At 36.0% G+C, this 53,722-nt stretch overlaps 1 protein-coding gene and 1 long non-coding RNA gene across 2 annotated transcripts in view; both read right to left on the bottom strand.

Moving 5' to 3' along the window:
* Positions 1–11,648, bottom strand: part of LOC123657082 — a 67,794-nt gene extending 56,146 nt beyond the window's left edge. Inside the window, exon 1 of the long non-coding RNA XR_006743650.1 lies at positions 11,622–11,648. This is a non-coding gene — a long non-coding RNA (uncharacterized LOC123657082). The remainder of the gene's footprint in view (positions 1–11,621) is intronic.
* Positions 11,649–19,575: 7,927 nt separating this feature from the next.
* Positions 19,576–52,514, bottom strand: LOC123657195 (TATA-binding protein-associated factor 172). The gene is made up of 33 exons (XM_045592774.1): positions 52,323–52,514; positions 51,348–51,411; positions 44,275–44,415; positions 43,785–43,936; positions 43,300–43,522; positions 41,968–42,176; positions 41,424–41,519; positions 40,996–41,172; positions 40,413–40,675; positions 40,087–40,201; positions 39,847–40,014; positions 39,164–39,307; positions 38,340–38,535; positions 37,872–37,957; positions 37,229–37,351; positions 37,024–37,148; positions 36,846–36,942; positions 36,606–36,748; positions 36,306–36,524; positions 35,760–35,884; positions 35,430–35,587; positions 34,455–34,602; positions 34,031–34,266; positions 33,246–33,378; positions 32,723–32,958; positions 32,267–32,447; positions 31,802–32,097; positions 31,521–31,694; positions 24,786–24,962; positions 24,008–24,156; positions 23,302–23,560; positions 20,630–20,805; positions 19,576–19,959 (listed from the first exon to the last, which is right to left on the bottom strand). The coding sequence occupies exons 1-33, from the start codon at positions 52,512–52,514 to the stop codon at positions 19,704–19,706; spliced, it is 5,637 nt and encodes a 1,878-aa protein (XP_045448730.1). The 3' UTR covers positions 19,576–19,703.
* Positions 52,515–53,722: the final 1,208 nt, after the last annotated feature.

Here is a 53,722-nt window from a genome sequence, read left to right as displayed (position 1 = left end):
TGTAAAATTTCTTTACTGTTTTCTCGTAAACGTTACTCTGTATTTTTGGTCTATATTGCGAGCATTGCAAAAAAATTCAAAACATTCTTTAACCGAAGGGAGGAAGCGAGTGTAGGTAAGAGTGTAAAAGTAGTTGGTCTCGTCGGCAGCCGAGTGTCGGTAGTATCGGGTCGGAATCAGCGGTCGGAGATGTGGCGATATGGAGTGGCTCGTTATCGCGCTCTCGGCCGCGTCTCCGACACCGTCTCGCGACTGCTGACATCACACTTAACGACGCGCTCGAGTGTTCAGCGAAATGGTCGATACATTCGCTACCTATGTTATTTTTCAACGTTGCGTAGTGACCATTTTTATTTAAAGATAAATATATTGATAATATTAGATACAAAGAAAAGTTTGATTGCCAAAAAAAAATGCACCGGTCTATTTCCGATATTTACATGTATTTATAATTAAATATTAGCTGGGTAGTTACGACAGTAAAGAATATAATCACCCCCTCTCTTCCCGTGGGAGTAAGAGGCGACTAAGGGATAACACAGTCCCACTACCCCCCCCCCCTTGGAACTTATAAAGCCGAACGATGGAGGGATAACCGTCCAACTGCTGGCTTTCAAATACACAGACAGAAGACGGGCAGCAGCGTCTTCCATCGGCCATCAGTTCCCGGCAGCCCTATTATTCCCGGCTAGGATTGCCGATGTAGGTTGGATGAAGATTGTGGAAAACCGGGATATCCGGTGCGAACTCGGGGGCCCTATATGTCCAGCAGTGGATTGCGATAGGTTGAAGTGATGAGTGATGATTAAATATATCAACGTAGCCTGATCCGCACTTGTTGGTATAATTATATTAAAAGTTCGTAGCATAAATCACAATAAAGTATATAAAATAATTATAGTCACGTTTGTTATATTACAAGCAAGAAATATTAATAGAAAGTATTATATTTTATTAAGTAATTGTTCTTAAATTAATTGTTAAAAATAATAATGATTTTAAAATTATTTATTTGTTTACGTAACTGCATAAATTCATAGCTTCGAAAAATTATTAAATCGATATAGATGACAGGACTGACTGAGGTGACTTGTACTAATATAAATACAGCAGTAAACATTACCTATCTCAAAACAATAAGATTAAAATCGAGCTGGAGAGCTACTAAAAATGTAATCTTCGAAGTATGTATAATTTTTGTTATTACTTAAAGTTTTTTGATAACAATTTTCGATTAAAAATATTCTTATATTTAAATTTTGATTTAAAATAAAATAATTCTCATTCGATTCAAACTCAAAGTACTATCATAGATTTTAAAGAGACATTTAACATAATGAAATTTTGTTTGTCTAGAAAGTTTCGTAAATTAGCTTGTAACGTAATTATCAACGTTACTGGAGATGGACGATTGAGACTTTGTTTCAATGTCAACAGAAAACATTATTAAGATTGAGAGGCATCTGCGAGTCACAGTTGGAAAATATTTGCGAGAAGTTAGATCCTTTTGGAAGGCCTTTCTTTTTAACAGTTGCTGACAGTTTATCTATTATTATGGGGGTAAAACTGGCACTTGGAGCCTAATTCTCTTATATAATATACACTACAACTTTTGGATCTACAAGTTGCGAAATAAAATATCTGACAGATAAATTGAAGATATTTTGAGAAAGTTTCGATAATAATGCGATATTGCGAACGATCTCATGGGCTCTGTATTCAAATAAAATTACTCACACTGAATTACTGTAGGCGTTACAGAAACATTTTGAACATATTATTTAATTGAAATTCATTCAATAAATATTTTTATCAATTAGTTAAAATATATGAAAATGACTTGTGCAATAGATGTCACATTTTGTTTTAAACTTTTGACAAATAATTATAAATGGTCAATTTTTAGCGACCCATTTCTTTAATCTCTATATAACTATATTTTGACGTAATCTCCATTTGAATTGTCACAAAACTAAATTCTAGTAAGAAAATAAAGAGATCGATATTTTTAGTAGATTGTTGGAGCAGGCCGTTTATCCAACCCCCAAAGCCCTCTACTTAGTTATTAGCTGTAATTACGTCCATCACATGTTTGTAATACCTTAATATTTCTTATTTTTCATTTAAAAACACTTGATATTTATAGATATCCCTAAATAGATTAAAAAGTTAAAAAAAAAATGAAAAATTTACAATGTTTACAATAAAAAAATATTTTTACTGTAAACATTTGTTTGGGAATATCAAAAACGTCAAACAAATCATCGTTAACAAAATTTTACTCAAGTACTGAAACATTCAGCTCTTTCAACGTTTCGTTAACTTATAAAGTTTCAATTGATAGAAAAAATCGTTCAATTGTGAACGCATTGTTTCTGATCGACGAGTAATTGTCTGTTCTAACTGGCTATTGAAAAAGTGGCAGCGAGTGAACCAGCCTTTTGATGCTTATTACTGTGACTAAACGGAGTAATTGCATTTCGTGAAATGTTAATTGCTTGTTGTTATTACAAGGCTCGGATGTAAATTGTGTTGTCGTAATTATAACTTGTTGTTTCAAGCGTCTAGTTCGGACAGACGCTTACAATAATCTAATCGAAATTAGTCCAAGTTCTAAGATGATGTCGAACGTGAGTCACAGCCGCGTGATGACCGTGTTGACGTTTACGGATCTCTCCCACACATTCCTTAAAACACAGCCTGATGTTTTATAACATTTTTTAACCGACTTCCAAAAGGAGGAGGTTCTCAATTCGACTGTATTTTTTTTAATCTTTTTTTTTTATGTATGTCACTCCAGAACTTTTGACTGGGTGGACCGATTTCGACAAATATTTTTTTAATCAAAAGGTGGTGTGTGTCATTTGGTCCCATTTAAATTTATTTGAGATCTAACAAGTACTTTTCGAGTTATATCTAATAATGAATTTTTACTTGACGCTTTTTTCGTCGACCTACGTTGTATTATACCGCATAACTTTCTACTGGATGTGCCGATTTTGATAATTCTTTTTTGTTTTAAAGTAGATATCCCTAGTTTGGTACCATGATAAGGAAACCAGGATCTGATGATGGAATCCCAGAGAAATCGAGGGAAACTCACGAAAATCTGCAATAACTTTTTACTGGGTGTACCGATTTTAATAATTTTTAATTTATTCGAAAGCTGATGTTTATCATATGGTCACATATAAATTTTATCGAGATCTGATAACTACTTTTTGAGTAATCTTTGATAACGCGTAGTTACTTGACTATTTTTTCGTCGATCTACGTTGTATTACTACGATGTAATTGAAGTCGGTTTTTTTTTTCGTCTGCGAGCAAACACAATTATTTTATTAAGTAATAAGAAATCATATCGGTTCAGAAGCTTAGACTAGTATATAAATTAAAAGTTGACTACTTTCAATAGGGAATCGGCTATAATATCATGCTTGTTACAAAATATGTGACTTGAATATTTACAAATTTTATTCCGTCCAAGAGAGCCCTCGAAGAAAATGTCCGTATCCTTACCATGTAAATTTCATTATTTATCAATGGAATCCAAAAATAGCAGGTTCTCAATTACTCCATTTACTATTTATTTCACTAAAAAGAAATATCTATTTATTATTTTAAGCACATAAAAACTATTAAAATACGAATTTCGAGAGTACAGGTAATTAATATTTTTGAATATGACATTTCAATATCTTTTTCTGTAAGGCAAATAGGGATGTAGTCATAATATTTTTAGAGGTGAATGAGTATAAGTGAATGAACAGCATGAGCGATAAAATAGGCCGTATTCTTTTACCTATATTTAAAATTTTTAAGTATCATAATTTATTAATAAGTTCTAAAACAATGTTACCGTAAAGCGATTTGTTATTATGTTTTATATATTGTGTTTTTTTCTTTTTATTTATGTTGAATGCTTACAAAATATTACAAATGTCAATCTTTTATAGTAAAGTGTTTAATGTAAAGATTTTATTTTATTTTATGAATATTTCTGAATATCAATTTCACCCTGAACATTTTTAACGCTATCCCATATAATATAAAAGTATAGCACATAGCACTGGCATAAAAGTTTACTGTAGTTCACAGGAAAATTTTGTGGGACTTTAGAATGAGACTTAGGATTACCCAATAAGAGACTAACACAACAGTTAGATTTAATTTTTAATATCTTCTGGCGTTCTGCGAAATACAGTAGGTAAATAACATTTTTAATAATCATGGGAGTACATTGGATTTGGCCTTAGTACATCACTAGGCAGTGTCAATGTGCAGAGAGCATTGGATGTACTTATATTGCCAGGCGGATGTTATCCACCGCTGGAAATTGAATTGATAGAGCGAATGGTTCCTAGTTGTATCATGACAGGGGTTGATACCAGCACAAAATGGGATTTCAGTAACGCAAACTTCCCTGCTTTGTATGATTCTTTTTGTAAATACTAATTGGAATTCGATATTTCATATTGACGATTTAGATACAGCCGTTACAGAATTATATTGTCTATTAAATAGTTGCCTGCCAATAGATACCTGCGTTCCTAGTTAAAGGCGTGAGGTTGTACTATCTCGGTACAGTTAAAAGGCGAAAGATTTATGCATTTTGAAGGGAAACCAGAGATCATATATACATCTCATCATCAGAGATATCTCGGTACAGTTAAACTAATGTCTTTTACAAAACGCTACATAAAATTAAAAGCGCACTTTCATATTGTCTTTACAAAAAGAAAAACCTGATCTAGTAAATATCCCGTAAAATTTTCGTATTACATTTACGTTAAATTGAGTATTAAAACTGATTTTCGAAACTACAAAACTATATTGGAGATTAACATAGTTCTAGATCCTTCTTGATTTTGGGGCTATATTGCAGCTAAACGAAAGGGGATAAAAACAAAGTCAATTTCCTATAATGGCGTACCTGTTTCAAATAACGAAGGTGCCCAAATGTTAATGGATTATTTTAGCTCGGTGTATTCTCAACACCCGCCTGATCTTGACCCGCAGGATTCTATGATTTTTTCTTAATGTTCTAGTAGACGATTACAAATAGGAAATTTGACATTAAAGAATTCAGGGAGCTCAAAGCAAAGCGCTCTCCGGATGGTATACCGCCATATATTATAAAAGATTGTAGTTCAGTTTTTACGCAACCGCTATTGTTTATTTTTAATCTTTGCCAAAAGCAGCAAATATCCAGATATTTGGAAAATATCTCGCGTAGTACCGGTACCGGGAAAGGTCTAGTTCAGAGGTGAGCAATTTCAGACCCGTAGCTGTGTTATCAGCGTTTGGTTAGTTATTTGAAACAGTGTTACATCGATTAATAAGTGTTCAGGTAGAGAGCCAACTATCTGATGCACAGCACGACTTTTGGACTTGTTGGTTTACAACTAGTTTTAGCATTTAAATTTGTAATTCTGACAATTATTAAAATATTGGATTTTGTGTCGATATTACTCTTATTGTTTATTCGCTTCAACCGGAACAGTACTAAGATGGTGACGCCATCTTTCGAATGGGTAATACCTATTCATTTACGATTAGTCGGTCACTATCTTTGTTGTCTGTTTTGCAGGGTAATTACACAATAAATACTGTTATCATTTAAATTTATACTTCTAATAATTTTATAAGATTGTATTGTTCTTACTGTGATTATTGTTTGTTAAAGTACCGGAAGAACATAAAGATGGAGACACCATCTTCCGAATAGTTAAAACTAATTTTCTGATTGGACAATCACCAACTTTGTCATGTGTTGGCGGGACTGTTATGAATGTCCTATGAATATGATAATTTGCAAGTGAAGAAGCAGTTATTATTATTAAACATTGTGTGGCTAGCGTTGCTGCTCTATTAGTGGCTTATAATCGATTAGTGTGATAACATATTTAATGTAGTCAAGTGTGTATTGTGAATGAATAACTATAGATTTTAAGTGAGAAATAAATGTTTCATTGAGTGTTCTCAGTCGTGTTCTACATTAGTAACATGTAAGCATTCTACACATAGGTATACCAGGCGATATATATATATACATATTCTATTCCATTACCCTATCCCTTTTTTTATTAAGAGCCATTTCACAAAAATCGGTAACAATCCGCGAAATTGTAATATTAAGACGTCATTAATCTCAGTGTTGGATGCAATAATGTAATTTATATTCTTGAAATATAATAAAGCAACCTTTGTTTTAGTCCATAGTCGGATCAGAATTTTGATTTATATTATGTGTATAAAATTATTAACCTTTTCATCAGCCTCCTCCCTGGGTAAACGGTCGCAATGTATACTTTGAAGTCCTACTTTTCAATAACCTCTACGTTGAAACCATTTTTAAAAAATATCATAATATGTGGAATATAATTTTGTTGCTCACTATCATAGATTTTTATGCCATTTGTATCTCTATTAAACGATAAAAAAATTTAAAGTTACGAATATTTTCCAAATAAGTACAATTTTAAAAGCGATATTTCTCTTAGAAAGCTAAGAAATTTTAACGAACTATCTTCATCAAAGTAAACTTACATCATTAAGGAATACAAAAAATAATAATTAAAAGATGTAATTATTTTTAATACATTTTATATTAAATAATAAAAAGATAGTATATATTACCACGCATCAAGCCCGGTAAATCAGTCGAGCGCTAGCGCTCTTAGAGGTAAGGTCCACGCCAAATTCTGCGCAGCCGTCTCTTTCGCTTACACGCGCCAAGCGCCTGTTGTTATAGCGGATAAAACGCATTTGATACTTTCATAATAAAATATAAATAAAATAAACATATTACGAAAATGACTGTAAATTAATATAATGATAATTTCTGTAAACAAATGTATAATTTAATTTTCTTTTCTCACACTATCAATACAAATAGGCATTTCAATCTGTTTGTCTTGTTATTTGTTAATTAATATGTTTGTCAGTGTCGATGTCATAAAATGCTATTTTATTCATATCGTAAATATTAGATTCATTCGTAAACTGAAAAAACTAAATCAATTAAAAAAAAATTGTTTCATAAAATTGATTTTTTATTTTTATTTTAAATTTATTAACTGTTGTTATATAACATACTTGAAATTTTTAACAAATTAATTATATAAAAAACATTTTATACCATAGTTATTAATTTTTATTATACATTACAAAATGATCACGATGGTCTTTTGGTTGTCACACTATACGTACTAGCAGTACGGCTCGTACGACTCGCGCGATGCGACCAAATTTACCTAAACTTGCAGAGCGTAAAATTGTGAAATGGCTCTTAATTTTTACAAACTCATTTACCTTCATAAAGTCATTTATGTTCATCCCGTTGTTAAGATATAATCAATGTCAAATACGGATCGAGACAAAGGCCCTTAAAGACGATGTTTGGAAATCGCATATCAACAACAATCGTCTCCATCTCGATTCAATATCAGCCGGCCTAGCATGCATACAACGAGATATCTCTTGACGAGAGAGAAAGATTATGTCTACATCGAGTATTTTCTCGATTACCCTAACATGCGCACTACGAGAGACAAAATTCTCTTCCGAAGACTTCGCCTTGTCGAGTAGAGAAACATTATCAACCATAATCACAACTGAATATCATTCTTATTTCTTATGTCGTAAAGTTGAATTTACAAGGTTATTGACCAATTTCAAACGAGTGACACATGTTTTATTTAAAAATGTTCTCGGCCTTTTGGCTAAGATAAAAAGTGTATATCTAATTTAAAAAACTCTAATATGGAAAATAAAACGGCGTAAGTAAATGAATTTAATTATATATGTAAAACAATATGCTCGTGTTGTGCTTTATATCTTGTCGCACATTAGATAATTGTAATTCTATCACGCATTGTTTGTTTGTTTTTTTTTTTTTTTTTTTTTAATTTTTAAAATTTTTTGAATTTTTGATTTTTTTTTTGATTATTGATTTTACTTTTATTCTATTTAATTTTATTTTTAGTTATTGATTTTTTTAACATAATTTTGTTTTGTTTTTTATTCTGAATGTTGTCTTGTCTTGTTGTACTAACCCAATATGGACTTATACTTTGGTCTAAAATAAAGTATTATTATTATTATTATTATTTAGAATAAGAAGCAACAGGGCGCAAATACGTTTTTTGTGTCATTATATGGCACACTTCACTCGACTTTTCGCATTTCCCGCTCTTCGTATACCGAAATTATATAATTATAATAGGGAAACGCCATGGTATACAAAAAATAGGCACCCGGTTTTATTTATTTTTTATTTATCGTCTTTCTCGTCGATAATATTGAAGACGAGAAGTTTCTCTTCCTAAAACGACAAAATTCGACAAAATTACGATGTCATGTTAGCTTCCGTAGAGATAAATATCACAGATCACTAAAATTTAATGATTATCTCTTCTTGACGTAACGAGAAGAGTATCGCGTGCACGCATGTTAGCTACTGTAGATATAAAGAGATAATACGAGAAAAGGGGTCGACAAAATTTTGTCGTGGCGTGCATGCTAGGCCTGCAGGTATACCGTCTACGTACAGATCTACGCCTCAAGTGACACTAGACTTGGTCTCAAAGGCGAGTGTTTGCCCCTTTGTCTTACTGGGCAATTAGTGCAGTACGTTCATTTAATTCTATCGGTCGATTAGTAGCGGCCCAGAAGGCTATTAATTGTGAAGCCAATTTGTAAGAGCCGGCTCGAGCGCCATCACAGGGACGCTCGTTCCGTTTGATCGTATTCAACTGTTATTACAATTACTATCTGAGCATTTTATATAATTAACACTGAATACGAGATGATCAATTGCGATTTAATTAATATTTCAATAAAGATATATTACATACATATCAAAAAATTGTTTATTAGTAATCTATAACTTTGATCTTGAATACGAGTAATTTTTAATAATAATAAAATTGTTTTGTATCTTACAGAATTCAGCCCGCATTCGCCGATAACCGTCTAAATGCATCAAGGAAACTCTTTTCTGAGACATCACAGAAACTTTGTGTTTACTTCGGAAACGATGAAAGAGTTGAGAACTTGATGAATTATGTGAGGGAGCCCGCATATCAACTCCGTACAACTTTTATATTAGAAGATCGAATTTCTTGTTGATAATATTAGCTTCGAAACTCTTATACCTGAGTAAAACTGGTGGGACGACTGAACTCCAAATACATAACGTACTCCAACGATATTAAATAACGAATTTGATGAGATTAACTTTCATTTACATTTCACTTTACAATTGGGGTTTATTATGACCACTTGTTATTTTAATTAACATACTGAAGCTATATGTTTATGTACCTTCGGATATGAACTTTTTTTTTTAGTAATTATTAGCAAAATAACATTGTATTTAAACTGCTAGCCAGCGCGCCGACACGATTCTAACATTGTGAAAAAAAAATGTAAGCTTGGCGCTTTTTCAAGCTCTTTCGTCGTTCCGTAAGGCAGCAGGACAGTAAGTCCCACTTAGACGACAAAGCTATGAATCGTACTGTGATCGCCCCCTTTGCAATCCGACTCCTTTTGTTTCATTATTGAAACGTCCTAAGCGTTGTCTTCGGATTGTCATTATTTTCTTCGTATTATATTCAATGTTTAAGTGGTCGTTGTGTCGATAATAGTGTTGAATAATTGTTTTAACATTTCATTAAGGAAAAAAGACTTATTTTCTTTAAATAAAGTCATAAAATTTTAAAAAGCACAATCGATTTAAAATCTTATCGAATTTTATATAAAACTAAGAAAATAGAAATATATTGTACCTATACATGTATCATTACACACTATACATCGAACGTAATAATTCATAATAAACTAATTAAAATACAACAAACAACAAATAAAAATCACACTACAATGCCAAACAACGACATTAAAACATAATAGCTCTTATGACGAAACATAAAGAGTATATTTTAATAGAGATCTAGTGTCGTAGCGTTTGTCGCTTACGTCTTTGTTCGGCGCGAGGGCGGTATTAGCGCAATGTCGCATCTTCAGAGGGCGGCGAGATCAAAGGATAGGTACACAGCAACCGCTCCCATTGATGTCGCGCACAAAGGGAATTGATTGTTGCAAACCTCTTTTAAAAAAACCTAGATATAAAGAGAAAGGATCGATCATACGTCCACCTTTATATATTTACAGGCTTTGACAGAAAACTGATTGAATTTGTTGTGTACTTGTTACTTGAGTAACTGATATCACGCAATTCCAATTAAATATAATTTAGCCTTTTTTATATATAATATAACAGAACACATTTCATTCAAATTTACATCAAGCTAATTCAAACATTATATTTGTAGAAACGTAAATTTTTAAAAGCATTTAAAGTTTGTGAAGTTATATTTCAAAGGCTTTACGAAGATGTAAAGAACAACCTTTCATCTCTTATTGCCTTTTTGAGGACCGAACGAAAATAGAATAATATATTTTTATGTAAAAATCACATTTTATCTACACAAAACAAAATGTGACATTTCAAGAAATTTTAAATAGTTTTATTTAATGTTGGTTTCTATTGCTTACAATAATAAAAATGTAGTGTCAAGTTTATTTCTTTTGTTTGGTGTGTATATCAACTATAATTATTGGATTAAAAAAAAATGTTTTAGACATTTTCAATAGAGTATAAAATTGTTTTATTAACACTAATATAAAGGTTAAAATGTTATGTGATTTTAATTTAAGCGTTTGTTTTACTTAACGCTGTATAGTTTTTGAATACACATAATTATTATTAGAAAAAAATAGTAATCTTAATCATAATAGTTGTTATGAAATTTAGATTAGTTTTGCTAATTAATTAAATATTTATTATAGTGTACAAGTTAATACCAGCATAAATAACATTTTTTATTAATCAGAAACATCGTGTGTATATACATTGTGATTTCTATTAGATTTTAATCCCCTCAAATATGAACAAATAATAATATCTATAACATATATTTATTTGTGAATAAGTTTAAAAAAAATTAAATATAATTGAAATTATTACAATACTACATTGAAGTAAAAAGTTTGGTTCTATATCATTGTGTAATTGTTTCATAATAATAATTTACTTTAACTATGATATATAAATATTTACTTTAAAATGTGTATCTGTATAGGTATACAATATTTGTATAGTCAAATACATTATCAAAACACATGACTTAAGTTAAAAATGTGTGTTAACTATTAGTTTTACGAATATATCTGACAAAGAAATAAATTCAAAAGTTCACAACTATCATGTTTATTTGTCCTATATACTGAGTTTGAAGTTACGGCAGGTTATTAGGTAAACAAAGCAGGTAAAAAAATATACGAGGGAGGTAAAAAATACGAGAGTAATCAATAAACAATAAGCTATAAATACTTTCAATACACGAAAACGTTAAAACTTTTTAGCATATACTAGATATTTGAGTAGACTTGACATAACCTTACACGAAAGTATTTTTAACCAATATCTTTTCCCAAAGTCCCGTAACCCATACAAATAAAGATAATTACTAAGTTCAAGAGCGGTTAAATAAGCTTTAATGCGTAAAGCGTTAATTTTAGAAGTCGTAATCTTGAAATAAGCTTCGGTTTCTTACCTCGTTGACACCTGAATTCTCAACAGATCCCAGAGTTTGTTACAACTTTTCACACTTAACTTTAAATTTTCTTATGAAAACCTTTACACCTTATATGAATTTGGCACTTCAAGTAACTTTTTGAAAAGTCTTTTCACTTATAAACAAACATGAAACAAGAGCTTTCCCTTTAAAAACAAAAAGTTATCCACACACGATTGACGTTGCTTTCGCCATGGTGTTGATGGACGTGAGCGCCATCTAGTGTTACTTTGTCAAATTAACAAGTAAATTCTTTTTATGCAGTAGCTTGAGTACATGCTAATTTATGAACTTTTTTTGCGCTGAATTAGCTTTAATTTTGATCGATGTAAAGCGTGACATTTTTGTGAATTATACTAGTGTTAAAAATAAAATACACAATTCTACTGGTTGATATCATTGTTGTGAGGCAAATAAAATGTTTTTTCAGAAGCTTTATATAAGAAACGGAAAGTAACATCTTACAATGAGAACTATTTTCAAGCGGATAAAACTTAGTAATAGTTCAAACAATCGTAATAACATATAAAATTTCGAGCTTCATCATATCTTTGTATGCAATTTGTCATACCATAGACAATGGCATTTATTTTAGTGTATGTAGGTAACTAGGGACATATTTAGAAGAAAAAAGAAAGTTAAATTTCGTACATTCCAATTAAAACTAGTAAAATAAAAATAATCTTCGTAAAAAAATATAATTTATTTAAAACCCCCAAAATATTCTTTATACACTCATACGATTCTAGTGTCCTGCAGTATAATATTAGAAATAAAAGGTAACGCTGAAATTAAAAATAAAGACAGATTTTTACGTAAATTAATGAAAAAAGAATTCTTTGGTAATAGAAGCATAGAAGCAATTATACTATATATTTTATCTTTTATGTAAAAATAACACAATAACAAAATACATACATAGTCTTTCTCGAAATCGGTAACATCAATTTTGACGAGACTCAATGGCTCGATTAGCTACCAAACGGGGCGAGGTGGCGAATGCTAGCGCGACCCCATCTCGCCCCACCCAGATGGAAGACTGCTCACTGCACGTGGTGGTTTTTTTAGTCAGTTGGAGTCTGACATAGCCCTCTGGCTCCTCTGCGCTGGAGGATCCATGATGGATTTTCCCCACGTAAAAAAAACACTACCAAAAAGCAAATCCTTATGAAGTTATTGTTTTTATGTAAGTATATATTATTATTGATTGCCGAGCAACTGTTATAATGTAGTGGGGCGTGTAGTCGCCTAAACGCTGGATCGATGTCTGTCTGGTTTGGGTGTCTGTTCTTATCCTCCCCTCGGAAGGCACAGTGAAGAGACCCACTTCACTGTACCTTTCAAGTAAGACTGGTCCTGCGGATTGGATATTGATAGTACACAAGTTTTCCATTTACATATAGGGTAGACCGAGGCGAATCGGATCACTTTTTCTTTGAGGTTGAGCAAATCATACTAAAGTGTTATATAATATTATTTTTATTGATAAAAACGTAAGAAGTAACAATCAGCTATGAAGTAAACATTTGAAAACTTAAATCATACATATATTCTCTTAATTAGCTATTAAAAACTAAAAAAAGAAAAATATCCGAATCGCCCCAATTTTCGGGGTGAATCGGATCGTACACAAAATGTAACAAAATTTTAAGTTTCTTAACACTATAGCTTTGGAATCGCTGAAAACTTAATGATGAGATCAATTTAAATTATGGGCACATAATTCACATATATATGGTCCCCTTTCCCCCCCATATCAGCACATTTTTCGTGGCACCATTCTTCGCAGGCATTGCACTGAATCCAATCCTCTGTTGGTGGATGAACGAATATTTCGGAACAGTAAATGCAGTGCCACTCTCTCTGTTTTGCAGATGGACTCTTAATTTTTATCGCAGGCTTTGCTTTATTCTTCATCTTCTTTAAAGTATTTTCTTTGCCTACAGCCTTTTCCTTATTTTCCTTGATTTTATTGTCTACCTTAAATTTCTTCTTTGTTTCTTTTTCAAGAAGAGCAGTCTTACTCTGAGGTGATGTTAAATGCAAGACCGGTTTTGAAACTTTACGAATTTTTTTAGAGGGAATTGGCGACTTTAACGGTGATGGAAGAATTTCTTTAATTATTTCTGCACAGGTGGGAGGCTGGGCTTCGTGAGCTTGTTGCGAACTTGTGAATGGCACTATATTATCAAGTGGTTTTGTATTTATGGCTTGGACTTGTACCATTATTTTTGACTGCACTTGTTCTACACTTGAGGATTGGTCTTGTGGCTGCACCTGTTGAAAACTCTTGGATTGGACTTGGGGCACTTGACACTCTCTCTGTTTTGTTGAGGAACTCTTAATTTTTATCCCAGGTGTTTTACTTTTCCTGGGGTCCGGTAGCGATTGAAATGTTGCAGCCACAACTTAAAAGCTTCTTCGGTGACCCAGCCCTTTTCTGTCATGGCAACTTCAGTGCCAGGTGGCATACCTAGGAGAAAATCGTCACGTTTACGCACACCTTTGAATAAAACAAATGGAGGTATGTACTGTCCTGCTGCATTCATACAGGCTAGAACGGTTACATTTTCACCTCGTTCAACAGTGGTCATGCTAACAACATCTTTAGCACCTTTTTGGGCTATAATGTTGGGTGGACGATTACTAAGCGGCATCCCTGTTTCATCAACATTGTATATACATTCAGGTCTTCCTCTTAAATTGTTGTTATCTACTATTGTTTCCAAAGTATTAAAGAATTCTGCCACTTTTTCTTTCTTCATACCATCAATCCTTGCTCTAGATAAACCCTCCGGCTTCCGAATAGTTAATTTTTTATTTCTTCGCATGAAGCAATGAAACCAGTCCTGGCCAGCCATTCCAGCGCTTCTGTTAAATTTGTGTTGTATATTTTGCTTTTCTGCGAATTCAAACGCGTACTTACGTACCGCTTTGGGTGTGATTCCAAAGCCACGACTTGCCAAGTGCAATAGCCGGTCAGCTATCTTCTGTTCTGCTTCCTCATCTAAAACTGGCTGTCCACCTCGACGTTTAATAACGCCTCTGGATAAATTAACTCTTCTTTGTAAGCTCGTGTACGGCACTTCGAAAATCTCCGCAGCCTTACGTAAGGTCAACACCTTATTCTGGACCTTATTTACAGCCTCTGTCATTTTTTCTTGAGACCACTCTCCGGCGTTAGTCTTGTTTTTGTACGTGCGAACCATCTAGAATGGAAAAAATATGAATCAATAACCTCAAACATGTAATAAATCAATTTAAAAGTGTGATCCAATTCGCCCCTGACGATATGATCCGATTAACCCCATAATCAAGACTTTTGAAATAAATATTTTAGACGTTAACCTCTAAGATCATACTTAAAAGCGAATTGGTTCTCTAATATAGACACCTTGATTAACAATATAAACCAATGTAGTTGAGTTTTAACACAAATCGTAATATGACACAAAGAAATCGTAAGTACGTACCTTAGATGAGCGCAAAAATTGCGACACGCACAAACGACCGAGTCGCTAATGAACGGCGTCGCTACTGATTCACAAGCGCGGTCGAAATACTGTCTATGTCGGGAGGTGCGGGGTGAGAGGAGAGGCGCAAACCGCTGGTTGAGTGCGTTTTATGCGAATGCGATATTTGAATTATCAATAGATTTCTTATTTTGATCCGATTCGCCCTGTGATCCGATTCGCCTCGGTCTACCCTAATGTATTTTAAGTTTTTAGTACCTGGGTGACCGAGCTTAGGTATTTTTAGTAAATCGTTTTTTTTGGAAATTATTTAAATACGAATTACATAGTGATAAAATATGAATAATATTTTCAGATTTTACCGACAAAATATAAAATTTTGAACTGGTTATTAAAATAAAAAAGTGCAATTAGAAAAAAAAGGAAAATATTAATCGATTTGGAGCCATGGGGATTTGGACCGTGCTCTTCTCGGTCGTTCCCGACCGGCCGATTTCCCGCCTGAGCTATTATAACTTTATTGACAATCGCGAAATTTACCTTCGTATTCTAACGATATTGTAACCATTTTTTCATTGCCTTAAAAAAGGGATAAAACGACATTTTCTAAAAATGAATCCCAGCTAGATGGATTTATTGCCCCCGAAACCTCCTATACTAAATTTCATGAAAATCGTTGGAGCAGTTTTCGAGATTCAGATTATATATATATATATAAGAATTGCTCGTTTAATAGTATAAGATAAGAAGTTGGTAATATACTGTGATGCAGTGGTGCGCGAAGGCGCCTAAACACCGACGATATTGAATTCGATTCCCGCTCGGCATGGATAATTGTATTTGTACAAATATTTGTTGCCGGTTTGTGTTCTTGTGGGTCTCCCACGGCCTCGGTTGTTATCGTAGACACGTGAGAGCAGAAGCGATTCATCATAAAGGGCGCTGGTGCAGTGCACTCCCACGAAAATTACATAGATAATCTTATCTATATTTCTTTATAATCACACAATATCCTTACATTACATTCTTTTTATTCTGCTATGCCTATACCTAATATACCTACGACACTTGGCGCCAAGTTGTACCTAACGAGTGGAGTGCCGGTGACTGCGATCATATGAAACGAAGTTTAGTATGATTCCTAGCACTGTATTCAGTAAGTGCGAAAGTAAAACATCGACATAGGCCGATACGTAAAACAAGATATGAAAAATCAGCCTAATCAGGAGCGCCGCCGACGCGTGACGACCAACCAGCTTATGCGCTATCGCCGTTCGTATGATGTATAGAAGCAAACATATCGGCTTCGTCAGTTATTTCGCAGATTTTATGAAGTGTGAAAATAATCAAATTGCGCCTCAAACTAAAAGCTAAGGGGTCACCACGTCCTGAAATTGCACTTACAGAAAAATGTAGTACGAAATCGAAATCTTTTACGCGTTTTTAAATTTGAAAAATATTTTAAAACGCATCAGGTTGTGTGGATGTGATGAAAGCAATAATTTTTTTCGTTTTCTGTGTGTTTGTAGTTGGCGCCGACAGTGGTGGTGAATCTGAATGGACGGAATGGATTTTCTATTATAAGTAATGGTATTTTTAGTTTTTTTTTTTTTTTGTGAACCCTCATCAAAAAATCTCTCAAGCCGCTTTCTTGATAGCGATGTTATATGTAAGTACGAGTATATCCGCCAATACGCATTCAGCAGCATAGTTAATTAAGCTCCGACTATTCTCCCGCATGGAGAAAAAGCGTAGTGGTTGGACATTACAGGCTGAATAAATGAAACATTTATCACGAATAGAATTTAAAAGACAAACTATTTTATTTTTCAATTTTTTATGCAATGAGAAATCAAAAACAAATTTATTCTTCGACTTTATTAAATAAAAAAGTAGGTTTAGATATTAAGGAAAGCTTAAATATGTAGTCAAGAAAATATTCTAATAACAAAAATCTTTTAAAACAGAAAAAAAATTAAAATAAAATTATTTTTTACCTTAACTAAACAAGTATGTCTCAATAATTGTATCATCATTATTTTAGATATTTATTGGCAGTTAAAAACATTTAAAAAAACACGGTCAAAGTAGTCGCATTCATAACTACTGCCAATTTTTTTGCTCCATAAAGGTGATTCTACATTTTTAATATTCATATGTAATTTCGTCGTATTCATTGAGTAGGTACTAAATAAAGATACAATCAACCAAAATGAATAACAAAACAATCACACGTTGCAGAAATCTAGATCTACAAAAATGACTAAGTAATGTGACTAAATCTTAAAATGCTACGATAATATAATAAATAAAACGTTAGAGAAAGAAATATTGAGGTATCTCTTATAAAGGAACTTATACTACAATCTGTATAAGAATAATAATGTGAAATTACAGTACGTAATATATTTTTACAGTTAAACTTAATGGTTCAGTGAGCTACTGTGATTATAAGCTACATGTAGGGCCTGTTTCACCGGTGGTGGATAACGCTTCTGAGGTATCCAGCAAATAAAAGTTTATGACATGTTAGACTTTTTCACCATCGTATTCCACTTTATTTATTGAATATTCCGAATACAATTTATTAGTTGAAACAGGCCCTAATCGCCTATTTGCCCTTATGCTGTTATTTATATGCACGATAAACTTTACAACAATAGAACCTTAACAGATTATATTTTGGTTCTTTTATTTTCTGCTTAATATTATTTGTAAGTTCTGTAACGTACTCACATACATAAAATTTTAATTCAATTTAATTTACTGGGGTCACTTTTACTTAAAGAATAATTATGAGGCGTGCATTAATTATTTTAAATTGCCTATATTATACAGTGGTTTGAATACAGTTTTTTATTTTTATTGGTAGAACTTCGTCAATAATTCTTTTAAATAGGTCGTATCGTTTTATTTTAAAATCAGAAGATTATCAAGATACTCAAAAATATAAGTAATTATATTTAATTAATATTAATTATTCAGTTCTGTGTAATATACAGCTTTTTTTTTAATATGTAACTTAACAGAAAGTATTAGCTGTAAACTTAAACATTACAATATTTACGTCAATGATATAAACATTAATTTTCGTTTATGATATTAAATAATTTATGGATTTTTTCAGTTTTGTTAACATTTTGTTTTCTATGATCATGTGTAAAATAAATTTAAAACAATAATTTATAAAAATATAGTAAAATAACATTAAAATATTTGGATTTTTCATTACTTGAATCACAGTTACAGCCTCTACAATAATTGCAAAGTTATTAACAATGTAAGATCTTATTATATTTTTTTTTATCATTTATATCATTATAAACTTTAAATTACTTTTTTCACAACAAGACTAATGTTGAAGTCAGTTATTTATAAATAGGTCTACTTGATATTGTACTAGTAATCTAAGTTTATATTCCGGATAACTAATTTTGAATTTATTATTCTGTTGTAAAGTGTAAACTGTATTTTAAATTTCATACTTTAATATACTTATTTATTTATTTGTTTAAATGCAAACAAAGCATACCTAAATGGTAAAAGAGCAACAAATTGAGACCAATGAAACTGTTTTTACTAACAGTAATATTTTAAGGCCAATTCTTCACATAGGGGAAACAATTCACTAATGGAAAGTTAAAAAAATACAAACCAACTTAACAAACTGATTTTTTTTTCATTTAAAAACACTATGAATAAATACATATAAATTACATTACATTTAATACATATTCTAAAATGTATATCTATGTCAATATTATATAGATAAATAATATAATATTTATATAGATAAACTGATATTAATACGACATTTCAATGTAGAAAATGACAGATAGATTTTTTTTGTGTTGGCTTTGATAAGATTAACTGAACACTGAATATTACTTTAATAAAATTGCAAAAATTGATACTGAGTAAAAACCAAACGAAAAACCATCGATTCAGTATTAATCAATTAAGCTGACATTCAGGCCTAATACAAATATTTCGATCATATTTTCTTCTAAATTTTAACGACGATAGTTTTAGATCTGCTTGAGAATGATCAAAGATTAAACGATGAATACACGATGTGTCAACAGGTGGTAATAATCGCAATAACCAAGAACAGCTGGACCAATTGTGTGATTTTTTTAAAGATTTCAAATACTTTGTAGAAGGTTCTTACGAAATGAAATATGCAGGGCCGGATTTAGGAGAGGATAACCGGGGCTACAGCCCCGGGACCTGCATAAAAGAGGCGCCCCTACAATAAAGACTTTGGAATCATTTTATTTAGAAAATAATTTGGGGCTAAGGGCCTCCTTTGTTGCCGCGAGGCCTCCAGACCTCTAAATATGAAAAAAATTAGCTCAGAAAATTTCAGCAAACGATTATTAGACTAACGTAACGCTGTTGGGTCAGCTAGTTATTAATAAACACTCAAGTTATCAATAATCATTAAAATAAAAAATAGATGCTATCAACCTATTTATTTTTTACCTCACTGGCCATTTCATCTACCAATCCTAAAACCGAATTCAGATGGCGTGTTTCAGTGTAAGCCGCAGTATAAATCGTGGCTTTATAGTTTTTTTTCTTATATTTAAGTATTTACTTTTTTAAGGTTTTTCACAAAATTGGTCATGTCATACTCCTCTTCATACTGTTTATCATCCCAGAGATCTGGAATAGTTTCTATTAAGGATTTGGCACCCGCGTTGGGCGTTTTTGAGGTGGAAGGTGCAGGGGTTCTCGATAGCTGGAACAAGTCGAGCAATTGATCTGTTCCCATTGTTTCCATCGCTGCGTTGTCGCTACTTATCACCGTATTCGCGGTCATTAGTTTGAATTTTTGTAATCTGTAATATAAGTAAAATATTAATATTCTTTTCGCCACTTTTTCTGACTGTCAATAAAAAAACCCTCTCGTGACGACAAATAATACAACATAGAATAATTTCACCTTAACAAAAGAACAAAATAATATGTATGTTGGGATTTTTCTTGCGTTTAGTTCTGTTGATAACCGCAAACGGTTATTCACAGTTACTGGTCCATTCTGATCAATGGTATTATTAAGTTTTAGGGCCTGTTTCACCAGCTGCCAATTACGCTATTTGACAGATGACGACATCAAACGAAAAAAAAAACTTTATGATATATTATTCTTTTTCTCTATACAATTCCAGTTTATTTGTTGCATATTTCTACTCGCGATTGTGAATCTAAGCTTTGAAATTTCTTAATTCGAGGCGGAAGAGGTCCTAATGGCCTATTCTACCTCCTGCTGTTTGTCAAAGTCTATTCGTAATTTATGTGCAGAATAAACTTTACCTAACAACCGGTGAAACGGGCCCTAACTTTGTTAATGTCGAAATAAATTCCAATTCGTCCGATCGATGAGCTGGCGTGAATTAGTGCAAGATAAACTTAATTTTAACTTAACAACTTTTTGAAGTAAAACTTCTTTACGTTGCATGCACTTTCAACAAATCTTCTATTAAAATACGAACAACATAATATAAATACCCCATTATCTTCTCCTCGAGCGTGTCTCTGGTGATCAACCGGTACACGTTGACGACGCGAGTCTGTCCAATGCGGTGCGCGCGATCCATAGCCTGCAGGTCCTTCATGGGGTTCCAGTCGTGTTCCACGAATATCACCGTGTCTGCACCCGTCAGGTTCAAACCCAGACCACCAACCTACGGAAAATATATAATAGGGTATTCACTATGTTTGAAAAAGTATTTCAAAATGTTGATTTTACAATAAAAAGCAAAACAACAAAATGTATATATTTCGACGAAATAAACACGCTTTCATGCCATAAAATTAAATTACATTTTACCCCTTTTATTTCCGGGTAAACGTTATCAGCCACTTTGGTGACGTAATATGGTTAATAACAAAAGTCGTGTATGACGTATGTAAGACCGAACTCGTTCAATACGTCAAAAATTCTTGACCTTATACATATACTCTTTGTCGTTCAACATTAATATCTACAAATATTTTGTGTTTTTGTGTAAAATAATGAATTACAATAGCTATCGATGGTGTGTAGTGTCTAGCTGTACAAATACCAGCATTAAAAATAAACTATTAAGTCTTAATTTGGCAGTAACATAAGGAATAAAACATAACCTAACACTTTCTAACATTATATTTCAAATTATGTATACCTGGCACTTACATAAAAAAAAGTATAATATAACAAGTAATACTTACAAAGATGTTTTAACATTCCGAAATTCGACAGAACAGAAGTCTGGATTACATGCAAAAAACTTTGCAACAATCATTGAATCAATTTCTGGCAGATTCGTACTATCTGCTTTTACAAAACCTTTTGCATTTTAATAAATAAATAGCTACAAATGAAATGCACTAACGAAAGAGCACAACTATTACTCCTTGAAGTTAAAGGTGACAGATAATTATGTACCTTGCTGTTTACAGGACTGACAGAATTTTGTTTTTGCCCGTATTACATCACACCATGGCGGGTCGTGTTTTAGGTCACGTGATATACAGATTAAAATATACGACTTTTAACACTAGAGTACACGCGTGGGCTACATATGTAGCCCAGGGTATTGTTTTTGTTCATAACTTCGCGAAATCACGTGATTTAACTTTGAGTATCTAGCTAAGCTCCGATTGGTTGTTGCTCGATGCGTTCAGTGTGGCGTGAGAGCTCGACGCTTGCGCACGTGCGAAAAATAACGATTTAGAGTTGTTGGGCTACGTATGTAGCCCTTGCGTGCACTGGTGGAACTTCTTACGAGGGATATATTTTTATAAATTGATGTAAGTATTTATCTTTTTATTATTATTTTTTGTATTATATATTCTACTTGCTGTCCCGAAACACGTTGTTTTGTCTTAATTATGAACTGGAATGAATAAATAACTACACCTACATCCTACAACCTTTACCTTTTTCCAATAATTCTTACCGTTTAAACCTTCCCTGAACTTCCACAATTATTTCAAGACCAAAATTAGCCAAATTAGTCCAGCCACGTTTTATTTCACGTCCCTCGGGAATGGAATAAAAAGTATCCTATGTCCGACTCCTGGTTCTAAGCTACCTCCCTACAAATTCTCAGCCACGTGAGTTTAGTCGTTCTTGAGTTATAAATAATGTAACTAAGACGATTTTCTTTTATAGATATATAGAAGTTTTATATAGTGTAAACTTACTCATCGTAGATATTTTGTTTCAGAGTGCTAAATATGGATCGCAAAATGGAGGAAAACGTGTTGAGATGGCTAAAAGAAGAGTTAGATCAGGAGGATTTGATTGAAAGTGAACAGGAAGAAAGCATAAAAACAAAAGCAAAATTATTGTTGAATGTGTCAGAAGCTCCTCAACAAGGAACTATACCAATTCGTGGGCGGGTTGCACGCTGTGCGTTTTGTAGCAGAACGCGCGATCGCAGCACAAGGAAATTTTGCTCAAAATACTACAGGCGTATATGTAGTGATCACCAAATTTTAATTTGTCCTTCGTGTGATGAAAATTAAGAAAAAAGAAATTAAAAAATATTTAAGAACTAAACCAAAAATTGATTGATCTCAAGTTAGTAAAAATTATGTGATTTTTGAGAAGTCTGAAATTTTGTAATTTTTTTTAAGTTTAAGAAAGAGAAGATACTTTTTTTATTTCAGTTTTCTAAATATATGTCATTAATAATAATAAACGTGTTTTATTTAAAAATTAAACGATTATCTTTCAGAATATTTCAATTTAAAATGGGCTACAAGTGTAGCCCACGCGAGCACTTGTGAACGTTTTAGAGGCGCGTGTACCGTAGTGTTAATTTCAATATAATAAAACAATAATGTGCTTTTATGATTCAAAATCAGAATATTTAAGTGTATTTCTACATAAATTTTAATTTTTATCACATTTTATAATTTTATTTTTCTACCGAAAGTACCCTATTTTATATATATATATATACAGAACTCCTAAGATATTCATTTAAATTACAGTGTTTAGGAAACTAGCACATTGTAGTCGATAATACTGTATCCGTCTTACATGACCAATTTTTTTTAGTTTAAATGTGCATAGTAGACATCTTTAAAGGGTAGGTTTTTTAGAATATCGCGAACAGAGAGACAGACGAAGCGGCAAAGGTATTTTACCGTGGGATGCTTAAAAAGCGTAACGGTGCTTGGACACTCACGGCGGTGGTCAACAGGAGCACGTCAATCGAGACATCGGTGTTGAAGCGCGTGACGATGGCGTGCCGCTGGTGGGGCGGCACGCTGCCGTCCAGCCGCAGGTACGTGACGGCCGGCAGGTGCCTCTGCAGTAGGTCGCGCTCCACTATGTCCAGCATCTTCTTCAGCTGGCAGAAGATCAATGCGCGATGCTGCGACACTACCGACACGGACTCGTCCACCGTGACCGACGTGCCGATGCCGCAGTCCAGCAGTAATTGTCTGTTGACATGTTGTTATTGACAACCAACTGTATATAGAGCAAGATCCAGGCCCCCACACCTTACTTATTTCCTGATGATCCCTGGGATCTTGGACTTACATAACACAATAACATAGAATTATATATAGTTAGTCGCATTGAAAGACAGATGTTTCAAACCATGTTTACGAGGTTTTTCAGTACAATATTCGTGGTCGATAGACGTAAAGTTCAGGTACACTTTTTTTATATAAATATTTGTGTCGAATTGTCCCACTTTGTAATTTTCAAGCAATGGAAGACCTCTTTTTCAATAATGATCTTATTGACTGTACTGGTACAAAAATCAGAGCCGCCTACCGCATCACTGGCATACAAATGAACGTTGCACAATAGCGAACACACGAGCACACGGGCGAGGCGAAAGCCGCGCTGTGCAAGACTACGGTTTCAGTGAGCTGACTCACTTGAGCGCGGGCAGCTTGGCGCCGTGCTCGATGTCGTCGAGCGAGGAGCCCTGCGCGGCCAGCTGGCGCGTGATGCGCGCGTGCTCGGGGTGCTCCGCCAGCAGCACCAGCTTCGGGTGGTTGCACACGTTCTGCAGGTAGTGCAGCGCCTGGAGCGAGGCGGTTACATGTACTACGAGTTTGTAATTACGTGCAGGCACAGGCAGATGACGCGTGTATGTAAGCAGTGAGACTTTATGTTCTTTATTTTTTAGACTGACATTCTACGAGAAAAACCAAAATCATTATAAATATGTCACATTGTGGCAATAAAAAATTGTGTTTGCTTGCAAACGAAAAAAACCAACTTCAAATACATCGACAAGCAATACACGAAACGACGAAAATAATTAACAAACGCACTAGTCGTCACTACGATTTTCGAGCGTTTCCCTCGATTTTTCTGGGATTAAAACATCAGATCCTGGTTTTCTTATCATGGTACCACACTTGGAATATTTCCTTTCCGACAAAAAAGGAATTATCAAAATCGGTTCCTAAACGTACCGACCGTATATATATATAAGGTCGAATTGAATAACCTCCTCATTTTTGGAGTCAGTTAAAAAAGGAACAACAGAAGTATAAAATAAACAACTTTTTTTTTCACAATATAAGTAGGAAACGAAATTAAATTAAATACCATAAAAATAAAAAGGCTATATATTTATTAAAAATTTTTGTCCCACAACAATTATTACGAAAAAAAATTATAACGAGCCTCGAACCCAAACCATACCTGGAAGACGTGCGTATGCGCGGTGGCGTTGATGTCCTGCGGCATGTGCTCGCGCGAGAAGTGCTCGTACAGGCGGCGCTGCAGCGGACTCAGCTCGCAGTAGTAGTCCTGCGTGATCTTGGGCGGCAGCTCGCGGAGCACGTCCTCCTTCACGCGCCGCAGCAGGAACGGGAGTACCTGCCATTTAACGACTAATGTAATAATAATTTTTTTTATGAAATTATACTGAAAAGTAAGAATTAAAACCATTGAAAGAAGAAATTTGTGAAATGAAGGAATCTATGAATTTTATAAACCATAAATACGAAACCATCATACAGGATAACGGGGATACTAGGGACAAATTGAGACAATTACAAGAAGAAAACGGATCAATGCAGTCTAAAATTGATGACCTTACCAGTCGAGTGAACCAGTTGGAGCAAAATTCACGGATGACTAATATTGAGATTCAGTGTATGCCCGAAAAAAAAGATGAAAATTTACTGAATCTTGTAATTGAACTAGGCAAAACAATTAACTGTAATATCTCGGAAGACAACCTTGCGCACTACACTCGTATTGCTAAACTTAAAAAAGACTCCGTTCGACCCAGGTCAATCATAGTGCAATTTAACTCCTCAAAAAAGAGAGACCAATACTTGGCAGCGGCAATCAAATATAATAAACTCAATCCAAACGACAAACTTAACAGCTCGCACGCCGGGCTACCTGGACCTAAGTCGCCAATTTTCATCTGCGAACACCTCTCTGCTACAAACAAGGCCTTACACGCAGCAGCTAGACAAGCTGCTAAAGACAAGGGGTACAAATACGTTTGGGTGCGGAGTGGACGTGTCTATATGCGAAAAACAGAACACTCAGAGTATAAGATCATTAGGAATATTAACAGTTTGAATAATCTACCATAATTTTTGTTATCATTATTGTACCCTTTTTTATAGTTAGTTGTAAAAACGTTATGCATGTATTAATTTTAGTAATTAATAATAATGTTCCAAATATATTACCAAAATGTTCGCGGATTGCGAACTAAAACTCACAATTTTCTTAATGCAATTAGTTGTTCAGAATATGATGTAATAATTCTTACCGAAACTTGGCTGAACGGCACTGTTTTGGACGGAGAGCTATTTGATGACAGGTATATAGTATATAGAAGGGATCGGGAAAGTGCGGGTATAAATAATCACAAGGAGGGGGGAGGTGTTCTTATTGCCGTTTTAAAAAGGTATGTCTCGACTCGCAAAGTCGAGTGGGAATGTAAATGTGAGGATGTTTGGGTTATGTTGGATTTAACAATTAATCATAAGACTCATAAAATGGCTCTCTGTGCAATTTATTTACCACCTCCTGTTAGTAAGGCTAAGTTGGAGTATTTTGTGAATAACTGTACATCAGTGCTTGAACTTCAAAACAAAATTTGTAGTGAGACTTTATACTGTATTGTTGGTGATTATAACCTGAGTGGGATTGATTGGAGCTTGGTAAATGATTTATCCAGTGATTAGGTCGTACGTCCCCTCTGTCGGAGTCTGATTGATTTCTTGCACATGAATAGCTTATCTCAGATAAATTGTATACCAAATTCATCTGGTAATCTCCTGGACCTGATTTTTACTAACATACCACCCACGCAATGCGACGTGGTGGCATCTTCGGATATCTTAAGTAGAGTTGATAGGCTTCATCCCCCGCTTGAGATTTCACTTTTCGAGATACATGAAACGAGTCTCAAATACAATCCTAATGGTAGGCTATTGAATTTTAACAAAGCTAACTACGTACAAATAAGAGATGAACTATCTAAAGTTGATTGGGATGGGCTTATTGATAAAACAATGGATGTAAACCAAATGGTAGAAATTTTTTATTCTATTGTGTATAGGGTTATCAATGATTTTGTTCCTAAAAAATTGCTTACTACTAAGTTATCAGCACCATGGCATAATAAAACCTTTAAAAAAATAATACGTGAAAAGATCAAGATTAGAAAACGATATAAAAAATATAAGAATCCGCTAGATGAGATAGAATTAGCACTTTTGAGTAAACGCTGCAAGGAATTGGCAAAGTCATTGTACAAAAATTATATAAATTTATTAGAATCTAATATTAAAAGAAACCCCAAATTATTTTGGTCTTTTACGAACTCAAAAAAAAATTGTAAAAGCAAGTATCCAAACACAATGACTGACGGTGTCGTGATGACTTCCAATGGTGTAGAGATTTGTAATCTTTTTGCGTGTCAATTTGCTGCTACGTACAATGTGAACCGCAATAGTAGTGGTGGTAATAGCCTCGACACAGTGTCTGATTATTGGAAAAATGTTGGTAACTATAGTCTAGAGTTAAATGTCCCCTTTATTACCCAACATAGTATATTAAGAAAAATAAAGTCATTAGATCGAAATAAGGGCCCAGGGCCTGACGGCATTCCAACAATATTTGTTACAGCCTGTGCTAACGAGTTAATGTTTCCTCTTTTTCTGATATTTAATAGGTCTCTTCAAACAGGCGTTTTCCCTATTAAATGGAAATCTGCGAAAATAGTGCCTATTTACAAGTCTGACAAGGTAGAAGTAGTTTCAAACTACAGACCTATCTCAATTCTATCAGTGTTTCCCAAAATCTTTGAGGCACTTGTGTACCCTTTCATATTTAATCATTTAAGTCACCATCTTTCCGACCATCAGCATGGCTTCGTAAAATCAAGGTCGACGTGCACAAATCTAGCTCTATTCACTGACACCCTTGTTGAGGCAATGGACAGAAATAGGGAAATTGATGTCCTATATACTGATTTCAGTAAGGCATTTGACAGAGTTTCGCATGACATACTTATACGCAAATTATCTGCCTATGGAATTGGTGGATCGCTTCTTCCTTGGATCAAGTCGTATTTACAACATCGTAGCTTCTATGTAGTTGTCAATGGCTACCACTCATCTTCCTACGAGATAACTTCAGGAGTACCACAGGGCTCTCATCTTGGTCCGCTTCTGTTTGATATCTTTGTTAATGACATTCCAGGTTGCTTCCTTCACTCCACCCCATTTATGTATGCCGACGATCTGAAGATCCTTAAAACTATTGACTCCATCGATGACGTGAAATTGTTACAAAGCGACATAGACCGTTTGGTCGTGTGGTGCCAGCTTAATTGTATGGAAATAAACACTAAAAAGTGTTATCATATGAGGTTCTCAAGGAGAATTAATACACTCGAATCGGAGTATTATATTGGGGGGAATATGATACAAAAGACAAATATTATTAAGGACTTGGGTGTTTTGTTTGACAGGAAGTTAACCTTCACGGATCACATTGAGTATATCTCCAAAAGAGCTAATCGCATGTTAGGTTTTTTGATTCGTAATGTAAGAGTTTTCAAAAATAATAGTACAAGAATTATTCTTTACAATAGTTTAGTTCGAAGTTTGACTGAGTACTGTAGTGTTGTTTGGAGGCCTCATTTTGCAGTTCATACTTTGAAATTGGAGCGCATACAAAAGCGATTTGTCTCATACTTGGCATTTTGGAACAAAGTTTCAAGGGAAACGCTGTCCTATAAAAAACGATTAATTTTTTTTAAAATGATCTCATTGGAAAACCGCAGAATTTTACTTGATTGTTCTTTTCTTTTCAAAATTTTACAAAACGCCATAAATTGTCCACAGCTGCTTGAGAGGTTCCAACTCCGTGTGCCGAGAACTTATCCTCGTACTCCTATTACTCCGCTGTGCCCGCCCTTTCGCAAAACAACTCTGGGTGCCAACTCATTGGTACCGAGGTTATCTAGACTCCTTAACGAAACTAAAATCGACGTCTTTGCCGACTCATTTACCAAGCTCAGACGGGAATTGTGCGAGACATGGACGAATTGTTGTTAAGATGGCTACTTCTTATGTATGATTGGTGACTGTTGATTTTTATACATTTTAAATTTTTTTTTTTTTTATATTGGAATGTAACGCTTCTTTTTGCATGTGGTGTTCACCTTAATAAATTGTAACACTTAGCTCTAAAGTATTTATTAAGATTAGGTTTACGTTATTGTGTAATTAGTGTTAACAATTACTGGTGATCCTAAATAAATAAATAAATAAATAAATAAATAAATTTGCATTTGCGTTAATCTTGAATTAATTAATTGAATTTTTTTTAACGAGACGTTTACCCATTACCGCTGCTTGCCGCTGTCGAGAAATTTGTTGTATTAAGATCTTTATACATTAGCTAACGCAAGGAGAAAAAAAAAATGCACATATTTACACTTTTTTGTCACGGTGTCAAAACATATCGCGAGGTAAAAATCATTATTTTTTCAATTTCTTTTTATTTCTCATAAAATCATTTGTTGTCTATTAAGGTCAAATTGATAAAAAGTTCATTACAGTGATGAGTAGTATTAATAGTTGTTTCTGGTTTTGATACAGTTTTAACCACCTTACTTAATAAAATATGGTCACTTATCTATTAGGGTCGAATTAAAAACAGGTTGGTTATGGGAAGAGTGAAAATTATCATTTTCTTATCTTTTTGCACATAGCACTATTTCATTGGCCTATAAAAAGAAGGCCAGCCCTGAAAAACTCACAGTTGTTGGTCAGACAGTCAGTTGCCCTAAAAAGCAGTTAATACCTATTTTCAAATATTCCCAAAAGTTAACTGATTTGAAAAATGGGCGAATTTGTTTGTAGCAAGCGAGAGTTGTATAATTTGTTGATAAATGGGAATAATATAGAAGACTACTTACAAGAAAATTTCAATTTGTCACCAGAGGATATGGCTACTGTGGTCTCTTACATTCAAAAAAACTTGGTATCTAAATGTAACGAACGCTGGAGAAATGCATCTCGGATAAAAGAACGCTTTAAAAGTAAGAACGTCAATTGGTTAGATGGTCAATTTCGTGTATTATTAGAATTTGCCAAAGAAACTCCTGAAAAAACCGCGTCTGTTGTGGCTGATATCAACAATCAAAAACAAAATCTGTCTCCCTCCCTGATAAATAAGAATGACGAGGTAATCGAAATTACTCATGACCTATTTAACCATGATTGATGGTAATGTGGCACAAGTTTTAACTGAGACTCGTTCGAGCGCTTCTTGTACAGTTTGTGGTGCTACTCCTCGGTAAATGAATAACTTAGGAGGCAGTTAGGACACGAGATGTGAACGAAAGTTCATTTCAATACGGACTGTCAACACTACATGCTTGGATTAGGAGTATGGAGATGATCTTACACATTTCTTATAACTTGTCTTTTGAAAAGTGGTCAGGTACTAGACCTGAGAAAAAAAAAACAAAGACAAAAAGAAAAAACTGGTACAAAAGCGGTTTAGGGAGGAAATGGGACTGCATGTCGATAAACCTCGACAAGGCACTGGAAATAATAATGACAGAAACACAGCTCGGAGATTTTTTCAGAATTACTCTTGCTCTGCAGACATCACAGGTGTAGACGTAGAATTTATAAAACGAATGTACATAATACTATAAACTATGTCATCTGAAATGGCTATTAATTCAAAAAAGTCCGGTGAATACGCATATAGTACAGCCCAACTGTACGTAATATTTATAATTGGTATTATATGCCTTCGTTCGTGCATAAAATACTTATTCACGGAGAAAAAATTATTGAGTACAATTGACCGAAGACGCGCAAGAATTCCGAAATAAGGATTACAAAAAGTTTAGACTTCATCATTCTAGAAAGTGTTCAAGAGTGGCTACCAATGAAGACGTGTTCCATACCTTATTGTACACTTCTGATCCATACATATCAAGTTTGAGAAACACCTCAGAAACAATATCGAAAGAACTTTTAGATGAAGCCAAGGCCCTTCTTGCTATCAACGAAAATCTATAGGAGCTTCCTGAATTTTGTACATATTTTTTTTCTCGTTTGTTACTATTATTCCATTTTATGTAAATTACAAAAAAAGACAAATTTTGTTTATTTTTCAATATGAAGGAATGAATATGATATGAATGCATGTATTTTTTTAAGTTTTATTTCTTAAATTAATTAATAAACAGAATTTTCAAAATCAAAATTATTTCCATTAAACTTTGTACATACAAGTATATGTGTGCAAAATTACAGCTCATTTAGTTTTGAAACAACTGAGATACGGAGTTTTGAGACGAAACATACGCGATTTTCCAATAGTGCAGCGTGGTGACTATGGGCAACACACATAAGTTCACGCCATTTGTGGCGCGAACTTGTGGAGGTCTATGTCCAGCAGTGGACTGTAATAGGCTGAAGTGTATGAGTGAGACGAAAAAATTTGTCAAGTAAATAGGCGTTATCAAAGTTGATTGAAAAAATTTTAATCAGATCTCGATGAAATATTAAATGTGATTACATGATAAACACCAGCTTTCGATTAAATTAAAAATCCTCATAATCGGTACACCCAGTCAAAAGTTATGCGGTATAATACAACGTAAGTCGACGAAAAAGTATTCAAATAAAAACGCATTATTAGATATAACTCGAAAAGTAGTTGTTGTTTGAATTTGAAATGAGGCGCACTATTAAATGTTTTTTTATCGAAATCGATCCACCCAGTCAAGTTCTGAAGTAACATACATTAAAAAAAAAATACAGTTGAATTGACAACCTCCCCATTTTTTGGAAATCTGTTAATAAAACACCGCTCTTCTCGTGTGTTACATATAGTTACCGACGTAAGGGAAGGAGGTGAACAGAGCGGTACCTGTCTGTGCAGCGCCTCGCAGGCCAGCGCGCCCGCCTGCAGGTGGTGCGGCGAGGCGCGCGGGTCGCGCGCCGCCAGGATGGGCCGCGAGTAGCGCGCCGTGAACTGCCGCTCCGTGCCCAGCAGCCCCGGCATCAGGAAGTCGAACAGCGACCACAGCTCCAGCACGTTGTTCTGCGTTCGATGTACGTATCGAATATATTTGATATACTTGTATCGCCATTGCTAGTATTTATTCGAGCTTCATTACATTTTCTAACACAAAATAACCAAAGTGTTACCTGAATCGGAGTTCCTGATAAAATCAACCGATGATTTGCAACTAGTTGCTTGATAGCTTTGAACGCTTTAGTCTTCCCGTTTTTGATTACGTGTCCTTCGTCCAAAATACAGTAATTCCACTTAATACTACTAAAGAAGTCTATATCCTTCCTCACAATATCATACGAGGCTACAATGAGATTGTAGAATCGCACGTGAGCTCGCAACTTTTCGCGTTCTATGGGAGGTCCCACATACTGGAGAGGTTTCAGGTATTTGGACGGTATAAACTTGTTCACTTCGAAGACCCAGTGACCTGTAATTGAGGAAATTTTATATGCGTGTACATTACAGTTTTTAGTGGTAAAGCTTTCTGTGAAATGGTGTTTTTGTATATCAGCGCTTTACGAAGAAAGGCGAAAGCGAGGGAATTTTAAATGAAATAAATAAACTTTTCGTTTATGTTAGGCGCTCATGCGTCATACCGGTGAGCGTGGGCGGGCACACGACGAGCGAGGGCAGCGCGGGCAGCGCGGCGGCGGCGCGCTCGTGGTGCGAGCCCGCCACCACCGCGATGGACTGCAGCGTCTTGCCCAACCCCATGTCGTCGCACAGCACGCCGTGCAGCTTGTACTCGTTAAGGAACCGCAGCCAGTTCACGCCCGCCTGCCGATTAGACAAATTACATTTTTTTGACATTAACACACTTAGGGCCTGTTTCACCGGTTGTGCACTGAACATAAGTTTAGTAAGATTTCTATTTGCGGATGGAAATATCTTACAAATATAAAATAAAATTCAAAAAAGAATAATATATTAAAAACTTTTGTCAATTGGATACCTTCATCTGTCAAATAGCGTTAACGGCAACCAGTAAAACAGACTCTTACAGTAAATTTCGTAATTATATTTAATTACCTAATGTAACGATCAACTCTCACCTGTTGATAGCTTCTCAACTCGGCGGTTACGGGTACGGGTATCTTGTAATCTTTGATCGATTTAGGGTTGAAGAGCTTTTCCAAGAAATGTTTATCCCGTTCCCGCCTCTCACGCAACTCCTGCGAGAGCCCCGCGGGTTCCGGCACGGCGCCTTCGAGCGGCATGAGTTGAATGAGCGTGGCGAAACAACGAGTTGACATCATTCGGACGGACTCGTTGTGGTCGCTCATGCGTCCTGCAACAGTACCTTTATTATAGGGGTCGTCCGCAAAGTTAAATTGAATTATTTTTTTGGTATTGAATTTAAATACAGGTACGATTTCATTAAATTTTGGAAAATTAAGCATCATGATACAAATTTCTTGGCAGGCATCAAGAGATCAGAAATCGAAAAATCCTTGTGCTATTTCGTGACGTTTTTCCGAAGCCCTTTCCCTTTCTCGCTCCTGATTAATGTCCGACCTCTTATGTCAAACATATTTGGCACAGGGTTCAGAGACGGCCTCCTACGAGCAGCATTACCAAGCAGCGGCACGACCAGCAGCGCGATGTAGGGCACGAGCTGCAGCTGCAGCGCGTCCACGGCGCGCGCCAGCGCCTCCGCCGCGCCGCAGCGCACGCGCTCGCTGCGCACGTCCTCCAGCGCCTCGACCACCTGCCCGAGAACGGAATCTGGTTATTTCGTTTCGAGACCAAATAAGGAACGTCTTGAAAAAAGGCCAGGTCAAGAGTACCCTAAACCGAAGAGCATGTATGAAGGAAATAATGAAAGCGGACGAAGCGAAACAAGTATGTAATAAGGATCGTAGCAAGTAGAAAGAAGTGGTTTCTGCCTATCTCTACGGGAAAGAGGCGTGATTATATGTATGTATGTATGTTTGTCATGGTCTGGGTGTTTGAGTATTGTGTGCATTTTTAAATTTCCGACAAAGCAGAAAATCCTACTGGGGGCCGTTGAGTGTGAAACGTTTAATTAAAAACAAATAATTTAATTATAAAATGAATGTGAAATTAACTTATAATTAAGACTTACATTATGATGTGATGATTCATTATTTCATTATTTAGTGAGAAAGTGTGATATTTATGATGGTCCGAAGCGAACTGTGAATTATATCAATGACTTAATTTGTGTGTCACCGAATCGGTAAATCTAAAAGATTTGCAGTAGTACTGTAAAATAGACGTCCTAGAGTAGTAATTGACGGACGTTGGGGACATTTTTTGGCTCCGCTTTAAGATCATATAGTACATGCACCGAGCCACACGGCCCCCACTCGAGCCCCTACGCTAGTGTGGCGGCGCACCTCGCGCACGACGGTCCGCATGACGGCGTGCGGGTCGCGCGCCGCCAGCGCCGCCAGCGCGCGCGCCGCCATGTGCCGCAGCGCCGTGTGCCGGGCCCGCGCCAGCGCCACGCACGCGCGCGCCCCGCCCACGACCCGAGGCCACAGCGCGTCGCACACGTACGCGCACACCGCTTCCACCACCTGCAGCCGCGAGATCAACTCCTCGCCCGCCTCCTCCTCCAGCTGCTCCAGCTCTGCGTCCATATTTATGTTTTTATTACTAATTTGTGTAGTAGCTAAGTTTCCTTTTTTATAATTTTCTTAATACGATATATTGTATGCACATAAAAAATAAATCTCTAATTTTCACCATTTCATTCGTACCTGACGTAACAAGACGTACATCCCGAATTTCAAAAAGACATACATGTCAGACACTCACCACTATCAGTCATCACTTTTTCAAAGGGCTGTGTTATGAATTCCCATAGCTTTGGTAATTTCTCTGGCAATTCCTCGCCGAAGTATTCAGTTAGACTAGTTAGAGCCATGGTCGCACCGCGCCGTTGGATTCTTAGTAATTTTCTCGCCTTTTGAAAAAAAGACATTAGTATTACAAAACAACATTATATTTTAACATTATTAAAACATGTTGCGCCATACTCAAGAATTAAGTGCATCGAATATTCTATAGCAGGGGTTCCCAAACTTATTTTACCTACTATCTAGAATAAATTATTTTATAGTTTTTTTTTCGAGCAATCTTTCAATTAATATTAGTCGATGTTCACAAGTTGCAGTCGAGAGTCCTTATAGATTAAATGACAAATCGCCCCCAAAGCCTCTACACAATGGCACCATTTTTTTGCTAGGTCTCTTACCCCCCACTGCACTGCCCCACTGCACTAGTACTGCAGCGCCCACGAGGGGGCGTTATCACCAACTTTGAAAGAGACTGTTCTATAGAAATACAGGGAAAAGTAACAAAGTGAAACACTATAAGACTATTTATTTATAGTACTGTGCCCACGACTTTATCCGCGTGGAATTTAACAAAAAAGTATTTGTTCGGTTCTCAGAGATATCAAATAAATAAATTTTAAAATAAAAGTAGCCTAAGTTACTCCTTACTACATCAGCTATCCGCGATTGAAAGTCTCGTCAAAATCGGTCCAGCCGTTCCAGAGAATAGCCGGGACAAACAGATAGACAGACAAAAATTTTAAAAAATGTTATTTTGATATATGTAACGTGTATTCATCCATATGCATTTAGCATTTTAATATTACAAATGGACACTCCAATTTTAATTATTTGTATAGATGTATAGATTACAGTATTACAATAGAATTAATCAAATAATCAATCATTTGAAACAAAAAAAAAAAAAAAATGAAAAATACTCGTATGGGTTTACCTCGTCCTCCTGCGGCAGCAGTTGTTCGAGCAGGTCACTCTGCGCGTTGGGTCCGTGGTGCGCGTGGTGCGCGGCGGGCGGGCGGCCGCGCCTCGGCACCACGCGCTCCGCGCTGCGGTGCTGCTCGAGCAGAGTGAGGATGCCGTTGTATTTATCCACTGTGAACCATTTATTCATTACCTTCCCATATATGACATTTGCGAGTGTAGTTCTAACGTAACCTTATATAAGTTAAAGATTACTTTTTCTGAGTATTTAAAACATTTGATAAAAAAGAAATGTTATGAATTCAGATGATTTAATTTTATAATAACTTATTTTTTTACTAACACGTGGGTTCATGACTAGAGAGCGTATCGGTCTTGCTCTCGGTACCGCTGTCGCCGCTGCCCGAGTCACCGTTAGCGTCTTCGGAGTTCTCGAGAGAAATGCGCGGCGTAAACTCTGGATCACATCTGTAATATTTAAAAAATGTATAGATACATTTGATAATTTATATTTGGATTTTATTTATATACATTTGAATAAGGCCGATATTTGTTTGCGACGATTTGTTATAAGTAAACGAGGTGTAGTTTGAATGCTAGTTTATTTGCAACTGATTAGATCATAGTGGACTGTACAAATGCACGTATAGTTAGTTTCTGCTTAAATGTCTCTATAAGTATACAACACAAAATTTTATCTGTATGGACGTATACATATAATACGAACATCTACAAGAGCTGCACAATTTTCATGAATTACCAACAAGTACCTGTGTATAAAATAAAATAAATATATAAAAGATAAAATTTGACCCGAATAAGATTATATCGTAATATCGAAATTGATTCGTTATAAAAAAGAAGCCAGAAGGCGGACGGCAGCGCGTACCTGAGGAAGGCCTTCAGGTTGACGAGCACCTTGTTGTTGGGGCAGGGCTCGCGGCTCACGAGGCGCGCCAGCAGCGCCGCCAGCGTGCGCGCCGCGCCGCGTTGCAGCTCCTCCGAGCACTCGCGCTTCACGCTGTCCATCAGCGGCCGCACCACGGGATTCAGCCGCGCCGGCAGCGCGCCCAGGTGCGCCACGGCACCGCTCAATGCCGCCTGCACCCTGCAACGTCACCTCGCTTTGTAAACACCGTCTCGTGAGAGAGTCCCCGCTCGTCTGCACGTCCAGGAGAAGGCGACTCACGCGACGTTGAGCGCGGCCTGCTCGCGCGCGCACGCGGCCACGGCGCTATGCAGCGCGGCGCGGCGCTCCTCCAGCGACGCGGCCACGCGCTTCGTCTTCAGCGCCGCCACCAGCGGCTGCGTCGCAGCCGTCATCGCCGACACCTGCACGTTTCGAGTGGTAAACTATTAATGACACCTCTCACCAAAATCGACATTTTAAAAGCTCATCGAGGACTAGTTCGGCGTCGGCTTTACGTACCTGTTCAAGTCTAATTATATTGTTAAATTCTTCGCTATCCACGGGAAGTTTATAATGCTTCATCATAGCTAATAAATCGCGCGCCTCCTGTAGTATGCTGTAATAAGTATCGACTAAAATATTATATTTTTCGAGGGAATGAAATACAATAAATTGTATTCTATAAATGTAGTCTTACCGATTACAGTTCAAGGCGACTTCGTCGTAATACAGCGTTTGGTTCAGAGCGGTGTGCAGAGATGTGACCAGAAGGGGGGGAGCTAGGTTCGATATGACATTTTGTTGTTCATCCGTATTGTCGTCCTGTATCGAAAACAATGTTAAATTTAAGAAGACATGTCTTTAATTTCATTGTCGAGCAGAATATAAATGAGCACAAATACCTGCGCTATGACGGCGGCCGGGTAGCGGTCGTGGTGGGGCGTGCGGCGCGCCCAGGCCGACAGCACGAGCCCGGCCACGAGGCGCTGCAGCGCGCTGCCCGACCGCAGGTACGCCACCATCACCTGGCGGTTTACGGACGACGCTTATGTCACAGAGTGGAAGGGTTCGTTCACTTGTCCAAATAATAACAGGATTGTATATTAAATAAACAAACTGGCGATACTCTGTTTTAGTTTATGCTACACAATATTTTTTATGGTTGTTCAACGATTTCACAAGATATAAAATATTATTATAAATGGTTTTGATTTTTTTTAAAAATAATCTTAATTATAACAAAAATTAATAAGTTTTTTATATATATGTATATATATATATATATATATATATATGTGTGTGTGTGAGTATTTGTGTATGTATATGTGTATATCTATATGTATGTGGTGTATATGTACGTATTTTAGTATGATAAGTTCATGTGTATGTTACATAACATTTTGCGCCCGATTCCACACTCCTTATTTAGTCCTCTGCCCAAAGGATGCCTGGAAGAGATCGCTATATTAGCGATAAGGCCGCAGGCATTTGTAATACTGTTTAGACCTTGTATTGGTGTGCGAAAGTGTAAATAAATAAACTTACCTTAACATAACAATCAATTGGACTTTCGTCTTCCGCTTTGTACTCGATGCCCGGTGCCGGCTGGACTAGATAACACGACAAGTAACCTGGAAGCGAACGATATAAAACTGTTAGATCGAAAGATTATCTCTCAAAGCTATTTTAAATTTTGAATATATGGATTTGAATCAATGTACTCTAAACCTTCAAGATTTCCTACTTAAGTTTGACATGTTAAACTTAACCCTACTTAAACGCACGCACACGCACACACAAACACAAACAAACGTAACGAGTCTTAGTCATCCGTAAGGGCAGTAATTCCCGATACAAGTGTCTATGACAACTTACCGGGAAGTCTTGGTGATAAATTATGACAGAGATTATAGAAATAAATGATTTTTATTTATTATTTTTTATCAGTTTTTATATAAGGTAGAGTTAAAGGAGCGGTTAAAGTATATCTACAGAAGTCCGCAGCGCACTCACCGAGCATGTCAGCGGCCAGCACGCGCGCGCGCGTGACGTTGGCGTCCCGCAGCGCGGCGGGCTGGTTGTCCCCGCCGCCGAGGTACCACTTGTGTGCGGCGCGCAGCTCGCCCTCCACCTCGCTCGGCGCCTCGCCGCCCCCGCCCCCGCCGCCGCCGCCGCTGCCGCTGCCGCTGAGGGCGCGCGCGCGCCGCTCCTACGGGTATCGATAAAGTACAACTTTTAATTTACATAGTCATACAATGTTTCATACATACATATATTTTTTAGGAACTAGGTATGCTATGGTGTTTTGGTGCGTACTAAAACACCGGTTGTCGCGATATTGATTTCCACGAAGGATGGATATTTGCATTCAACCTGTATCATCACACTGCTGAACATAGGCCTCTTTCTTCACGTAGAAGGATAATAATAATAATAAGGATTGGAGCTTAATCCACCAAGCTGCTCCACTGCAGGTTGACGGAAAGGAGGGATATTTGTATTTGTACAAATATTCGTTTCAAGTCATGCTTTTCGTTCTTCTGGGGGACCCCACTGTACTTTGGAGAGCACGTTAAGTCGGTTCAGGTTGTTATAGAAGATACATAAATAGCGATCGTTACTCATAGTAGGAAATATATCCACCAATTCACAGTGGAGCAGCGGTGTGCATTAAGCTCCGACCCTTGTGCTACATAAGAAATAGCCAGACGCATAGGAGTTTTTTCGAAAGTTTAAGTGATCACATCTCGACATAAGCATGTCATTATTAAGTATCACAAAACATACGTCGAATGAAGTCGACTGTAACGTTCCAAAAGCACCTCGAGTAGAATCACCTTGGGCGGCGGGTGCAGCAGCAGCGCGGGGTCGACGGGCAGGCGCGCGGGCTGCATGGCCAGGCACAGCCACAGCGCCAGCAGCGGGCACGCCGCCAGCAGCACGGCGCCCAGCTCCGCGTGCCGCAGCAGGTTCTCCCACACCTGGCGCGACACGGCACTTACACGCACACGTAACGAGGGCAACACGAATAACCGTCTCTAGACGAGGGCGGGGTCGTTATATACATAAAGATATAATAAACTTAATATCGTTTCTTTTATTTCAGATAAGTGTATTATTAACAGTAATAGTGTATTGTAATTTTTATTGTATATTGTCGTAGTCGTAGAACAAAGTCGGATTTGACATTTTTACAAACGCAAGCATTCATACACAGCATCAGGACATTTAAAGGAGATTGAATTAAGTATTTTAAAAATATTCAGAATCTCGATTGAAAACTTCAGTGCTCTGGTATAGTTTTTGACAGATTTGCAAATCCGTCTTGTTCTACGAATGCGACGATATAATGCAAGTTTATTCATTTGTACTCTCACAGTAATGAATAAATAATCTTATATAAATATTTACATAATGCTCATTTTAATTCATAACATCAACCATTACGACGAGCTATATTAAAGTCTAAACATGTGAGACTATTTATTATAAATACATATTGTTAAAATGCTAGTCTAACCTGTACTGCAATTTCTTGTATTTCATGTACATACTCAAAGAGTACTCTTTGATATATATGTCTCATAGCCTCTTGCAACAGCTCCGGCGTCCAACTTAAGTACTGACTGTCTTCACCATTCTCACACTTCACTTCAATAGTTTTTGAATCACTCTTATCACTCGTAGTCTCACTTGTGTTATCACAGTTAGTTTTCTGGCCCTCCCCACTGCCGTTGGTCTGTCCGTTGGTACCGGTGGCGACGAGGGGGCGTGTGAGGGTGCGCAGTGTCTGCAGCGTCGCCTTCCGCACGGAACTAGTAGAGTGATCGAGATACGGCCATAATCTCGGGAGGACATCGCTTAGATCTATTGGGCTAGAAAAGAAATTATTTTATAGATTTTGGAAGAAATTACACACATATATAAAAGAGTGAGAAAACAAAGTGTCTGTAGACCGTCTATATATTATACAAGGGGAAACGACTGGACCTGAAACTACGACATTGGTCTTAACGAGAAAAAAAATTGATCAACAAGTTTCTGTGTATCTGATAAGAAAATGTCATGCACTAGAGCTTCACTCACTGCAGCAGCTTGGCGGCAACGGGCAGCGCCAGCAGCTCGGCCAGCAGCGCCATGTAGGCGTTCGCGGGCGCCGCCAGGTCGTCCTGCTCGCGCAGCAGGCGCCACAGACGCGCGGCCAGGCGCGCCAGGCGCTCCGGCCGCGCCGCCGCCAGCGCGCTCGCCGCCGGCGCCAGCGCGCCCGCCGCCGCGCCCGATACGTCCTCCGCGCCGTCCTCCAGCCCCGCCGTCAGGTGCTCCAGCGCGCCGCACTCCACGGCCAGCTCCTGCGAGACCGCACGTGTAGGTACTACAGATAGGATATCACCTATATTTTAACGAGGCGTCGACGCAGCGGTTATAGCACTGAATTTTGGGTTTGCGGTTGAAGGGTTCGATTTCCACACATGACAAAGATTTGTATTAACCATATAGATGTTTGTCGTGGTCTGGGCGATTGTACTCGAGTAGTATAGTAATGTGTGTTTCCAGTTCCCCGATACGGGAGTAAATGGTATCGGAGCCGCTGAGTGTGACGCGGTTCAAATAGTCACAAATTGTTAAACGTCAATTTAACGTTGTTCACGATAAACGTTGCAGTCCTCACCTGGCGCGCGGCCAGCAGGTACTTGAAGGCGAGCAGCGCGCCGTGCCGCGCCTCCCACTGCGGCTGGCGCGCCAGCGTGGCCACGCGCGCCGCCACGAGGCGCACGCGCTCGGCGCGCAGCTGCGCCAGCGCCACGCCCAACGTCTGCGCGCACGTCTCGCGCACCGGCGCCACCACCTGCGCATCGCAGCGATAGCGCTTAATATTAAAAAATTATAAGAACAAGCTGTCAAGCCTTCGTTACATAAATGTCGTAGCAGGATTAAAATAGTACTATAAGTATTATATGATTTCACTAAATGGTCCGAAATGGACATAATCATAATTAAAAACGAAAAATGTTCAAATATTTTTCACACTACATTATATTTAGTCTCTCTGGGGATCTAATACTAATCTGGGAGCTAATACATAAAATAAAAACGTACCTGGTCCGACACGAAATCCCCGAACCTGTCCAACGCGAGCACACAGAGTAGCCGCAGAGCCATGTCCTCCAACCACTCTTGGTGGGCGTCGTCCATCTGGAAGACATTATTAACATACATTTTTACATTTTTTTTCGTTGTCTTATAAAAATAATAATAATATAATAGACATAAAATAATACTAAAAGAGTTCATACTAGCTCATATTTTAATGTATGGCGGTTCAATAATAAAACTTTTGTTTTTTACTCTACCAAAGAAGGTTAGAAAAGTATATTTAATGAGGAGAGAGCACGAGTCGGAACACGGACTTTGAGATGAGACTTTATGTACACGTCGTACTCTTTTAATGTCTTTATCCTTTCAGTCAAAGTCTGTTTCCCGCCTTACGCCATTCCCATACAAGAGAAAAAACGATCGTAAAAGTTACAAAGTCAATAATAATAAATAATTCAATTTAACCTCGCACTAAATTTCCTATAATGTTTTTACACTTGCTACGCGAGGTTGAGCAAAGTATGGTATTTTGAGTGGTGGTGGTTACCTGGCGCGCGGTCATGCCGGCGCGCGTGCCCGCGGAGGCGGCGAGGCGCGAGCGCAGCAGCTCCCGCAGCGCGCCGGCGGCCCCGTGGCGCGCCTCCCACGCGGCGCCGAACAGCTGCGCCTGCAGCGCGCCGCACCACGCCTCCAGCGGCCAGCGCGCGCCCTCGCCCCACGACCCGTCGCGCCGCGGCGCCGCGCTCCCGCCCTCGCCTGCGCACACACGTCACACGTCACATGACAAACGACCGCACCGACCGATCGTCGGCGGTCACCGCACCGCGCGGGATGTTTTATTGATTAAAGCTGTGACACCGGCACTTTTGTTTATTTTATTTTATTTGTTTACAACTACCTCATACGAAGCAATGGATGTAAATCCAAAAATAAACTTAAAACTAAATGTGCTGCCTTTTAAGGTGAATACAGTATGCATAACAATATGGAAGTACAAACTACAAATTAACAAAAATTCAAATCGGCTAAATCCAATCTACAATTTTTTTTGTTAGTTTTTATGTTGTTTACAAAACGAAATAAATGACAGAAACAAAGTATGCAAAAAAAAATTAAGTTGTAAATAAAGCAACATCAGATAGCAGCATTTAAACACGATTTACCCCGCTTATATAAACATCAACCGAACAAAACACACAATAGTTAACCAATGTGTATATTATTACACAAAGTTCACGTTTGGAAACAGCGTGCTGTTGGGAGTGTGACATCTGTCGTTTATTATTATACAAAGTTCATCAAAATCGGTTTAGTATTTTCCAAAACTTATGCATTCACACAAATAGGCAACAACTTTAATAACTAACGTTTGGAAACAGTGTACTGTTTGGAGTAAATCGCACGATACGCAATTATTATTGTTTTGTTTTTCAAATATTTAGTATAAATGGGTTGATTTGTTATCGTTATTAATGCGACTAATGGAAATAGTAAATGGTAACCGAGGAGATAATTTATTACAACTAGGTATATAAATTTCTAGCAGTTTAGTCCACGATCCTACAGTAGACATTTATAATGACTACTGAAGGATCATAATTTGACTATAATATTTTTTCAATTTTTTTCGATATAAATAATAATATTCGAAATATAATAAATAATAATACGTATGTAATATTAGTTTAGATACGAGATAAATTTGTAGAGAGAATGAATATTACTCGTATTCCTATACAATATATTTTTTAAACCCACTAACACATTATTTTTTTTAAACTTATTATAATTAATCTAGTTTTTTTTATATAATCAGAAAAAATATAAAAAAATTACTTTTGGGGCACTTTTATTAATAAAATATTGAATAGTAGCTCACAAAGGACTTCATCGACAGGCTCTATCTTCATTTTCTTCCTCTCCGGTTCGAGGGGCGAGGGAGGGGGCCCGGTGGGGGTAAGCGGCGTCAGTGGCGAGGCAGACGAGCTGTCGTCACAATCGCGCGATTTTTGTTTACTAAACGCTGCGCGTGCGCGACGCTTCGCTAAGTTCATTTCTCGCGAGCTCAGTCCTTTACAAGCGACTAGCTCTTGTACTGGACGCTGTAACAATACAAGGGAGTTTGTAAACATGCTCATCTAAAATAAACTTTAATAATTTGACTTGTAAGATATGCAAATTTAATGTCGACTAGAAACAATCGCTAAGAAAATTAAGACAGAGTCGATTTACTATTTCTGATAAAAAGTTTTAATGTTGACTGATTAATTTTCTCACACTCAGTGTGGCAGTCTGGTTGATTCCAAGCATTATCCGGTACGGGGACTATTTCAGTTCAGTTATTTTTTTTTAATTTAAACATACCCTCACGGTAGCTTCAGGTTTCGTCGGCTTCACAGGACACAAGTCTTCATTTGTGTACATTCCGCTTAAATCCATACCCAGCGAATTCGCCACATCCAAACCTAACTGTGAGTTTAGTTGCTGCCTTTGCTTCGCCAAACACTCCTTCATATCTAATTATGCATAAAAAAGAGTATTGTTTCACAAAAATGTGCAAGAAAATACAATAGAAATCAAAGATATTTTTTTAAATCTTAGGTTTTTAAATAATTTTCTAATTGTGTTTCTTTCGATTTTTCTCGGCAAGTAAAGATCCACTTTCGAAATAGATGTTAGCTTCAAATTAACTAGGATTCAATAATTAAAAATTCTAGAATGACGACGTACTCTTAGTACCTACATACCTATTTTGCCACCTTCTTAAAAGATTAAATTGTCTGTTTTGGTTGTCTTATGGTGACATATTTTATTCGAAAATCTAGAAGTGATATTTTTTGGTATAACTTGTCACCTGCAGCCGATAGCGCCTCTTCATCCATGTCGTACTCGTGCCCCTCGGAGCCCATGAGATGGGCGCCGTGTTCCAGGACGCGCTCGATGTCAAACGTTTCACATCGCAACCGTGCGTTGTCTTCTTGTTCTGCTTCCTCTTCTACAAATAATTCGAAATAAAAATATACCCAACGGCATATTAAATATAATTAAACTAATAATTCGAAGAAGAAAGTCTTATGGATAAATTAGACGATTTTTTTTTTATTAAATATTTATTCATAGGTATATGAATGTAGATACGAATGAAATGCATTAAGTTATACCACGTATAAGTACACATACAATTTCTAAGCTATATACGAAAAATCAGTAAAATAGAAGCTATGGTTAAGGCACTAAGTATGTGTGTATACTATAAATTAGGTAGACTACTAAATGCCTTATTACGGCCCCAACAGTTTAGCATAACTTGAGTCCAACAGTTAAGCATTATTTGAGTAAATAAATAGTCGATGATAATGATGGTATTTTCACTGAACTTGTCCGTTACGTTTTTCAATTTTCAAATGCGATTTAATTCCTAGGACCCGTCGTATTTCTAACTAAAACCTGCTGCTTATATTGCAGTTCAATATTAAACAATTCAGATTATTCTATTATTAAATTCTTCAATAATTTAAAATTTACATCGATGCGCATCAGCCTGTACTATCCAACTGCTGAGCATAGGCCTTTTCCCGCCATGGATCAGAACCTAATGCACCAGGCTGCTCCGATACGGATTGGCGGATATATTTCCTACTATGAGTAACGATCGCTTTCAGGTGTACATAATAATAACCGGGACCGAAGGCTTACCGTGCTCTCTAAGGCACGGTGGGGAGACTCACAATATTTGTGTTAACACAAATATCCACTCCGAGCGGGAATCGAACCCACGACCGTCGGTGTTTAGGCGCCGCTGACACGGCACACGCACCATTACACCAGAGCGGTCGAATATTCGAAATATATATATTATGATTAAGTAGATAGATATTTTGAATAACTTAACACAAATTATTCTAAATGTCAATTCATTTGGTCCTAACAATCATTTTAGATTAATTTATAAGCTTATATTGCAATTATTTTTAGACTAAAGGCCTGTGCCGGTTCGACTTTTCATCTATTAATCAGTCATAAAACCTTGAATAAGTTGAAACAGTAATACAGCTAATAATCTTGGAATTTTATATCATGGGCTGGGTTTTACTATCGAGTGGCAAAAGATAATAGGTACGTACTAACGAACCTAAAATATAATACGTCCTTATTGGGTGACCCAGTTGTTCATTTTCATTGCACGGAAGGTTACATTAATACATTCTATTAGTGACTGTTTAAAATTCTCCCTCTCTCTCGTTTTAGCCTCTGAAGATTCATTCCTTGTAATAGATTAATAATAACAATAAATTTACAACACTGTCTAACTGAATTACAAAATTGATTTCTTTAAATTGTGTTTGCTCACAAACAAAAAAAAACGATTTACAGTTATTATTATTACATTGACAAGACTAAAGGAAATAAGATAGGATATCACAACTGTTGAACTCATAGCACCCAATAGCTTTAAATTCATATATTTTCTCGTCTATATGTATATAGATGATTCCTACAACATTTAACAATCGATTGAGATTTCGAGATTTGAGTTCGTGATAACTCCAGAAGCATAACTATAATGTTGTTAATTTAAGTTAATAAAAATATAAGTAAATTGTGATTTAAAAGTAGCTTGACAATTTAACATGTCTAATTTTCTGTGAAGAATATTATTGGCATATGTCAAAACTAAAATAAACTAGATAACAAACCCTAACTTGCTATTGGCTCGCCCTTGGCTTGCCTGGGGTCAGGCACAATCGCTTCAAGTAGCTGTAGTATTACAAAATAAAGGTGAGACTGTTAATTGGAATATGGCTTAGAAATGGTATGTACTAATTACGTGGTTTTGTTATGTTTAAGCCTCTCGCTTGTATCCTTCCCGTATATTATTATTTAACAATATAATAAATAAATAAATTTATATTTATATATCAAGTAAGAAACAGCGATAGTCACAGTTCGAAAGACACAGGGAAAAATTAACATAACAGGGTCTCGTGGCAAAATAATTAATACGTAATTAAATTGTAATAGCTAAACATTTAGTTTGGAAGATTCATTAAATATGCATAATGAGGTTCGATAAAAAATTATGCAACTGTTGGAAGTTTTGTTCCTAGTGTTACATACCGAAATAAAGTAAGTCTGTAAGTCTTAAAAATTACAACCATCAAGGATAGTTTACAGTTAAATAAAAGTTATGTATGTTAGATAAAAACAAATTGTTAAATTCTGTGCTCCACACTTCGCAATTACAACACACATGGGTGTTAATAAATATGCAACAAGGGTATTCCTTTGATAATCACTTTTTATGTGACAGAATACGGAATACCTTTTTTAACTAAATCCGGCTTGGTTAATCTCATTAAACAAGTCTTAAAACAAGTTTTTATAAGATTTTGAGTCAATAACAAATAAAAAATATTGATAAGGAGGTAAATGCACTGACTTTCTACCGTTAATATGATAGGTTAAAATAAATGTTGACTATTTATTAAGTATAGTACCTAGGTATTTTTAATGAAGGAACGAACTATGTAATTACCGATTGTAAAAAATCCCAAATTATAATATAATTTGCATCAAAGTGTTATCAATGTTATTATTTAATATAAAATATAATAGTAAATTTCGCAATTATTTGCTTTAAATGCCAAAAACAATTGCGCGTAGATAAAACAACGTACAAACTTTATCTGTCTATTTTCCATGAAGTGATTAAGTTGAATAAAAAGCTATATTAATGGAAATAAAAACACACGCTTTTGTCATATAAAATATTTTGTAGTAAATTCAAATATAATATTCAATATTCTTTCTTTTTCATTTGTGATGAAATTTTAGGAATCTAAAAAAATAGATTGTCGAACATGTCAAGTTTGAAATTAAACAGTTGAAATTGACTAATATGTTTTTTATTTTTGTATATATGAACCGATATAAAAATACTAAATAATTATTGTGTTTGCTGGCAAACGAAAAAAAACCGACTTCAATTACATCGACAAGTAATACAACATAGGTTGACAAAAAATAGTCAAGTAAATATGCATTATCAAAGATTACTCCAAAAGTTGTAATCAGATCTCGATGACATTTAAATGTGACCACATGATAAACATCGGGTTTCGATTAAATTAAAAATCATCAAAATCGGTACCACCAGTAAAAAGTTATGCGGATTTTCGACGGTTTCTCTCGATTTCTCTGGGATACCATATATATATATATACACTCGCAAAGCCATTTTCCTAAAAATCGAACTTTTGTACCAATATACGGCTTGAGTCGATTCAGTTGCACGCGAGTGTATATGCAAAAAATCTCAAATTTAGTAGCGTAAAAGACACAGACACTGTGAAATAAGAGATTTAACTTAATATAGATAAAATTAATAGTAGGTACCTAATTACATATTAATCCTATTTTTCAAGGGTTTATTTCGAGTTTCAACCAGAGAATAAACTAATTTACAATAATATTATGATCTACAGTTGGTTTAAGTATAGAAAACAAATATTAATTATATTGTAAGATTGTGCGGACACTTCTACACTAATAATATAATGAGAAACGATTTGATTTTCTATTTGTTTTTAATGGATTAACTCAAAAACTACTGCACCTATTTTCATTTTTTTTTTATTTCCCTAGAAGAATACTAATATCACTAAGTGAAATATTTTAACGAGAGACAACTACACATAATTATAAATGTATAATTATATAAATAATAACAATAATAAGCAAAAAGGAACATTAAATCGCGCTAGCGACACTAGATACGTCTCTGACTTCGACCGAGTACCGACAAACTCAATAGACATTTATTTAATAAACCCAACAACCCTAGGGAGTCTAAATAAAGCTTCATCTATTAAGCTATTGTACCTATTGAGGCGAGTCTGAAATAGACTTCGTTCTAAAACTAGGTTAAACGAGTTAAACGAAACTCAATGACGTGGAAAAAACATTTTCCCTAATAGATGCTCAAACATTGAAAGATGCAAAAATGTATAGCGTGATTATGGTAAGCATTTCAAGATATTTTTTTTCATGGTTATTTTAAACAGCGTATTCTTAGAATTCGTTTACTGTCGTACTAGTCGTTACTGTCTTCTATCTATACAAATGTAAAACACAAGGAATATATACCAAACTAACATTTATTTTAATTTTTGTCTGTCTGTCTGTTTGTTCCGACTAATCTCTGAAACGGCTGGACTGATTTTGACGAGACTTTCACTGGCAGATAGCTGATGTGATAAGGAGTAACTCAGGCTACATTTATTTTAGTTTTTTTTTTTTTGTTTTTTTTTTAATTGGGAACTGAACAATAACTATTTTGTTATTGTCCACGCGAAGTGACGCGCACAGCTAGTCTATAATCTATAATCTATAATAATATATATAAAAGCGAAAGGTCACTCACTCATCACGAAATCTCCGAAACTATAACACCTACAAACTTGAAATTTGGCAGGTAGGCTCCTTATAAGACGTAGGCATCCGCTAAGAACGGATTTTACGAAATTCGACCCCTAAGGGGGTAAAATGGGGGTTGGAAGTTTGTATGAAAGTCCTATGTTTTTGAAGTAAGAGACTTGAAATTTAAAATGTAAGCTCTATAGATGGTGAAAAGGTGTCCAAATAATGTATCTTTAGAAATTAACTCCCTTTTGGGATTAAAACGGGGGATAGTAAGTTGACTCACTCATCACGAAATTTCTGAAACTGTAACATCTATAAGCTTGAAATTTGGCAGGTAGGCTCCTTATAAGGCGTCAACATCCGCTAAGAATGAATTTTACGAAAATTGAGCCCTAAGGGGGTAAAACGGGGGTTGAAAGTTTGTATGAAAGTCCCATGTTTTTGAAGTAAGAGACTTGAAATTTAAAATGTATTCCTTATAGATGATGAGAAGGTGTCCAAATAATGTATCTTTAGAAACCAACTCCTTTTTGGGGTTAAAACGGGGGATGGTAGGTTGACTCCCTCATCACGAAATCTCCGAAACTATAACAGCTACAAACTTGAAATTTGGCAAGTAGGCTCCTTATAGGGCGTAAACATCCGCTAAGAGCTTTTATGAAACTCAACCCTTAAAGGGATAAAACGGGGGTTGAAAGTTTGTATGAAAGTCTTATGTTTTTGAAGTAAATAATAATACTAAATTGTGCCTTTTAAAAAGTTACTCAGTTTGATAAGCATTTCAAGTGACTGAAATAAAAAAATAATTTGCGTTAAATATCTTAATAGTAATGCATATCTTCATAACCACGAGGACGTACTCGCGGGCAACAGTAAGTGTATTATAAAGTCCCCAAAAGTGTATGTGATCGATTCGCTCAAAATTTACTGAACAGATTTTCATGCGGTTTCACCATTGGAGAGAGGGCTCCACCATTGGCAAGAGGAAGGTTTATGGAACGGCTAAGCCATTTTTGATGAGAGTTTCACTGGAAGTTTGCTGGGAAAATTTTGTGACACACTAATTTCAACGCGGGCGAAGCCGCGGGCACAGCTAGTTCATTATATAATTTAGATAATATATATGCAATAGTGCAGGATCACATTGAAGATAAAGATGTGTGGACTTAGTGACGCTGTATTGCATGCAAGATATTACTTATTTTGTACTGAAACACAGTTTATACATTATTTTCAAAAGAATAACTGCGGAGTTTTTTTCCGATTGTCCTCAGCAGAATCTGCAATCCGAGTCGGTGGTAGCTTCACTTTCAAAAATAATAATCACAGAAAGGGGAGATGGGAACTAGTGGGCCAGAATATTTATAAGTAGAGAAATAGTTTAAAAATTGGTCTAATTTTTTTTTATTTTAAAATATAAAAAATCAGTTCAACTCTAAATCTGGATGCGAAGAAAAATGAGAACGATAGTGTCGTCAAATTAATTGGGTATCGATTCAACTATAATCGATTACAGAATTTAAAAAGAAAAGGTTTGCACTAGTTAATTAACTCAAAGTATATATTTAGATGCATAACTAAAGTTGTAAACAATAAAGTGCATTTAAATAAAGTTACATTTATAGCGAAAATGTCAATTAATATCTGATAAACCAAAATGATTGTCGATTTTTATATTGATTTAAAACAAATCATTTTTTTAATCACAGCTTTGACAGCTGACTGACACTGATACTGTTTATTTTCAGCACCGGCCACCGCGCCATCAAAATAAAAATAAAAAAACAAATTTATTCAAATTAGGCCCCAAGAGCCCTTTCGAATTGTCATTTTACAAATTAAATTTTTAAAGTATTTATTACCAAGCTACCGTCGATTCGGAGTATATTCTGCAGAGAAGAAGCGGCAAGAAACTCCGCAGTTACTCTTTTGAACATAATATATAAACTGTGTTTTAGTACAAAATTAGTAATAACATAATTATAATAAGCCCTTTCAATCTGAACTTAAATTCTTTAAAATTAAATCCCCCTTTTTCAAATGGATTGAAACTGTTTTATGGTCAATCCTCAGATATTCAGCTATATCATAACTACTCAAATGTCAATCTAGCACCACTTTTTCAAAAATGTCGTTACGTTTATCCGCAACTGGGCGACCAAATTCAGAAATTTCTTAAACAATTTTGCGCTACTCTTACCGACACAGCATTAGGCCCATAAACATTTTACTTTTAATTTTAGGCCCATACAGCATTTTTTCAAACTAAAACTAAAATATACCGAATATCTTCGTTGGAATCACCTCACCTACTTTGGTAGACAGAAAAATAAATGAAAAGTGGCGGTTCTGTTTTTTTATGTTTTAATTTCATTTTTAAAATATCACTTGTTCATGGTATCAAAACCAGCCAGTTACAAACGATACAACAAAAAATATTTTATTGCAAATTTTTACTAGAAAGTAGGAAAAGACTTTTTCTTCGACCTGTTATGTAATATTTACCTTTGGCAACGGATACAAGATGAGGATGCCACTCAGGAACATTCGACAAAATCGCTCCCACAGCCTGTCAAAGAAAGAACATATCTTCATGATACAAGTTAAAAGCGACATTTATAATATTTGTTGTTAATTATTTTGAGTAGCATATACAAAACCACGGCGGAACTCAAAATGACACACAACAAAGATAATAAATATCCTGTTTTACACATAAATCGTAGTGAAGTGTGTAGTGAGAACGTAATTAATTCATATCACAATAAAATTAGCTTATCAACCAAATGTAGTCGGCTTTTCTGCTTGGCATAAAATCCGCATTCTACAAAGATACGTTGACGAAAGGTTTGTAACATAAAATATACACATGACATTATTCAAAATAATTTAATAAAACTATTAAAAATATATTATAAAGGGTTACTAGATTAGATACCGTTTTCAAGTGATACCTACAAATTAATTTTATCATTAACATTCATTAAATATTCTCTCCACAGGTTGGACAGACTTTATACAATAATACTGGTGAGTTTGGTCCCTTGGAAGGAACAAGCGCAGTCAGTATCTATAACATCGATTAAAAATAAAAATCATAACATGTATACACATATTTCTAGGCCTCATAAAAGCAAGTAATGAACGATAGTTATCTAACAAAGTTTACTGTTAGTGAAACCATAAGGCCTATGCCCAGCAGTGGGATACTACAGGCATGAAAAGACCATAAGAATTGAATTGAGCTAATTCATACGAGTATAGCTAATAGTATTTTCTTTACGTAAAGATGATGTTTTGACGCACCTAATGAGCCAGACTAAAACAACATGTTTAGACATATCGCCGCTAGCACGGAAAAAGAGAACAGCAAGAATCAACCTGACTAATTTACTTACTAATCTTTTATTTAATACTTGCTTCTACACTAAACAGATGGTCTAGAGTACAACAAAATGAAAATTAGATGGTAGTCTAAACCTGTGTGGCCGCTATCCTCGTCTCCCAGGCGGGCGAACGCAGGTGCTTCATGAGGCGCGCGAGAAGCCGATGCAGCTCTTCTGGGCGGGCCTTCTGCACTTCTCCCAGCTGCCGCGCCGCGGCTCGCCGGGTGGCAGCCCCTGCGCCCGCCTCCAGCAACACGAACAACCGGTCCAACCTAATACATAACATATTTGTTTAAAATAATAACAATAAACTCCACATATTAGAATTTAAATCTGTGTCCGATGGAGAAATACACATAACGGAAAAGCACAAACACCTGTATGGCCCATGTGAAATTTGTCATGTCCCGCACATGAACCGAACCGCGACCGTTAGCGCATCAGTCAGTTTGGTACTGTGCTGTGTGCTGTTACTGTGACCACACGGTGCCAACGCCTTACCGTAATTTTTTCTTTAATAAAATAAAAATAGAATATTTGTTATGATAATATTAGTACTTGCTTGCTTTTGTACTTTGTTGCTTTTAACCATATAAGGTTTTTTTTATTTACTTTATCTGCAATCGTGAAAAAAATGTCTTTAAATAACAAAATTCATTACAGATATAACAAAATATTTTAGGTTATATTGTATATGTACTTTACGTCATAAAAACAAAACTAGTAGAAAATGACCAAATGTCTCAATATAACTATTTTAACCGAAAAAAAGGAGGAGGTTCTCAATACGAGATCTGTATTTTTTTATGTATTTAATTGAGAACTTTTAACTGGGTGGACTGAGGTATCGCCAATAATGCGTATTACCGTTGAGGAGACCTAGTAGAATTTGGTCTGCATTTGTCCATGTTTTTTGAGGTTTTATGACATTTTTTCATAGGGTTCTGACTGTTACATGTACAATCCTATCTATAATAATAATATGAAATGATAATAGCACAAAATATAACTCTTTTGAGTCATTAAATTTCGAGTCAGTAGGTAAAGATATTATTTATTCGGAGTATGATAAAGATATTCGCTGTGTGGCGAAGAATATAACCACCCCCTTTCTTCCCGTGAGCGTCTTAAGAGGCGACTAAGGGATAACACAGTTCCACTACCACCTTGGAACTTAAAAAGCCGCCCGATGGCGGGATAGCCATCCAATTGCTGGCTTTGAGATACACAGGCCGAAGACGGGCAGCAGCGGCAGCGTCTTCGGTGTGACAAAGCCAGCCCGCCTGCCAAGCGTGGTGACTATGGGCAAAACACATAAGTTCGCGCCATTTTTGGCGCAAACTTGTGGAGGCTTATATCTAAAGAAGAATCCAAATTTTACGGAATCGATAGTTTTCGTAACAGCATTCGTTTCGAAGAGACATATTATTACACGGTAAAAGATGGCGCTGTTAAGGACACCAACAAACACTAAGCATTAATCTATTAATAATT

The sequence above is a fragment of the Melitaea cinxia genome, chromosome 10 (genome assembly GCF_905220565.1).
Source record: "Melitaea cinxia chromosome 10, ilMelCinx1.1, whole genome shotgun sequence".
In the NCBI taxonomy this organism is placed as follows: Eukaryota; Metazoa; Arthropoda; class Insecta; order Lepidoptera; family Nymphalidae; genus Melitaea; species Melitaea cinxia.
This window is presented reverse-complemented; position numbering and strand designations above follow the sequence as displayed.

Bases quoted from the DNA above. Each gene is read 5' to 3' on its own strand.
- LOC123657195 (XM_045592774.1), bottom strand. From the start codon at position 52,514: ATGTTATGTATTAGGTTGGACCGGTTGTTCGTGTTGCTGGAGGCGGGC. The intron at 43,523-43,784 runs GTATGTTTAAAT...GTATTGTTACAG, and splicing joins AACCTGAAGCTACCGTGAGG to CGTCCAGTACAAGAGCTAGT. The intron at 37,352-37,871 runs GTAAGTTTATTT...GTAAACCGCCAG, and splicing joins CAATTGATTGTTATGTTAAG to GTGATGGTGGCGTACCTGCG.